Raw genomic sequence first — 72089 nt, 5'->3', positions numbered from 1 at the left:
TACTTTTGACAGTTACACTAATTTTACACCATACTTTTGGAAAAAACATAGGTCAAATTGGTGTAAGTACTGCCCAAATTAAAATAATTTGATGTATTTGCTAGGTTTTGTTTACTTAGTTGCTGTATAATTTATGTAAAAGTATTAAAAAATAAGAGAATTCATGAAAAAAATAACATTTTGTCGTTTTCTTTATTATTTTTTTAATTTTATTAGAAGTAACTTTTATTTTATTCATTAAAAAATGTTAATAAAGCCACGAAAATCAAGAAAATTATGTGTATTTAAGACAGAAATATTGAAATAACTAAAGTATTACTGTGAAACTAAGTAATTTCAATATTTTTTTAAGTTTTGACTTACCAATACCGTATTTAGCTCTACGGGGCAACTTAAACTGAAAACAAAATGGATTTAATTTCCCATCTCTTTTAGCAATATTGAATTAAGGTCATGAGTACTACAACAGTAAAAGTAACAGAGTAACAACAGGTTAATATTAGCAACGCGCAGTGACGCCTAGTTGGCTGGATAGTTTGCTCAATTTAAATATTTTTTTTGTTGAGCTAACTTTAACTTCTTTAACTGATTCTGCTGGTATAATAATAATGTAATATGCCTTAAAACTTTCTAAATTCCTATTTTATTTCATGTTATAAGCCTTAGCAAATCAGTGTAATTGCAAAGTTTTGTAGCAAAATTTTTACATTATAACAGATACACTAATTCAACCTGGTAAAATTATTACAATGTCAGTTACACCAAAATTGTGAAGGAAATCTGAAAAGTTCACACCTGAAAATGTCCGTGTAATTGTATTTTTTTTAAAGCTAGAATTTTTTTACGTATACCATTCGAAAGAGCAGAAAAAACTAAGAAAAACTGTATATTTAACTCAAAAACCGTATTTTGTCAGTTACCCCAAGTGAACCTGCAACTGACGATATGTGGCGAAGTGCCGAAAAGGGTGGCGAAAGATTTGTTACAAATATTATGTGGTATTTAGGGAAATGCAACAGATTTTGATAGAGTAGATTTAATGGTTATTATGTTGTTTTTGATATACCTAAAAAGCTTGGTGTTGCAGAACTTCTTCGGACCTGAACTTAGTAAATATGCTTAAACTAGTCATTTGTTAAATTGATTAATCAATATTTGGATTAACTTTTTTTCTAGTTTTCTTATTTTTCAACATTTTGTATGGTCTGGAAACTGACGTCAGATTTATGGGCAAGTAATTTTATTTCAAGTCAAAATCTGTTGCTAATACACCCAAAAGTTCAAAATTATCTTCTAGCTTCCCGTAGCTAGCAGTTCTAGTCTGCGGGGAGTGTTAATATCTGCCATTGATTTCGATCTAGCACAATCAAATCAAAAACAATTCTGAGACACTCCTTTTAGTTAAAGTAAATGGAGAAGACTTTAACCCTGAATCTACATGATTATACATTTTACAATCAAGGAATTAAGTTCTCCATACTATCATAGCTATGACTGACGAGTTTCTTCTTTGCGCCAAAAGGTTCCTGTAAATGGTTTCAACGGCTTGGACATGAAAATGCAACATACAAAGGATTTATTTCAGTGTAGACTCCGTTCATTAACTAGAGAAAGGGATTTACAGCGCAGTTTGCGCAGTTGCGTACGATATTTCGACATAAACTGTGTTATACAGATGAATGGCTGTTGCATACGCCTGGAGGCAAATGTTCACGGTTGGTAGCCTGTTTGATTACCAGATAGAACAACGTGTTAACTTTGATATATACGATGGGCTATAATAATAGGATTGAGTTCTGCATCACACGAGATGAGATTTTCGTTTGTTTCCAATAAAATAACCAGGAGATCAGATTAATTTCTGAGAATAGTATCATCAATAACAAAGCTGCTATTTCTGTCTTATACTTTTTCAATATCATCATCATTAATTTCAACCACAGGAAATCTTAGAAAAACCGTTATGTGAGTATCGTAAAGATATTTTTACGATGTCACTTGCTATCAGAGAGTTGAATCACAAAGCGTTTACGACATCAACGGTTTGTAGTTCCATTGGATTGCTAGCGACATAAAGTTGATTGTCGATGCGTTCCGCCACCGTATCGGTTCCGTTCACGCTATCGATGTGAAAACACATGCGAGGTTGTGGAAATTGAAAATTACTCGGCAACGACGCCAATTTCTTTAAATTTACGAGCACCTACAATACACCTGTTACTACAGCAATGCTACTTTTCCTACCACAGAATATTAAGGTTAAGTAAAGAAGATTATGTTTAAGAGAATTCACGATTAAACAACACAAAAATTGAAAATGTGCAATACACAAAATAAGCTCACTTTTAAGCATTATTGTTATCGTTGTGTATCACTCGTACATAGCAATCACTTTTGAACCATTTCATCGTTTCAACTCAATTAAATATCTATCAGGCAGCAGCTTTGACTTTAGTTTAAGCTCACCGAAACCCAACGGAAACTTTCTGACTTTCTTTCTGCCCAACGGAGATTTTCGAAAATTAATATAAATTGCAGAACTGTCGCGATTTATCCAGCACCGTCTCACGGTCTTGTAGCTTTACAGTTGTCGAGTTCTATTCCCAGGCCAGATAAATTCGCTTTGTGATTTGTTTTTAAGTTTTCTCAGACATTGCAGGCTGGAATCAATTTTAAATGTCCGAAAAGATAATGGTAGATTCCATTTTTCGAAGAGCCCTGTTGACCCGAGTGAGGCGTCTGACGCCGATGGTGGTGCCTGTAACAATTAACAGCAAGGCCGGTCGTACGTTGTTTCGAACTCCTATGTTCTTCTGATTAATTTTGCTGTGGGACCAATGGCAGTTAAACTTCCCCCGGGTCAAACTTGGCCTTTATCCTTTGAGTTTTTATACGTGGTCAAGCTGTATATCCTGGTTACACAGAAGTTGCAGCGGTAGAAACAAGAGGTGGAAAATCTCGGATAAAAGGAAGGAAACATCAAATCCTAGAAGTTTATTTTGCTCTTCTATCTTTGTTATTGGTACGTGTATACGGCATAAGCGAATATTGTGTCACCTTTTGTAGTGGTAGGTGGTTTTTTTTCAGCTGTGTCGGAGACTGTATTCCAAATGAAAGGCTTGGGATGACTCCAACGTGTATCAGCGCTTCCGTCGCTCGTTCCCGCGTCCTGTCGAGACCCGCTTTATGTTCGGAAGTCGGATGCGATGTGTTGTCCGGGGCTTTTTATAGAAAGACACGTTTTGTCTCGCTTTCCTTTATTCGTTATAGTGCTCCAGTGGTTAGGTGGTATTACTTTTGATATTTCGTTTGTGAATATTAGAACTGCAATGAGTGTCATTTGTTACGATACTATGAGATAACTGACTTGCAGAGTCCAAAAACAAAAATTCGGTTTATTGGAAATATTAACCTACAGAGAGGTAAAATGTAATCACTATCAAAACAATTAAGGTGATAGTGATGAAGAACAATTTGGTTCAATAAAAAATATTTCCTGAAAAATAAATCACTTTCTGAAAATGAAGTTCAAAGGTTATTGCTGTACCTAGCCTATCTTTGCATGGTCAAAATAATAATATCTTCACAAACAAATTGTTTTATTCATTTATCATTATCATCTATTTCTACCTATTTATGTGAAAAGAATTTAGTAGGTACCTACCTACCTACTTTCAACAACCTGATTAATTCACCCTAACTACGAGCAAGCCCGCGTTTCCTCGAACGAGGCATAATCCTATTGGGGATTCAGTGTGATTCAGTAGCGTGGCTACACTTCTCTTCGCTACCGATAGATGGCGCTAGTTGTCTCAAAGTTAAACGATTCGATCGAAGCAAGCGTAGCGCATGAGTGAAAAATACATCACACTGTAAGAAAAGTTTTTGAGCTCAGTACGACGTTTGGTTGGTATATCAATTTTCCTTACGAGCCAATTTCATACTTTATTATTAATAGCTTCCAAGACTAATCGTGTTGTACACGAGACTGCACAGCAATCAATTCTTATTACTCAGAAGCGAAAATTACTCCAAGCTGTTCATCGCAAACATGGGAACTCGGCCAAGCGTCCGTCGCAAAAAGAACAACAATTCTGAATATATTTTAATAGCCGAGCGGTGACGGTTCAAAGGCGGATATTTATCGCACGCCCTCTCTCATTGCTTCACCAAACCGCGAAACAACAACGACCTAACCCAATAACGACCACACGAAAACTAACTCTACTCCCATCAGCACACAGTCCATATTCAACCACGTAGGAACGCGCATTCGACTTGCAAGCCCCGAGCGAGCGAGACTAGTAATCATTCGATGTCGGATTCCAGTTTGTCTTATCGGTTCCGCGGCAGCTATCAATAATGAACCTTAATCCGAGAATGTTAGATTCGAAATTAGGGCTGGCATAAACTGCGGAATGACATTCGTGTTGCGTCTGGAAGTCCGATAATGAATTGGATCCGAACGAGTAACAAGTCCACGTCGTCGGGCCCATACACGGGGTAATATTTCTAGTGATGTGAAAGTAATGTTGCTTTGTCGATTGTGTATATTCAATTTGACAGTTGAATCCAATGTATTGTCATTGAGATGTTTGTGGCATTGAATGGAGCAAGCGGAGGTCCAGCTTGGGCTTGTCATTCAGTATAATCAGCTTTTGTGCTCAATCTGATTCAATCTCAATACCTATGCTACTGAGACCCCTTACTTAACCCGTACCTGTATTTAACGAGAAAGTTCTTTGTTAATGTCAATGAAAATAAAATGATAGTACCACCAGGCAAGGTTTTAGTAATTATTTAAAAATACTAAATTGCGATTGTCACATTGCTAATTAAGTTACACGCATAAGTAAAAACGAAATCATTTTTATCAGCACTGAAAATAAGTTGCAACAAACCAAAGACTTGAAAGTAAAGCAAACTAAAAGAAGCGAAACAATTCATGAAGATTTTTTCATTTATCATCAAAAACATGTTTTGGCAAATACCGAACAGAATAACAAAACAATCGATAACGAAGCTGCAAAGATATGGACGGACATGCCTAACCCGAACTTAAAATTAAACCCCCAGCAGAAAACAAGGAGTTCGTCTGACGTGTCGCTCGCCACCAGCCGTGAAGGCCCGATGGCCTGATTAACAGCTCTGCTTCGATGAATTACAGCACTTACCGTTACAGAAATAGAACATAAATTACTCTGAAAGAACAGACGAGTCTGAACAGCTTCAAGGTGTGATTAAAATGTGGTTTTCCGCAAAATATAAATAACCCTACGTCACTTACTTTATTCAAGTGGGCTGCGGCTTAACACATTTTTTTCTTTATCTCATTCCGCAATAGAAACGCAGTCGTAGAATTTATAAAGCTTTTAGAAAAATATAATGAATAGATCATTCAGTTGAATAATCGTTTGACCGAAAACTCACACCCTCAAGATGAAAATAGCATTTTCATCGAAATTTTCGGAAACCAAGTCGCAGGCTATTCTTTATAAAATTAATATAATAAGGCATAATCTACTTCACAGGTATTACATACTGAACAGCTTTAAAGCTGTTGTCGTAATAACGACAAAGCCTCTATAAAAGCAAAGACGTGTGATAAATAAGACGTCCGACATGACAATTGCCTTCAGCAACGGAGACATAAAATATTTACAACGACATGAATTATGAGGAAATATACCTTTAATGAGGCACTGTTAATGTCCGCAATTTTCCCATTTGGGAGAGAACAATGACAATCATTATAACTAAGCTTGAATGGGCTGGCTCTTCTAAACAGAACTATCATTTTCATCATACATCTTTGTCAATCTTCTATATTCTATGTTCATTAATATTTTATTAATCTTTGCGATTACCACTGTTGGATTAATCCATGCAAATAAGCAATTGCCTAAGGCATCACGTCTTGGGGGCACCAAAAAAAACCTCTACCACTTAGAAAGTATTTTCCCCAAATTTAATTCCCGTAAAAGTCTTGATCTGGAACTGCGTAAGACTAATGGTGATTACTTTACTTATTGTTAATACCTTAGAAACATTAGGTAGGTAATTGAATTTATATTATTTTGAAGAAAATTCGTCGGATATTTGCGGAATGTTTTCCGAGAAAATGCTTTTTCCTTGAGTAAAGGATTTAGCTTTCCTGCGAGAAAATACAGGCAGTGTCCTCATTCATCTCTTTGCTTTTTGGGGTCGCTTATAATTTCCAGCAACTTGTTTCATTTCATTTAGTTCGAAAGATTCAAGTAGGTCGTACCTAATTGAGTTATATCTTCCCATTTATGTAGTATTTATTTTATTGCTTGATATCTGCAGTTGTTAAAATTGTTAGTAAACACAAACTTTGATCAAATTCCAAAAAGGTCACCGGCAAAAAAACACTGATTTTGTCAAGTCTCCCCACGTCTCAATGTTTTCCCGAATCAACAAAACAAACAAATCTCCTTCCCCACTAACCGCGGAATAAACAGTCTCAATTTACGAGGTGTGACCATAATATATTCAGTACAAAGGAAAAGTCGGGGTGAGTGAAGCCTCCGTGAAATTGAAAGAAAGCCCGAGGTAAAAAACGTAAAAGTAAATATAAAACGGTAACACGGCGGGGGAGCCGTAAAAATTCTCGCCTGATCCGAAGATGCGATCGGTAATGGATGAGGAGAGCCTCTTTTTATTTGCGAAATGGAGTAGGAGTAAATTGAGTTTACTGCCTTCTACATAATTTCAATATAAATTTTCAGTAGTTCAAAATATTAGTTAGTAACCCGCGACTTCGTGCGCGTGGATCCCGCTTTACCCTCTTAGGGATTGAATTTTGTAAAATAACGACTTAGTGAACACCTACGTTCTAAAAGGAACCCCCATGCAAAATTTGAGACTTCTCTCTTCTCTTCCTGGGATTTCGTGATGAGTGAGTCAGTCAGTGACCTTTGCTCAGAATTCAGAATACTAAAATGACTGCACAGAAAAACAATACTGAAAACAGTGCATCACTGAATTTGAGAAATGGTTTACCCCTATTGGTAAAAAATATCGTTTTCACTCCAGTATAGTCAACGTCTAGGTTTCGACTTGAATTTTAGTGAAATGAAAAGAAATCCAACTCCACTAAACTATAGATAGTTAATTAAGTATTCAATTATTTCTTAAAGTACGGAATTATAAGGTATTTTCACATTGTGGTTGGACTTACGATACGAAATTGACCCTGTGACATTTTTTCCGTGTTTCATAAAACATTGTAGGTAGGTATTTAGTCTGTTCAATGCGTGTTATTAAGCTCGTAATGGTTTTTGTTCCCTGTAAATACGGTCTAGAAAACACAAAGCCAGTTAGAAAACTTCTGTTTTGGTATGTTGGTACTGGTAGCCAAACAAAGCAAAATAAAACAGATCTCAGATATCAGGAAGAGCCATTAGGGACAAAGGTCCGCTTTGTTCGGTCACCTCTGAAGGGTTGAAGCTAGGGTTGTCACTCGCCATCTATTTAAAATGTTTGTAACTTTTTTAACAAAACTTATTTATTTACCATATACAATTCTAATACAATGTCCAAACAATATTTTATGTAGGTAGGTATTTCCTCCCCAACTTGTCTTGACAGCATAGGAGTGTGTCCTCCATTTGCCTTTCGTAAATTAGAAAAGGTTTTTTGTTAAATAACCCTGATGATGATTTTCATCTTTTTTTATTTGTTGTTACATCGGCAATAGAAATACATAGGTGTTAGGAGGTCACAAACCGTATCTATTGCGATTCAAAAGATACAGCACTCTGACAACAAACAACCGGGACATATTAATGGGGTGCCTTTGTTACTAGTCATCAGGTACGGAACCATAAGGAAAGTGGCTTTAAAAACAAGTGACAACCCTAACCCCAACTCTTCCCAGGGGTGCCGTGGACGGCCAAAATTTACGAGTGTGGTGGGCAAATATTATTCATGCAAATAGAATTACTTTGCTTGGACTCGATTTGTGCTGCCGTATACCGTAATATGCAATTCGCTTAGGCTTTATTGGGGAGGGTCGGGCAAATTGGTATGTTACATTTTGTACATGAAAGTACTTGTTTGGAGTAGGTGTGCAATATGGGATTTTCTTCTTCTTCTTGTCGTGTCCACAACAAACCTACACTTTGCTACAAGAGTGAAGTTGTCAGTATCATTCATTAAATCTTCCTGCGATATGTGGGTTTTTTTTTTACTTTTTTAACTGTTTTTCTTTTGTTTCAGGAACTTAGGCTGCCTAAACACAAAGCAACCGTGGTCAAGAACAATATAAACCTAGCTAGAACCATTAACCAACAAAGATTCATAGTTTATTCCTGTAGCTTGTTTTACGTTTTACTGTTTACGCATTGCGCTTTCATTGTAAAGCTATTAAAATGTTTAATAAATTGCCTGAAAGCCTCAAAGTGGTAAATCCCTTTGTTTTCTTAGCAAAGAGAATTACACGCCTGGCTATTAGCTAAATGCTTTTATACGGATGCCTTCTTAGAATGAATATTTAAAAAATAATTTGTAATTTCTTGACGCTTTTGCCATTAACATTTTTAAATGTATGAAATTATGTGCTTGTCACTCTCTTAACTTCACTTATGAATAATGTTGTGTAGAATCAAATATAAATTGTTTCACTAGATAAGTAAGACCTTAATACTATTCTAACCTTCATCATTATATTATTTCAGCTAACAGTCCATTTGATATGGGGCATTTCACGCGAAGCGGACAGCGAAAATCAAGTCAGTGTTTCGTACTATTTACGAGGGCTGCACTAAAAGTATCGGGAATGGAATATTTCCACTGTTCCAGTCATATTAAAATCTATTTAATTGCAAACTCCAGGGTTTTAAAAATCGTATACCATTTATTTATTTAAAAAAAGATTCTCGGTCGTATCACAAGGTCTAGTCAAACTTGTTTAGTCGTTGAGAAAATGGAATTGACTCGAGAAAATTCAAGAGCGATGATTTATTATGACTTTCGGAGTGGTTTAACACAAAAACAGTGTGTTGACCGGATGATTTCTGCATTTGGTAATGAAGCCCCATCCAAAACCACAATTTATCGCTGGTTTCCTGAATTTCAACGTGGACGTGTCAAGCTCAGTGATGATCCCCGTCAAGGTCGTCCAAAAACTGCAGTCACCTAAGAAAACGTTGATGCTGTGCGTAAGCTGATTGAAGAAGATCGACATGTGATATACCGCGAAATTCAGGCAACTTTAGACATTGGCATGAGTACTACAAATTTGAAATTTCTTTTTTGTTCACATAGAAAACCGGAAGTAAAGTTTTAAAATCGAATTTTACAAAACTTCGGGATTTTTTAAATTTTAAATTTTTATTTTAATATATACCTAGTAGTCTATAAATAACGTGTGTAAAGTTGTAGAATGGAGTCTGTATTGGTTTTTGATTTAGACGCAGTACAGTGCGAGCGCGCCGCAATGAGCGTCATACTGGCTATCGACATTTGGCTACTGTATAAAAATTATTTGTTCAAAAATAACTGAAACGTTAATATTGTTATATTACGTTAATATATGACGGCTATACTTTTTAGTAGCTCAGTTGAACACCATCTTTTGGGATTATCGATTTACATCACACGTTTTGAGATTTAATTAAAAACGATGTACAATCGAAAGAGCTTGTAAATGTGATTCATCATGCTGGAAGGCTACAAATTCATTAAATAATTACGTTACCTTCCCACCAAGTCGCCGCGAGATACAAACGTGTTGTTCCGCCGGTTTCCCGCCAACCGGGTCCCGGTCCCGGTCCCGTATCTCCCCCGGGGACACGGGAAAAAAGGATAAAACCCTTTGCATGTTTTTATGAATAAGTTATGACTTACTTTGACGGTAGTTTTGTTTGAAGTTATGTTATTATGTTTTTTGCACGGTGCGTGCGGCAACTTTTAGATCTGTAAATGTAGTCAGTTTTTTTTGTTTTTGTAAATTAGCACGTTTGGTTACGAAACTTTTCACACATAAATTAGGTAGTTACTTGTGATGGATTTCGTGGATTGTGAACATCTTATAGGATGGACGGAGTTAGATAACTAAAGTAGTCTATGGTGGCAGTAGAGAACGGTATATTGATGATAAGCATATTTTTAAATTACTAAAAGGTAACTAGAAAGAGTAATATTTCCCACCCTTTTTTTATTTATTTATTATAAAACTTTATTGCACAATAAAAAATATACAATGTGTGGACCTAATGCTATTTAAGCATTCTCCGCCAGTCAACCCCTGGGTTTATGCTATTCTTGTTTTTCTAAACAATATTAGTATTATGATAAACGTCATTTTACAAAAGATACAAAACAATATTATAACTAATTACTTATCTTGCAAAACAATGTTAATATTTAAAGAGTCTCTAACTTATTTCCTTGTCGTCTAATCAAAATTATTTTTCCTATAATAAATCATATTTATTATCAGAGAAGTCCCCATCCTTGTGATGTGAGTTTCAAGATAATGTGCCTAATTAATGAGACAATTTTTATCTCTTATTCAAATAGTCTTGGCGTAGCGTGGGACGCCCTCTAGTGACATGAAGCGACAAATTACATATTACACAGGATGGAAGGATGGATGTTTGTTACTCTTTCACGCAAAAAGTACTGAACGGATATTGATGAAATTTCGTATAGATATAGTTTAAGACCCAAGGATGCACATTATGATGGTTTTTATTCCGGTTTTTTAAAAAGGGACGCGCTCGCGATAAAGTCTTTCTGAGACAGGCTGAAATTCGCACGAAAACAAGTTATAGAAAGAAAGAAAGAAAGAAAGAAAGAATTACTTTAAAGTTAATGAAATGCTGGACGATAATATCTGGCGACGGAACTCATTGGCATGCATTGGAGAAACCTATCTATATCCAGAATTGGACTGAGGAAGGCTGATGGTAATGATTTAATTATTATTTTCAATGTTACTTTTACAGTCCGGAATTCCGTGATTGATATAAGGCAGTAAACTCGTTTGTTCCACAAGGTTTTATGACGCTTGCTACTCGATTCAGTCAAGATCGGATTTTAAAAATAGAACGCGGCGATTGGCTGGCTCATCAGTAAGCGGCGCGCGCGCAGCGAACAATGAGCGCTGTGTCGAAATGTCGCAGGCAGATCGGGGAATTCGAATTAACATAAAATGGCTGTATCGATCAAATAGGTACTTATCTTCCATTCTGTCCAAACAATAATTTTGTCAGGGACGATATTTCCTTCTTCATCATCATCATCACATCATCTCAGCCATAGGACTGCCACTGCTGAACATAGGCCTCCCCCAATGCTTTCCATGTTGCCCGGTTGATAGCGGTCTGCTTTACTTCCTGCCTTGTGTAAACAGGTCTGGACTCTGGAATCTTTTCTGTGTAATGAAGTAGCTTTGATGACATTCGGAATTCCGAAACACGACACGCACGACCCATTGCTTAGCAAATCGCGAATACTTTTGACATTCTGTGTAATAAATTGTAGCACGAAATATTTGGCTCTGTTCCCGTAAGCTATGCATTTTACAGATGTGGCAGGTACTAGAATTTGACATCGGTGCCGCTGTTGTATTTTTGGCACTGATCCTATCAAACAGACCAAGAACAGTGGCTACTGTGGGCTACTTTTCACAAGTGGTTGCAGAAATAATACATACAAAGTTCCACTAGGTGTATTCAAAACGCGTTATTGTCACTCAAACAGCTCTACTAACTCTTCTAGCTCTAAACATTATTTCTTCGAATTTTATTATCAAAGTATCTCAGTTACTTATAGTTCTTACTTACATAATACGCGTCAATTGTCTTGATTAACTAGGTCTTACATAATCAAAACAAGTGACGCTTAAATTCAGTAAACATTTTAATCCTCGTCTAGACATTTTGTAACCAGCCCGACTTCACAAAGTGACCTCGACGGAGGCACGAGGTCGCCCGAAGGTGATCGCAGCGCTAACGCGCGGCTCACGAACGGTCGCAAATTCGTACTACAAATAACTTTGTTTTTTGTTCTTCTCACTTTGTTCTGACATTCGAAACAATATTTGCAGCAACGAAACTTTTTGGGCAGACCACTGAAAGGTGATTTTTGGAGCCGTGAGGAAAAATGTAAATGTAGAGTTTTACTAAATGTACCTATGTGCCCTGTTTTTTATTTAATTATTGTTAAATATATTTACCAACAACATATCATTTTACATGCACGATGCGAAGCTAGAATCTAAAAGATATGCCTTTACAGGTAAATACAGCATTACAAGAAAATAAGCTTGCCGACAGAAAAAAAGAACAGATTTTAACCAAATAATCTAGGTTTTGTGATAAATATTATCAGTTACACTGGTTTATTCAACACCTAAGATTGTAAACAAGTAGGCTGTTTAAAGCACAGAATAATAATAATAAGTACTTAATAATGTTAGATGATGAAAAAAGAGACTAGAGACAAAAGAATAGAAATACTAATAAAACTAACCACAAGTGACTGTACTCGTAAAATTTTCATTATTAATAATTAACTAAACAAAACAAAGTTTATCTAAACAATTAGCGCTTTATTTAGTACATGGCATGGCCTACAAAAATAAAATCACGTGGTTGTAAAAACATACCCGTAACTTTTCCATTGAAAAAGAAAATATAAATAGAGTTATTTTCCTCCTTCGCTAAAAATACTGGAAGATTGATTTTCTTTTTAATTTCTTACCTAAATTCGTGGAAGCGAGTTGACATTGCTAATGTTGGGTTATGAAAAGAAAATCCATAAACAAGTATGAATTTGTAACAACTCTTAATTTTGTTCTGTGGTATAAGGTATAGAATTGTATTAAACTTTTGGCTAATTAAGCTTTTGCACCACCTAACTTTGATCGTAACTTTAACGATAACCGGTATTTTTTGTATGGATTTTGACATATTTTTGACGTTTGTCAAAGTTAAAGTAAAATGGTGCAACCGAGCCTTACGCCCGTATTCACAAATATTACCATGAGGGCTCACAGTGCGCGTGGACGCACAGGGTGACACACGAACCAATCACAGAGCTCTATTCAACGCTGTCCGTTCGATTTGCTGCTTGCATCGTTTCTGAATTGTTTCAGTACCAAGTAGGTTTGTTAAACACGGGAGACAAATTTTCAGTTCCATGAATGAAAACAGAAAGCGTAACTTTTAACGTGAGGATTATTAACTGAAATATTAGTTAGTGGAAATTGTATTTGTAAAGATAACTTGTCTCATATGTGAAATTCTAATTAAGTACATTTTTCTTCAACTTTTATTATTTTGATGATTTTTTGTATGGAAAGAGACATTGGGCTCTTTTTTGTCATAGGTAACATAGCTGATTTCTGAAATAGGTAAATCACCAACTGCCAATTAGTAGGTAAGCGTAGACTGGTGGCCAAGTAAAAATTTAAATCAGATACGACCAAACTCTTTGTTCTTTTCGATTGTCTTTTGTTTTTTCTACTTTCGACAAAAATCAAATTTTTATTATTGTGAAACCTGCCAGTTTTTGTATAGGTAGTCCGCCGAACCGCAGATCAAATCCGTTTAGTAAATTAAATTACTCGTAAATAAGAAAGTAAATATTAAGCAAGACAATCTACCAAACCCTATAATTTACTATTCACTTAGACATCACGTGATAAAAGCCTCCATTTAAAGGCTCAAGGGATCTTGCTCGCGTGTGTGTACATATTTACATACACGAATACATTGAATCGTCACGGCACACACTGGCACGATAGCACGCAAAAGCAAAACAAGTTGTCGAAATTTCTTGTAGCGTCAGCAAAAAAAGATTATGAGATTTTTATTTCAATCATTCTAAATAGGGAAGAGGACTATGAATACCTCTCGTTCCCACCACTGCAACTCCTGTGTAGTCAGGATCCGCCAGTAAAAACCCAACCAGTGAACGTCTTTGTCCCGGGGGAAAGTTAAACTGTCATTGAACCCGCAACGGAATTAATCTGAAAACCTAGTTACCTAAGTAGTAAATAACTGCTGCGTAAGTAGTAAATAAATTGTCCTCAATTAGTTTCTTGGTGATCATCAATATCATCATCATCATCATCTTAAAGTACAAATGGACCGCGCCGAAGATAACGATCTTTCCCAGGCCAAAGCAAGGTAATTAGTTGAGAGATTGAGTTTAAAATACTTTGCTTGTAGTCAACCACTTAGTTATTCTACATAAATAGTAATACATAAATCGATGTCAACATATTTTTCTATTTTACTCGTAGCATAATTTAATTAGCAACACGTAAAATTGGCAGCTGTGCTAAATAAATTAAAATAAGTTTTCACATTTGTCATTTGAAATTTTATTTACTATTTGATCGGCTCGTTTGAATGAAGACAATAACATTGTGTACTTACAAGTAAAAAACATAAAGATACTAGCTTTGTTTGTTTTGCCCACGCGAATTTCGGTCTTTCGCATTACGTAATACTTTTAACTATTTAAAAACCTGGTTAAATAAAAACTATTCTATGTTTTTCCATCGATCTCAAATTATCTCTATTACTCTTTGTGGGTGAAAAGGTTCAAAGGACCAACAACCAAAAAAACAGATTTACTTTAGTAAATAATATTTAATTTTGTATAGATGTAAAAAGAAACAATCAATAGCCGCTTGTATCACACGCACGCTAACGCAGACGCTACCGGGATCAATAGGCCGTCATTTGCATTGGTAATGCGGCGGGCGACGGTAAACAGCGATTTGGCTCGGGGAACTTGGGTAATCTTGGTATTAGCTAGGTAAAGTTGGAAACAATGGCAGTAATAATACCTAAAGTTGTTTTTGATTTTCAGTCAAATGCAAAAATGTTAATGGCACATAATAAGTAAGTGCCGAAGCATTAAGGGACGAAAATAAAACGACAATAATTGACGTGGCTTCTTACCTCTCTGGTCTCGTGGCTTTGATTGATTTTATAAAAAGACATAGAAGTACAGTGATAATAGTGTGTTTTGTTGTCATATTGTCAAATTCGATTCAAAAGACGCATCAAAACATTTAAAGACAGAACAATTATTAAATCAGAAATTAAACGCTATTAAGCATAATCTCCTAATTGATTAGGAGAGAAAAAGCGCATTAATGCAGTCTGTAATTAAAGGTATGTTTATGTTTAATGTTTTAAGTTTAACCGATGATTTAATACAGTCATGCTGACGGTACAGGCTCCTCGCTAATTTGCATTGGTAATAGTGGCAGGCAGCGAGTAAACAGTGATTTACTTCGCGCTGTCGGCAGAGGCGCCGCGCAAAGGTCGTTGGGGAATGTTGATTTTAATCGGGCAAAGCTGGTTTTTACGTGTACGCTAATACGAGAAAATTTAATACGTTTCACGGTATGAACTTTATAAGAGGTAATTTTATTTTATATGCCAGACGGGGTTTTGATTATGTAGTTATTACATGAAACTCTTTAGTGGTTCTGCTAAGAGTTGAATGAAGCATTCATTCGATAGGTAATTGTTTTCATTCACATGAATCGCATGTAAAAAATATTAGTTAATTAAAAATTTTTTTTTAATTATAAGCAGGCAAGTATTATATTAGTCTTAATTACTCTTTATTGCTGCTAAGGCGGCTGCGATCGCGTTAAGCGAAAGTAATCGACTTGGCTCGCGTTGATTTTAATCAGTAATCGATTTAATAGGTTATCGATTTTCTTTAGCACTCGTCGTCTATCGAGTCACGTGACCACACGCAAACTGTCACCGGGGACACGGGTTTTATTAATCGTTGCGGACATTAAAGAACACGCCACGCCACACTACAAGCGAAAATATCTTAGGCAATATCAATACTTTTTGTGGATGCGGAATAATCTTACTTTAGAGGAGTCAAAATAAAAAAAATGTGGTATGAATGAAACACAGGTTCGTTGCGAACTTTCTAGCTATTTTTTAGTGTGTACAATCAATAGAGCATTAAATGAATCGGAAATGGCGTACCCTGCGGACAAAAGCGGACAATCAAAAAATAGCCGACAAATAAGTGTGCTACAAGCACCTCCAGTCTTTTTATGAAAATTCATCATCGTCTGACCGATAGCGCGCTGAACAAGCGTAGTAAATCCCTTCTTCCTAGGTGCCGGGTAATTTCAGTTAATAGTTTTCTCCTCCATCACATCATCAGATGATCTAGTCTTCACTACAGGAAGAAGACCCTCTCTAATTTACTAAAGGCAACACCTTACTTTTACCTTTGTCCTTTAAATTCCCCAACTTGGTTAGACGGATTTGGAAGGTCTGATGTTCGCATATTTCTCCCTTAATTGCCGCTTTCGGAAATCACGAGAAAAGTTGGGGTGGTTCTATTTTATTCTGCTGAAACCACACGGCTGTTTTTAAAATCACTTAGTGTTAATTGTTTTCAGCTTGATTCATCAATTGCAAGCTCGAATCAACCTGAGTGTCAAACATATGAGACATCCCGTTTTTTGAACTTTTTGGCAGGATCCCGTTTAGTATACGTGTTTTGATAATTGACGTTCACACGAACATCTTGTTTTGCAGTGTTACGCAAAGAACCGATCAAACTGGATTGCCGTGGGAGGAACGAGCCCTTAGATGTATTATAAGACGACAGTTCGAGGATTGTGCGATGCTAGATTCAACAGCAGCTCATTATAATGTACAAGTATAGTCTGACTGACACCAGCCACTCCAGCCAGGGTTGTGACCTCAGTTGTTACAGCTCTCACGATGGAAGACATCCATCCATGGTTTCCTAGAACGAGCACCGGCACAGGGACCCTATTCCAATCGCCGTTTTGATAGGAACTCCTTTCATCTCTTTCACTTACATCGAATTGGGTGTACAAGTAAAAGTGATGGGTGGATGGCTCTTAACAGAATGGTATAGCGAAGTAGACCCCAAGGCCACAGCAATCTTCGTAATAGTCGGCGGTTTTGTGCGTCGACGTCATGATTAATAGAAATGCGCGCTGGATCGTGCGCGCGCGCAGTAGAAAGCTGGTTTCGCCTCACAATGCGCTCTCACAGTTTTCTCTTTAGGGGTTTTGACATTGTTTCGGCTTATTTGGAACATGCGAAACGGAATTTTAACTAACTGTACCTACCTTCAATGGTTAGTAGTATCAGCTACCTACCTACTTGGTGTCCCAGGCTGCAGTAAAAAATATAATGATTTAAATAGGCTGTACAAGACCAAAGATAGATCATTATTAATAGCTCAACGTGAGCAGTTCCTGGCGATTCCAAATTTTGTTAATACCTACATAAAATCTTAATTCAGAACTTTGAAACATTGCCATGAAGTATAATTGCTTTAGATAGCTTGTTGATTGCTTCTGTGTCAGTCATTCACAATACAGGGTGGAATTTTGTAATGCCACCTGAAGGGAAAATGCTCTAAATATGTAGATAGAAATTTTACTGAAAGGAAACATTCCTTTATTTTAGAAAAGAATGAAAACTGCATTCAAACATATTTGAAAATTCGTTTGCTCACACCCGAGAATCGAACCGACTAAAACAGTAAAAAATTGCACCCTGTATTTTTATTGCATAGATCATTAGGGTTGGTTATAAGAATGAAATCTCTCTAAATTCATGATTTCAGCAAATTGCAGTCTACTGCTGGACTTATTAAGCCTCTCAAAGCACAATTTCAAGCCATTCACAATATCTCTGACTCTCTGCCTGTCTAACAAACTGTCTATTCATAATTTAATACATCTAACAAAATTACAGTACATATTGTTTTTTGACTTGCAGTCGTCTCGTCAGTTCCTCCTATTATATTTTTTTTGTTTTGAAATTGTATAAATAAACTTATTCAATCCATCCATCCCTTTACTACTTAAGTTACCATTGCAATTCAGATCGCTTATTTATACTTTTGCATTAGTAGTTAGCTTTCCTTACTTTCTGTTATTTACTGCGGTAAAAATTATTTGAATAATCATTATAATTATAATCTATCAACTTTTCCAGCCTATAATTCATTCATAATTGCATCATCATTATGTAGATAACTGCTCGCCTATTCGAACTAATAGAAATTAATGAGCTACAAAAACCGACAAAGGTGTCATGAATAAATAAGTGGGTTGTTACAATGGCAAGAAAAAAGTTGTATTACCGTGCGCGTCAGATGCTATCGATAGTTCTGAGAACTCAAGGGCGATTTTCCGTCTCGTTTATTCTCGAGCGTGTTGGAATAGCTCGTCTCTGTCTGTTATTAGTTCACGCGGCATGTGAGCACGCAGCGTCGTTGATAAAAGTTCAGTGATCTTATTGTGCATGGTTATAAGGGTGTGAATGGCTTGGCGATGTTTGTGCTGTAGAAATAGGGAGCCAGAGTTCGCCTCGCGAGCGGCGCGGTCGGTTGCCGCGCGCCGACTGCCGAGGGTGGCCGAGGCCCGAGCATCGAACGATTCGATAATTCGAATTTTAGTCATTCGGAGTTTGTTGCACGATGTGGACGAGAGAATCTTGCCTCGAGCTCATAAAAACCTACGCCTCCTACCAAATGTTGTGGGATCCGCGACATAAGGAGTTTTACAACAAACACAAGCGAGAAGATATATGGGAGGACATTGCGGAAAAATGGGGCAAGCCAAAGACAGATTTGCTCGCTAAAATGAAGAGCCTGTCCGGTTCGTATAGGCGAGAAAGGAATAGGGAACGGCGGAGTCAAGGTAAACATTTCTTGTCAATTTGCACATTACACAACAAAGTTTTTAACTTTTATAGGCACTATTGTATCATTAGTACCTACCTCTGTCTAGTCCCTCTGTCGCAGGCAATTTGTATGATTCCGCCTATCATAAACGGCGTCCAGCGTTTAGTAAACGCTCGCTGTTTTATGAAATGCCGAAGGCAATTTGAAAATTTCCTTTGCACTTTATAATATTATGCCACAACATTTGATAGACAATTAATTAATTAATCGCCGTGTACAAAATGCGGTGGCAAGTTGAAGTATTTAGTTCCTTTTCTTTAAGTTCTCTTCGCTGCTAATTAAATTATGAAAAATGGCGTCGAGTGGTGGTAGTGTTTTGACACAGAAAAATTACTTACTTATTTGGTTATGGCTTCTAGGTATAATTAAAATGTTAGACAGAATTTAAAGAACTGTACCTACCTACAATATTAATCATGAGTTTTCTTGTTTAAGGTTTCGTACGACAGTACCAATCCCAATGGTTCGCGTACGAAGCTTTTTCGTTTCTACGCGACAAAGATCTCGCCGCTGAGGACTCATCGGTTCGTAATAATAAATAAATTCATTTAACACTAGCCGACCCGGTGAACTTGGTACCGTCTACATTCATCAAAAATAATGGAGGATTCTAATGGTGAAAGAATTTTTGAAATCAAATCTTTTCTCTTAATAATATTAGTGTAGATTAGATTACTTAATAGCAAATTCATAATGAAAAACATCATAAAAATGTAATAGTGGCGTCAAAGAGACATTTTGTTACATTATTAGTAGTTTTTCAAATTGAAATCATCTCGTCTACTACGTAGGGTAATTGCGCCGGTTTTCCGTCCAGCTCCTGTTTTCGTCCATTTGACCGACTTGCCACAAACAAACAGCCCCGGATCTAGGGGGGGGCAAACCGGGGCACCTGCCCCGGGCGGCAGTTTCAGAGGGCGCCAAAATCAATTTAGTACATTCTGTATTAACCTAGTTGGCAACACTGATAGCGTACGTATCTCTGCCGGGGGAATCCCCGTATGTCACATACGGGGATTCCCGGCAGAGACTTACATGTAGAACTAGAGGCTACACGAACCGAGCCGAATAAATATTTATGCCAGGAACTTTCTGTATTCAAAGACCTAGTAACAGAAATTAATGAAAAATCAAGTGCATTCGACCTGTTACAACATCTGTGTAAGAATGACTTGCAAGAAGCGTTTCCTAATGTTAGTATAGCTTTAAGGATATACTGCACATTACCGACGACATCTGCAAGCTGTGAGCGAAGTTTCAGCAAACTGAAAATAATTATAACCTATCTGCGTTCAACAATGAGCCAAGAACGTTTATCTAGCCTCGCGATTCTCGCCATTGAAAATAAAACTGCCTTTGAAACGGACTTTGATGAGCTAATAGATTCTTTCGCGGAAAAGAAAGCACGCCGTGTGAAGCTGTAGAGGTAGTAAGATAAGAGAGAAAAAAAAACGATGAGAAAAATTAAAACAAAGTCTTGATTATCAGTTGCCTTGTTATATGATTGCTATATTTAATTTGATGTCACACCTAAGAAAAAGTTATTAGTAATAGATAATAAAGAGTACAAATTTATTAAAGAGTATTCTTTCGATCACCAATAATGCCACATATTATAATATTAGTGTTAATCAAACGCTCACGAGAGGGGGCGCTATATCAAGTTCTTGCCCCGGTTCGAAAAAATCGTAGATCCGGGGCTCAATTTTGCAAGATTTTGGTTTTCGTCCACGTGGACGGAAATCCTGACACCTAGTTTATATTTTTAATAATCATTTTACTTCAATGGACCTACAAAATACAACGTTTTTTCTTCCAATATGATCTTTATTGCTATTACATTAAACATTTTAGTTTACGTCCACTTTTTAACAGTGATAAACCCATAAACCGTTAAAAAGATGTGGACGAAAACAAAAAACAGCTTCAAACGTTGTTGTGTTTTCGTCCATGATGTCATGAGCAGGCACTGGGGTGGACGAAAACCAAAATTAGCTATTCCTGTAGATTAGTTTTCGTCCATTTATCCTTCGACCTATTGCAATATTTTCCTAAATTTAGGTAAGAAACTTATTTAAATCTTTTTGATATCATTTGAAAGCTAAAAAAATTACCTTTCAAATGATATACCACAATCCATAGTTACTGTATTGTAGAATTGGTTTTAAGTTACTAATTCAACTGCACCCTTTTTTCTACACAGTGGTCGAAAACTAGCGTACACTAGGACGAAAACTGATTTTTTTGGACGAAAACTAGTGAAATCGCCTCTTTTGCATAAAATATTTTTTATAAAAAAACCCGTGGTATTTACTTATTGTCATATAATATTAACGTAAAGTAGACTATTTAAGGACTAAAATGACATATGATACATATGAGTAAGGGTATTTTAAGATATTCATTTCGCATCACAAAGTTGGCAACTCCGATAATTGGACGAAAACTAACGCACTTACCCTATTAACTATTTCTACTACAAAATTTATTTATTTTGAAACAAACTTTTTTCTATTCAATATGATGATTTCCATTGATGAATTTAACCATCTATTTTAGTATTGTTCAATTAACTAAAGTACGGCCAACTAGCAGCGATACAAAGTCGATACGACTGTCGAGTTGACAATATATTCTGTCTCTTCCCATCTTGTGTATTTGTCGTAATGTCTCGTTCTCCCGCCAAAATATGTCAAAGTCAGACGGGTTCACCCATGACATTGGGTTTGTTTACATTTGGTATCGCTTCTCGTTGGCCGTACTTTATGCTGTAAAATTATGTCAGCGGACTGTAAGTGCCGATTAATTTTATTTAATCCTGTTTGTTGCAACAGGATAACCATCTCGTCGAAGTGCCCAGCGTTGAGGACAATGAGGAACCGGATGACGTCACTTACGAAAACGAGGAAGAATCTGAGACGTCACAGACAGAGCAACCGCCATTGACTACCCAAGCAATTCCAGCACCACCACAGAACCTTTTGAAAAGGAAATACTGCACTATTGACGATGGAAGACCTGGATCTTCCAAAATATCACAAAGCAGTCACATACCTCAACAAGTTGAACAAAGTCATGACCCATACGTCAGTTTTGGATTACACATAGCTTCAGAATTAAGGAAGTATGATGCACTTACTTTAGCGCATGTGAAACATGCGATCAACAATATCATATTTCAAGCAGACTCAAAATTCTTGCAAGGGAACAAAGAGATACGGTTCGAGAACACTTCTTTAGAAAATGTACAGTTAATACAGAATATAAAAATGGATAACGATGGTGAGGATTATACTTGTGAGATAAGTGATTGTTTGTAAAGTGATTTAGGTTGATATCTAAATTACGAATCATGAAATTTTTTGTATTCTTCAATACAAAAATTTATAAGAATATTATTAATTTTACTAGTTAGTAAGTGTACATTGTGATATAAATACTTGTAGTAAGCATAGCTTTGCTATTTTATTTAATGTTAGTAAGCTAAGGCTTTAATACGTAAAAATTTAAAACTGAATTATTTTTCTAATTTTAAAGACTGTTCATTGTTCACCTATGAATAATGAATATTTAATAAGTTTTATTTTAAAGTCCTACCTATAGTTTAATATTTTTATAACGATACAATTTTGATACATAATAATATTATACTTTGTAACCATAAATACTCGTAACAAAATCTTAGCAAATTCGTTTTATTTCTGTGAACTCACATCCAAAATACTATCCAATTATAACAATAAAATATTAATTGGACCCTCACCCTCACATTTGAATGCTGTAAAGGAATAAAGTCACACCTATCAAAAGGCGGCGCTACGCCATGACATTTTTATAGCACACATCCAAAGATTTTATGAGAATGGGTGTTTTAACAGCATTGACGTTTTTTGTTACTGGTTAAACAATCAATTAGCATAACGTTATTTTTAAAAGATGTTTCTATAGCCCTACTTTACGATGGAAGTTATCAAAATCCATTCAAAAGAACAGTATAGAGCAAGAGGTTAAATGTTATTACCATAATATCCTACACGTAAGGAACCAAATAACTTTTTGAAATATCAACCTAAGTAGGTACTTTTATAAGGTTGGGTTGCACCATCTTACTTTAACTTTAACAAACGTCAAAAGTTTATCAAACTCTATACAAAACTCAAAGATTTTTGAAGTTACTGTTACAGCAAACTCAGCCTAAAAAAGTCATCATTGTCATCGTCATCATTCCAGACACAGGATTTCCACGGCACTGCTATAAAATATGTATAGGTAGGCTTCCTCAAAGATTTTCAAACAGCCTGTTTGTAAAAAAGTACTTAGGTACTTGAGAAACAATTCTTATACCTCTCAAAAGACAAGGAAGCTCATTGCCCAATTTTCCTCACCAAAACCAACACCGTTGTAGGTATTTATCCAAAGAACCGTAAAACTCTGGTAATTGTTTTTCCCATCTCCCGGAGGCATTTCGGGAGCAACTTCGCTCCCACTCGAGACTTGACAGCTACGACCCCGAACTCGAGAGCCGTCAAAGTTGGGTTTATTCCACTTTGTTCACCTGGGTGATATCACCATTTCACCCAACTTTGATTGCCAGATGAATTGAGTCGACTAAAGTAGTCGCTTTTTAAATAATAGTTAATTCACAGCAGTTTTTGAAGTTGTCTGTTCATTGAATTCATCATCAATTTGAAAGCGTTTATTAGCATGTTTTATGCGGATGATATAAGTCCACTTGATCAATGAAAAAAGTTGCATCTGTTCACCTGGCTGAATTATTTCCTAGGAGAAATGAGGACACTTAGGCTGAGTTACTCCACCTAACTTTGACCGTAAATATAACGACAATCGGTGTTTTTTGTATGGAGTTTGACAGATTTTTGACGTTAGTCAAAGTTAAAGTAAGATGGTGCAACCCAGCCTAAAAAATCTACTTTGTTCACCCAGGTGATATCACCCAGGGGAACAAAGTGGAATAAACCAACTCGAGAGGCGTCAAAGTTGGACGGGCGGAGTGCTAAAACTTGTACCTGTAGACAGCATTTTGCTTGTCAGAACTTCGGGATTGGAAGTCAAGGAAATTGGGAGCTGTTCCTTTGCGTGAAATAACAATGGGTAGAATTGACTTCGTAAGACTGAGAAATCTTTTTGTATAATCGCAATTAGAACCTCTTTGTCTGAAAAGAAAAACGGTTCCATATCTCATATGGTTAAGCAATTCTCTGGTTTTAGAAATGTCAGACTCTTACGGGCTTATAAAGTTTCAAAAAATATTATGATCACACACTGGATAGGAAATAATTATCCAGTAAAAGCCATTAGGTACTAAACAAAGCAAAAACATAGCTAAAAAACATTAAGGAAAGGAATCTGCTTGAAAATGAAAAGGCAATTTTTCGTAATCAAGAGTGAAGCAGAAACTGTAATTTTTAGAATAGAGCGCATCTGAATGAAAATTCTCATGAAAACATTTTCAAAGCAATACAGCTACGTTACGTGGAATCTTTCCAAACGTGCTCACACTTGGAAATCTATTTAAATATAAATGCCTTTTTCCAAGAAAAATCCTGTTACCGTCGCGCTAGTCACGTAGCGTTGCACAAAGCCCGTGTAGACGATTAAAAAGTTTCCCGGGATATTGCCGCCGATCCCGCGTTCCCCCGGGATTCACAGGATATTTCCAGTCACCGCAATTTATTGGGCAACTGTCTCTGCTCTTTCCAGCGAGGTTATAAAATTTAGTTTGGCCGCAGCTGGCGTCTGTATAGTGAAACTTTTTTCATTCTCTCGGGAAGTGCTGTAAATAACTACTTCTGAATAAGGTTCGTTGTTACAATAAGTAGGTACATAATTATGTTTAGTACTTGCTTTAGTTTGTAACGAAATCAATAAATTAAACTTAAAGTAACTTAATAAAAAAAGTTTTCCCATTAATACTAACTGAGAATAGAATAACATTGCTTTTGTTGGATTGATATTTGCCAACAGTTTTTATGCTAATTGTTTATTTCTATTCAAGTCAATAAATTAATATTTAGATAAGTAAGTACAGTCGCCAACACCTGACTATAACATTTATTGTTGCAAAATAATTTTTTTAAAGCTAATTTATCTTAAGTACTTACATAAAAGAAAGATACATAATAATTTAGCCCACATAATAAACATTAAAAAATATTCCTCTGCTATCGTGTGGATATTCCCTGTTGTCAATCTTTATAATGAGCCACCCTGACAAAAGAAGAAGACCATAGATTATTTTACGTGCACCAAGCCCAACATGCAAGCACTTGCTTGCTTTAATAGTTACGATCCTTTAAAGCCCCTCGCACGAGGGTCGTATCCCGGGAGGGGATTATCCCGGCCCTACACGTGACGCCGCGGGCGTAGGGTTGTCTACTAATACTCTGCACTCATTATTTATTGCTAGATTAAAATGATGCAAACAATCAATGGCTTAGATTCTGATAGGACTGTTAAGGTTCGGCCAAACCAACGCGATCACACGCGATCAACCGGCGTGCAGCGATGGCGACCAGACTTAAATGCATTGATCGCCATCGCTGCACGCCGGCTGATCACGTGTGATCGCGTTGGTTTGACCGAACCTTTAGCGGTTTTTTTAGTAAAAACGACTTTTTGGTTTGTATAATGTACAGCGATAGCATACTCGCTGAGACTTTAAAATGTTACATTTTAGTAGCTATTGACTACATAAAATGCCTTAAACCTTGTACCGTCGTCGTCGACAGCTGAACTTCTGAGAAATTTTAAGCAGCTTACCTATTTCCCGAGTCTTCATCAACTTGACAACAGTGAACACGTGTAAATAAGAGCATAACTGTCTGTCTGTACAAGTGGGTAGATATTTCTGTATTTTAACACAGTCGTCTCTAAACACTCATTAGATGGACTGACGATCTGGTGAAGGTTGCAAGGAACCTGGATCCGGGCAGCGCAGGACCGTAGGTTGTGAAAATTCTTTGGAGAGGCCTTTGTCCAGCAGTGGAAGTCATTTGGCTGAAACGAACGAACGAACGAGTGATCATAGGCCATAAGGAAAAAGGATCTCTCTAGAGATGTGGCAACCCTAAGGTTAAATTAAACACCGCGACGACATTTTGGGGCAGCGAGATAGGATCCCGGTAATTGGCAGTTTGTCGTTAAGCGCCTAATTAGTGGTGCCCGAAATCCCGCAGGAGTGACGGTTTCAATTAGAAAACTGTCTGTCCATTTATACCTATCAAGGGTCACCCACAAGTTGGACCGACGACCTTATAAAGGTAGAAGAAAGGCGCTGGGTCTCGGCCGTTACCACCCAGTCAATATAGAAATCATGGGAGGCCTGTTCAGCAGTGGACGTCCCTCGCTGAAATTATGATGATGATGGTGAAAGTTTGTACCCAAGACTTTTACTTTGGGATTGGTCAATAATTTAGCAGTTGGACTCATTTGATTTGGAGTTCTATCCCGAGTGTGACACAAATATAAGAGTACTCTGTTATTCGAATTCGAATTTAAATTTTTTGTAGGTAGCTCCCGGTCTGTTCGATGTTCGACTAAAAACAGATTTTCATGTTCTAATGTTGTTTTTGGTTTTGTTAAAACAAAGAGATCCTGAAACAATACAGTTAATGCGAGTTTCGCTTAGTTTTAGACAGCAAAATACTAATTAACTTTACAACAACGATATCATCGTTTGTAACAACTTAAATATAACTGAATGAGTAAACCCAAACAGGAAGAAATAAATAAAGAAAAACGTCCTAGTTTTCAGAAATTATTTCAAACACAAACCAACCTACACAAAAAAGCTAACAAAACAATACGTGGTGTCGATTCACCCCTCAAAGTTAGCTCTGGAATTTAATCTGATTTACTCTCACGGCAAAGTAAGGTAAAGTGGACTTAAGTGCTTTTGCACGCCGCTTTACTCACAACTTGAATCCTTTGTATGGCAATTGGACAAAGCTCTAAGTTGGGAGAAATCTACTATTGTTAAGTTTAATGTTATTTTAGAAGTAACAATGCCCTGGATTCATACCTGTGGAGTTAAATAGATGGCGCTCTGAGTATCGATCGTCGTGCACTCGGTTTATTTAATATAGCATTTATGAAAACGTAATGTACGAATAAGTTACTTCATCATCATCATCATTTCAGCCATAGGACGTCCACTGCTGAACATAGGCCTCCCCTAATGACTTCCACATCGCACGGTTGGTAGCGGCGTGCATCCAGCGCCTTCCTGCTACCTTCATCAGGTCGTCGGACCACCTAACTAGTTCCTAAGTTACTTATACACATAAAATTGTATCCTTATTTATGGGACGTACGTAACAAAGAAAAAGTCTATCTGAAACGGCAGGATCAATTTTGACGGGACTTTACAATGGTAGCTTGTAGTTAGTATAGGACATAAGGCTAGTAGACTAATTTTCGTCGAAATGTGCAACAATTAAGTCGTCGGAATAGCTGCCGAACATAACTGGAAAAGAATCCTTCATCATCATCATCATTTAATCCACAGGACGTATACTTACTGCTGAAAATAAACATAGGATTCATCTAATTGATTTCTAGCTATATCCGTCTCTACAACCAGCATGAACAACGCCTCAACGACCATGATCGCTCCGCTTAGAGCGAAACAAATAAGAAGAAGAATGGTTTCCTGATTGGCCAGTTGGTAACCAGTGGCCTGCAGTCAACGCCTTCCTTGACCTTTAAGAGGTCGTCTGTCCACCCTAACTTCTCCTTAAATACTTAACTTGCCCAGAACCCGACCTTATCAATTCTGTGAATCCTTAATAACCAAAGAACCCAACGCATTATCACACTTTTCACCGTCTGCTACAACTTGTCAATGCGTGAGCTGGATCGAATCAAATGGACAGAAAACTCCAAAGGAAATCCTACCTTATGACTGTAAAGCTAAGGTCTGTGATAGTAATAACACAAACTGAGCTGAATGATTGCGCATGTAACACTAATGGCCCGTGAAATTGGAAGCCGATTGGCAATAACCTTTCGAGATGGGTTTAAATCTCTTATTTTTCCACTATGGACATTAGATTTCATTCAATTGAGGACTCCACAAAAAACGTTGAGCTTTAAATTTTACAAAAAGCTTTGCAGAAAAAGGTTGATTTTTATGTTTCAAAGATTAGGAGTGTAATAAACATAAGTTTTTCAAGTTGAGAAATTGTTACTTCGAACAAGCAACTACTTTATTTTATAGTTTTGAGTAGTTAAATGGTAGATTAACTTCATCAATGAAAAAGAAACTATGTAAGAAATATAAAATACTGAAGTCTCCTTGTAAGAACATAAATGCCGCCGGTGTTAAAAAATTTACTGCTGTAACTCAAAGGACTAATAACTTTCTTCGTTATGTTTCCCTCCCTTACCAAGAGATGGAGCTACTTGATTCTTTCAGTGAACGCTTTACTTTACTGTGCTGTATTTCAGCCTGTGTATTATTTATATGTAAAGTGTACGTAGGTACGAAATGATATTGAAATTGCGACTGCAATGTTTAATTGTATTTTCATAATCATTTGGTTACAGTAATACATTTATTACAGTTTTCTTCAAGCAAATCGAATGTTTTTATATCATTTATTTATTTATTTATTTATTGATATTAGGGAAACAAACAATTTTGATATACAGACAAATAATCACACAAAAAAATAGGACAGAAATCATCATTAAGATCTCGTGTCTACTACGACATATTACTTTATTCTGTCTCTGTAACTCGGTTCCGCTCGACTGAATCATGAAAGTATCATTATTACAGGCCCGCAACTGAATATATCGGTCCGTGAGCGGGTATTTATAAATCCTCCATTGTTTACCGAGCGTACGGTGTTATTAATCGGCACATTCCTCGTCTCAAAACATGCAACGTGAATGAAAATATTCCCACTTCACTTGTGCAAACATTCTGTAATGCCGACCAGGTTGAGTTGACCCCCCACCGCGTTTGGCGTCAATCAAAACAACTTTGGAAAGTGTATTGCGGGAGGCCATTGTAGTCTGGATTTTATGAGCTCAGCGGCAGTGCCCGATTCTGAAAGGTTTGCTCTATCAAAAACTTGGCACGTCTCTTTTAAGTGAATGAAAATTCATAAGACTTAATTTAGTACTGTAAACATAAGTAAATTTAGCTACGGATAACGCTTTCGTTGCATTTTTTCTTTGCGAATGTTGTTTTTGGTTTGATTTATTGGTTTCTTTTAGAATGATAATCGATGGAGTTTGCCAGCAGCAAGCTAAGGACGACCACCTGTGCGATAGCTGTATAATGGCAACCTGTTATGATTATGAGGAGAAATCGATTGCATTAGAAATATATGAGTCCTATAAAAACTGCTTGAGAAAGTTAACATTGATCTCGATAATGTTACTGAAAGGAAAATAGGCCTACTTAGTATCTACTAATAGCTCTACTAAAGAGGTAATTTAAAATAAAATCAGCCGTCCTAGACAAGTAACTAAATGTGACAGTTGTAAGTCCGAAATCGCTTCATCCCGACGTTTATAACCTAGTAATGTAGAGTTACTTCGCTCCGTAAAACAAAGTCGAAGTGAAAACTGACACGTATTGTAACTTATCTAGGGGGGCTTTAGAATAATTTATGGTAGAATTACTTATGTCTGTTATTCGACATCATCATCTCAGCCATAGGACGTCCACTGCTGAACATAGACCTCCCCCAATGCTTTCCATGTTGCCCGGTTGGTAGCGGCCTGCGTCCAGCGCCTTCCTGCTACCTTTATGATCTCTTCGGTCCACCTTGTAGGTGGACGTCCCACGCTGCGTTTTCCGGTACGCGGCCTCCACTCCAGGACCTTGCTGCCCCATCGGCCGTCAGTTCTGCGTACTATGTGCCCTTTTTTTTTTTACCCAGGAAAATGGCCTATCCATACCTACCGCCGGGGGACGGTAGGTTATGTGGGACTCGAACCCACTAAAAACCTGGGGTGTTCCCTCTGCCGCATAGTGGTCAGCGCCTTGGGTACTAGAAACGACCAAGGCGCCTTCCGCGGACGTCCCGCCCTACACGGCGGGACCCAACACGCCCCCACTTAATGGGGGGCCGACAGGATTAGCCGGGACCACGAGGCCAATCCAGTCCGACGGCGGTGGTAGCCTGTGCAGTGCAGGAGGAGGCGCCCGGCCCCGCGCCTCCAACCTGCTGGCCACCACCAGCGTACTATGTGCCCTGCCCATTGCCACTTCAGCTTGCTAATCCGTCGGGCTATGTCAGCGACTTTAGTTCGTTTACGGATTTCCTCATTTCTGATTCGATCTCGTAAAGAAACACCGAGCATAGCTTCTGTATAAGGCCTATAAGTAGTGAGAGGCCACGTTTCCGAACCATAAGTCAACACTGGTAACACACATTGGTTGTAGACGTTATTCGATTTCCAATAAAGCCAAAATCCAAGCGTAAGTAGTAACATTAATTTTAACAGCCAACATCCTTGTAACAGAATCGGCCCACATGCGTCACTGCACGTCAACATTACGATAAGCTACCTACAGCTGATAAGAGCCGTTGAAGAGCTGATAACGGCCGTGTTGACCAATGGCGGCGCACGGCACTGCCGCATGATAGAGCCACTTTATGTGAGTGCCGCATTAACTGTATCCTTGAATTCAAGATGACCGGAGATAAGGTGATAAGGCAATGATACTGACGACAGCACATGGAGTAGGTAAACACTGGTCTTTATGGAGTCGCGATAGATGCTATTTTCCAACAAAAGTGGAATCCGATGGCTCGCGACTGTTCGTTTTAGATCTTTTGCGGCATTGTTAGTAAAAAAATATTTCAAAATAAAGTAATTTTCCCTATAAACATTCTAAATAAGCTCTACATTTTTATATATACATATAAGTACCAAGTAATTAATAAAAATAAAGAGGAAAAATTCGAAAAACGAAAATCCCAAAATCGCTGAGGACAGGATTCGAACCTGCGCGGGTATAACCCATTGGATTTCAAGTCCAACTCCTTAACCACTCGGACACCTCAGCCTTGCAGCTGGCGACGAAATAAGCAGTCTGTTTAATATTTAAATTATTAACGCTCTATTGTTTTATTTACATATTAACACAAAAATTTAATTGAATGTAGTTCAATTAAATTTTCGTGTTTTTTAATTTAGTCGATACTACGCTTCCACGCAATCTATGCACATGTCGTGGCAGCTTTTAATTAAGGCTACACTATAAACATGTATTGTTTTCAATGTTTTTTTTCCTGTTAATTGTGTATGTCTTGTTAGCTGTCCTTAAATAAATAAATAAATAAATACTATTTCAGCCATTCTTATCTAACCTATTTGCGTTTTAACGCAGTAAAACTCTAATACAATTTATTTTTTAATAGGTACAGTTACAATGCCTTTTATTTAGGCGTCTTTATGGATTGTATTTCATACATAACTAATAATAAAACAACCGGCTTAATTGAATAATGTAGTGTAATTTTTATTATGGACTCTAACCTACTGTTATTATAATTGGAAATTACCTAAATTTATGTTAATTTACGAATTTTTGTTTAGTAAGATTTAATTTTTCATACCTAACTACTTACATAGAGACATTCTATGTATACGAGATTTTTTTACATATAATTTTTATCAGATAATTTATTTCAGCATGAGAGAGTAACTACTACAACAATTTTAACTTTCCTATCATAATATCCGCGCGATAGAAGATTGAAGGGCTCATGCCCGTTTTCACCATCAATACCTAATTTTTAAGTGACCCCTACGGTAACACATAACAGGAATTTTGTTTTCATAGGGGTCACTTAAAAATAGGGATTGATGGTGAAAACGGGCATCAGAAGAAAGGCTTAATTTAACATTCAATTTTATATACAAAACAGCGATGTATAAAATGATGTTAACTCATTTTATTGGCAATAAAACGCAGCGAAACTACCTGTACCTACCTACGGCCGACCCCATTTTATGGTGTCGTGAAACTCTGCCCGCATATTAACATGTTTTACAACACATTATAACAATTCTATGAATATTTTTAATCTAAGGTACTTGATACAAATAAGGCCTACCTAACTTTAAATGCTTATATTTCAATAAATATTAACGCTAATCAACAAAATCAAGGTTAATTAACTTCTTCCATCCTTTAATTTTAGCAATATTACAAAAAATAACACAATTTTTAACTAAATCTATTCAAAATAAGCAAATTACGAAACCACTGATTTTGGCTTTATTAAATCACCTATACGGAATAAGGCCTATATGATTCAAATGCCTCTAGACCTTAAAATTGTGATTGTATTAAACAAAATGCGGTCTCATAACATTAAACACGTCGATTTGTTTGCGTTATCAAAATTTTACATACGAAGTAAACAGAAATATACTCTACATCTCTAGATCAACTTAAATTCCACTTATTAAGAATTATACATAAATCTATATATATAAAAATGAAACCCGTTTCGCGTTGTCACGGCATCACGTGTGAACGGCTGAACCGATTTCGATAATTCTTTTTTTTTAAATGTTTGTGGAAGTCCAAGGATGGTTCTTACGGAAAAAAATATTAAGAAAATCTCTACGCTAAGGCGGTACGAAGTTCGCCGGGTCAGCTAGTTATAGATAAAATTAAATATTCATAGTAACAAAGTAATGATTCCTTACATATATTATCAAAAAAAATATCAAAAACAAACATTATTATTTTTTTGCATAGGGCTTATTAAAACACCGTGTTCGAATAAGGCCTACACATAAAACCTTTCAAATAAATCAGTTTAGAAACATCATTTAGTCTTGAATTTTTGTAAACAAAATGAGACATAATTTTTTGTTAGAACCAGGGCATAAAATATTTGTGATACCACCTAAAGCAGTCCTTTATGGTCGCATATCTGCTACTTTCTCTTCGAGACAGGCATGATAATACCAGCTTTTATTCTCCTTTCCTTTAGATTTATACATACGGCTTTTTTTTTCTTTTTTTTTTTATTGGTTTTGTATTTTGTTTGTTTTTTTACAGGTTTTGTTATGTTTTTTGACACTGTTTTCTTTTTCTTTTCTGTGTTGTTGGTAACATTCTTATTAAATAAATATTTTGTTACTCTTTGACTCATTTAGTTCAATGAATTTGTCCGTAATCAGGTGTTGACATACGTATCTAATATGGCCTACCATGCTGAAATAAGGCCTAGGCCTAATTAGACATCTCGCTCTCGTTGTCTTTAAAATTTACAAATAATTCATCTATAGCCAGTAGTACAAATTAAGGTAATTATTGGCTAGTAAGAAATATTTAGAAACGATTACTAATAAAAGCTTAATCTAAAACAGCGTCATTTTACCAAAAACTTAAGATGAAATCGCCGAATTTTTATAAGAGAGCACGAAATCACCCACCACCTTAGAAGAACGCATGCCAATTGGTGCTGGGATCGTGGATCGGGAGTTCGGGACGCTCTTGCTCTCTACTGGGTTAAAGGGCATATGAGTACGTGTCCTTGAAGTATTATCCCGGTAGGATTTATTTATCTGTGTTTTCTGATGTATAGGCCTTATTAGAACGTAGGCCTTATTTGTATCAAGTAGTACCTTATTTTACAAGGTCTGAAAATTGGTTAATTTTGGTACATGTAGTCGTTTCAAAATATCTTTGGACACTACGTCATCTAGTCCCAAAGCTTTTCTAGACAATGATTTAAATAAGAGGTAACAATATGGGCCTTTTTTCAGAAAGAGTAGATTAAACTCATAAAAGGTTTAAGGTTAAAGTAATTCTAACAGAATTTGATGACTGAGTTTGTTGCTTCTCGAAATCGGAATTTGTAAAGTTGCACTAGTTAGGAAAAAAAGAGCTTGGCTGTAAAGGCCAATGTTTAAAAGTCGTAAACTAGGTAGGTACACTTTTTTATTTCAGAGCGCTTATTCTTTAGATTATGTCACTGACACTTAGATACCTACTTACTTATGCCATTACTTATTAAACAAACCAAAAAAAGACATTTCGCTGAGGACAGGATTCGAACCTGCGCGGGTATAACCCATTGGATTTCAAGTCCAACTCCTTAACCACTCGGACACCTCAGCCACACACATTTTTGTGAAAAAAGTGTGCCTACGATTCACAATTAATAATTAAGTTCTATTTACTCAGACTTACGTAGGTACAGTTAAAATTACTAGGTATTAATACAAAGAAGTGTAATCAAGCCGTTAAATAGCTTATTGAGGGTGGATTCGATCAAACAAGAGTAAATATTAATCTCAGAATAAATCGTCAGTTTTGACATATTCCATACTGAAACTGTCAATGTGCCAGTTATTCCAGGAGTTATTCTCGGATAAAAGTTTGGTCAAATCGGCCCTAAATGGAATTAAATTATGTATTATCATTCTCAAGATGATGCATTTACTTTATACTTAGACTATTTTATTGAATGTGCACAGACTGTAAACTGCTATTGAAATTTTTAAATGACAATAAGTCAAGAAAAGAAGTTTCTTCTAAAAGATTTATCTATTTTAAGGATATTTACGTAGATATTTAGCATAGGAACCAAAAAAGTATATCTCGCTGAGGACAGGATTCGAACCTGCGCGGGTATAACCCATTGGATTTCAAGTCCAACTCCTTAACCACTCGGACACCTCAGCTACACGAATTTGTGTGAAAAAAACGTACATTTACCATTAATATTTACTCTTCGAGAAATATGAATTTCATTCATTCAAAAGTGTAATTTGTGCCGGAAATTGACTTATTGAATGGAATAATTTACGATCATTATAAAGTCAATGTATTACTGTATCACATAATCTAATTCATAAACTTATTGTTCATAATCATAACATTAATTTCTTTATTTCTTACTTTTCTCCCATTATTTAGATTAAATAAATACATACCAACTCTGCTATCTTACTTTTTTTTACATAGCCGAGAAAAAATACATTTGAAAGTTATGACATGGACTGTTTTCTCATTGATAACAACTTGACCGACATTATAAAGACCTCATTCGGGAGTTACGATCGCTCTATTGTATGGATATTGCGGTATTGTATGCCTTCTACGTCAAATTGTATGGTGCCGGCGATATGTGTTAACACGAGCGATTTAAAGCGATATTACTTTATTTGCTGCGTTTTACCGGCGGCGTTCGATAAAAGCTGTGATAATTGTCACATTTCACTTGCAACACAAAAGCATGTATTTGGTTTGCTCGAGGGCTCGAGGGGTTAATGGGTCTATAAATTCATTACAACATTTATAAAATAAAGACATTGTATTGTGTGCCTGAAGATAAGAAAAGAGGAAAGACCTACCTAACTCTACCACTAATTTATTTATAATTGATTTACATAATATTATGTTGCCCTTTTATTAGTGTAACAAACGCATAAATCCTCATTTCTTGATAAGCTAATCACTTAATTAATTAAACAGTGTACCTAAATCTTTTATTGACTGTAGATAGAGATTAAAGCCTTAGTCCAGAAACAGATTTAAGGTAAGAAGAAAGGAATAATAAACGCCAACCGATCTTATGATACAGGAATATAGTGGCTTAGATTATGAGTGTTACGATATTGACCATACCTTATTGCTAGGCCTTAACGAGTGCTTTAATAAAAATAAACTAAAATACCTTATAGGCAGCAAAAACCAACGAAGCAATATCCAAACGGGCCGTGTAAATGAATTCACAATATTTATGAAAATTGAATCGAGAGCTCGGTTAATACCATCGCCCACGAAACCCAACGCAGACCAATTTACCACCTATTAATAGATCGCTTAATTACATTATTCAACGCGCGTCTAAATGTGGATGTCCAGTAAAAACCAGACTAGACCTTGAAACTTGTAGAACTGGATTGGAGGTCAAGTTATACTGGTCTTTTGAGAACCAGACTCGCTGTGTCAGCGTCCTCAGCCGGTGTGGGATCGAGAGGGCTATATTGCGAGTTGATAAGTGGGAAAGAGAAAGCTAAAGCAGGGACAGTCGCAAGTAAATTGCTCCATGATTGGATAATTATTTTATTGATACAGTTAAATGCCATTGACAACAGCCCACAGCATAAATGGGGGAAGCGTCGAAGTAATTTATGAGAATTGGACACTGCGGTTTGTAGGACAACGAACTCTCCGTCTGAGTGGATAAGAAAACATTATTGAGTCTGTATTATTTATGGACTGATCGATCTGAGTTATATGACATATCTCCAGCGTAAATATGAAGTTTGATCCGGCCTTGGAACGGGTTGAGATTATTTTTTGTCAAGTTCTGTGTCTAATTTAAGTTTCATTATAATATTATCATACTCTCTTTTTCTAAAGATCCACATCTTCTTCTGCATCGCTTTCCCCGATCCGACCAAAAGATCAACATCACTTTATATAAAATTTTGATAAACGATTATGTAGAAGACATTTTTAACAAAACCAGCTTGTATAGGAGTGATAAGACTAATGAAAATTCATAATGTTTATGCTATTAGCAAACAAATAACATGTTTTTGACCAAGGTTGTCGATAAAGTCTGTCTGAATTGATCAAAATATTGAATTTTAACCAATTTTTAAATTGGTTTAGGTTTTAAATTGAAGCGCAATAATAATTTCGACGCCTTAGAGTAAAAACCTCTTAAGTGTAAAAGAAGTAAATAACCTCTTTTTATATCCAGAACTGTTATTATTCTGTAAGATTGACCGAAATGCATAAATATAAGAAAAATGCATTCCCGAGGCGAAGATTTATGGCCGCTGCCAAACAGCCTAAGTCCTGTGGCTTATATTATGATGATGATGATGATGATTAGGTCTATGCAATAATAGGTTATCGTGGAAAACACAATCCAAAGTAAAGTTGTTGCTAACACGGCGCGTCACTATCTATGTCATCTCTTTCAAGTCTGTTCCTTATTGCTGAGTGTCGTGATCGTTATGTGGCAGGCATCACGCGCAACGACCAACGACTTTCATTGCAATTTAGCTGTTTCGTAATTTTCTTTTTTTTTGTTTCTCATGCTAACCAACTAGGTTTTATGCCGTGTGAAGGTATCACGTCAAACTAGCGATTGGTGGTCGCAAAATCGGTTTTACGTGAAAGGGCACCATAATCCAGTTTTACTACCTTAGAGAAATAAAAAATACTAGTCAGTTTTACGCACTAGGGATTCCATTAACCATTAGCCCTCGTATTCTCTCTTATTTCATCTCTATTCTCCCTCAGGTCCTTCCAACAAGAATTTTGTTCTCTTTTCGGGAACCATGATAACATTGCTCTATAGCTCTTTTCTCTATATTTTCTTTAGTTTTAAAGGCTTCTTTCCATAAAATTTAACCGCTTCAGATGCAGAGGTCCCGGGTTCGATTCCCAGTGGGGGCATATTTTTCTGTTCGGCTTGTTCTAAGTTCAGCATTTTTGTGTTCCGGCAGTTAGAGGTAAGATAGCCAGTTCCTTCGTGGTTGAGGATTCCGGGTGAAGCTCACTTCCATCTTTGGCCTGATCATCACTTACCATCAGGTGAGATACAGGCCAAGAGCTTCCTCGTTGTGGATAAAAAAAAATAGTCCGCATTCCCGTGGAATGTATTGCCTCCTCCATTAAAATATGATGCTAGAGGTTCCTAAGTACCACGTGTTGCTATGTCGTAAGTTATACTCACAAAAACCTAAGTAATTATTGCGTACATTTGTTCAAGTCGTTGAATAACATTGATGGCGTCGTGAATAGGCCAATAAAATTGTTAATGAGCAAACATAGTAATAACTTACTATTAACACTCAGTAAAATTCAATTCCATGCACATGGCTGAGGTGTCCGAGTGGTTAAGGAGTTGGACTTGAAATCCAATGGGTTATACCCGCGCAGGTTCGAATCCTGTCCTCAGCGAGATGTTTATTTTTATAATTATTTTAAAAAAACATTATTATCGTAGCAATATAGCATGGTAACATTAATTAATTAAGTACTTGTAAATTTAAGGTACGTAATCTTAAGACTACTCTTAATTATTTTCGGTAGGTATATTCCTTCTTTCTTATGAGTATCATTTTTTATTTGTATTTTTTTATTATACTACTTATCAATAAAATTATTTTTTACTTTATTATTTCCTCCAGCATTTTTTTTCGTCTACAGCTAAAGGNATTTTTTTATTGTACTACTTATCAATAAAATTATTTTTTACTTTATTATTTCCTCCAGCATTTTTTTTCGTCTACAGCTAAAGGCTAAAATGGTTGATGATTTAACCAATAATCTACTATTTCGACGATTGTAGAGTCTAGCTAGAACGATATTTTATCACCTGTTTCCTGTACGGAACTCCAGATGCATTTTTTTATGTTCTCCATTGTAATTTGCAATGTTGCATTGTAAATAGAAACTACCTTATAAAAAGGGGTAGAGGAGAGGCACAGGTAAAGGTTAGAAAAAAAATTATTGGTAAGAGCACACGTAAAAAATGTTAATAAAAAATGTTAAAAAATTGAATAAGTAAAGTTTTTATAATTACTATGTACTGGCCTAATCCAATTATATTTGTGGCCACAAAAACTATTGGCGGTCCAATAAAACTATACGTCTCAATTAATTAAACAACACGTTTTAAAGTAAAGGATATATTTCAAATAACTGTCTGACAGTTAAGCAATTTCTATTTAACATCTAGCTGTATAATTACATACATCATCTTGAGTGCTACTACACCAGTCATATAATATAGCCCCCAGCGTGTAGGGTCTCCATACATTGCATTCTGTGAAAATATTAGTTTCTTTTTTTGCAACTTTGGGCAGCAACTTCTAAAGAAGTTAATATGAATGTAAAAGTGGTAGTTGCATTAAATACTCTCGCTATTATAGACGAAACAAAATATTGCTGTTTTTTACTGCGTATTTGTTTTTAATAGTTCTGTGCTCAAAGGTACCAAAGGAACCTATGTCAGCATCTGTCTTTCTGCGAACTCATGAACTGTAATAGAATTCATCTGCTAGTTGCAATTCTCACAGAATACCTTAACTGTATGTAGGTAATTACCGCTGTAACAAAAAGCGCAATAGATAAAAATTAAGTGCAGAGCATCATCAAAAGATGTATTTTTAAGGCGTCCTCTCTTGCTATTGGATATACTAAATATAATATAAATCAAATAAAATATAACCTTGGCAAGTTCGAATCACAATCCTTTATTTGTACCAGGGAGGCAGGGGGCTTAGTGCGAGTTTCATCAAACTTCACTAGTCTTCACTAGTGACTGCGTAAAAAAATGACATTGGATTGTGCCCCTAGTGGAAACTTTCAAGAACTAAATTTAATATTTTTTAAACGCAGTCGGTAAGTGAATGCGTTTGATGTAAACTCACACTACGCCCATAGTACCACTTGTACGTTTTAGGATTAGCGACTTGATAAGTTAGTTGTATTTTTGGTGTAATTGGGACCTCCAATTACCAACATCTTACCGATGGTCACCCTGACCAACCTCTCGCTATCTCAAATCACTCACAACCAGTTTCGCAGTTGCAAAGAAGCCATGTAAACGACCAATAAATATTATTTGCGTCATTCAAATAGGAAATCGTAAAATATAAGAACATAATTTAACGTAACTTATGATACTGGTTTGCGTACAATTTGTATTAATATATTCATTAAATAATTTTATACCGACCTCATTATCTTTTTATTTATCTTCGGCAAAAAGTGGATCATAAACTCATTATTGCGTTGTTTATTCAATGAATTCTATCATATAAAAATTAATGTAAAACTATATTAGTTAGTGGGTAATATCACACAATCAGTATTAATGAAAATTGTAAGTTATCAAACATTCGCGATTCTTATTAGGTATTTTAGTTACATCAAATTGAAAATAGATTAAAAATTTCATTACACTTTTATATCTCAACCTATGCAGCTGAATGCGCAATATACATACTAGTAAAATAATAATAATCATCTTCATAATTACTTATTCGTAACAAGAATATTTGCCTCACAGTTGAATACACAAACAACAAGATTTGAAATAACTTATGCTTCAAGAATTTGTCGCAAAATTCACGGAATCAATTTCTCACAAATAGAAATTGGTATGTGAATGCCCGAAACTTGAAATTCGACTACTGCAAAACTACATCCCTTGAATTACGTCACCAGCATTCTTCGGTAGAATAGGAATCAGCAATGGTCCAGATTCCAGGTACATCTTCACCGACTTCGGAGTAACTAATGTGTATTCAATTCGTCTGTACGAATATGTTTGTATTTGTTTCAAAATAGAATACTCAAACCATCTAAAACCCGGGATATTTACACAATAGGACCTATAAAACCCACTTATGGGGAAACCACGGGACCAGGAGTCCAGGACCTACAAGATACCCCCTCTTATGGAAGAGCCGACGGGAATGGGGCCAACATCTCCCCTTATGTGGGAGCCGACGGGAAGAGGACCCACATCCCTCCTTCGTGGGGGAGTTGATGAGATTAACTGGGACCACGGAGTCATTCTTATCCGATGGAGGAGAATAAAGGTCGTCGTACATTTATCAACCCGGAAAGGGATCGTAACCGTATCAACTCGAGGCTATCAGTATTCTTTGTATGAAACTCCATACTGTAACACACTCTTATGCGCACCGTAACGTAAACGAAAGGCGACGACAGCTCGCGAAAGGCGATAGTTGATCCCTTTCTGAGTTAACAAGTGTGCTATGAACTTAATAGCACTAGGTTTTGTTGCTTAATAATCCGTTGCCTTAACAGAGAACCAAAACAAAATACTGATTATTACCATTGTGTTTTCATACTGTTTGTTCAGCATGCTATAATTATTACAGCATTCATGAATAGGCTAATAAACATTATTAATTGCATTGCTGGTTTCACTGCGGTATAATTTTCAGCACTAGAGAACATGGCTGAGGTGTCCGAGTGGTTAAGGAGTTGGACTTGAAATCCAATGGGTTATACCCGCGCAGGTTCGAATCCTGTCCTCAGCGAGATATACTTTTTTGGTTTCTATGCTACTTATAGAAGAAACTTCTTTTCTTGACTCAAACCCCGAAAAACACAGTGCTAAGTCATTAATGATGTTAATGTCATTTAAAAATTTCAATAGCAATTTACAGTAATGTCCGAAATTCAATAAAAATCAAATAATCTTAAGAGTAATTGGGTGAATTTCAACAAGTGCATATTTTTGCCTAATTTTGGTGGAAATTGTTATTTGTGTATTTTTATTCTTTAATTATAGATCAAATTTATTGGAAACTTATACTGTTTCTAAAATGATTAAGACATTAAATTTTGTCCAGTAGTTTTTTAGATTTTCCTTACACCAAAATTAAGAGAACACCAAAATTTATATTAAAGCACCAAAATTAGAAAATATGCTGTCAGTTGGTCATATCTTAGTGCCAAGCTCAAGAAATGGTTTTAAATTTACCAGCACCGACTCCAAAAATATTAATCATGGTATATTGTCCTAATAAATAAATAACGACGTACTTATTTTCTACTTTTAAGTGATTGTTGGCGTCGGTTTTAATTTTTTTGTTAAAATTATTTTTTTTCATGCTTTTTAGTTGATTAGTCCTTGTTATTGTCACTGAAGAGGGACAGTACCTATGTTTAATGTGATTAAGACTATAATTTTCCATTTTGTAATGGAAAATTATAGTCTTAATCACAATCCAAGTGTAAATAATCTTCCTAGCAAAATACAGGCTCCCTACTTTAAATATCGGCAACTAAAAAGTATCAATGTATCATGTGTCAATGTATGTATCAACAAATGAGTATTGAGTATCATCTAACTCCTAACTTATGTTGTTTGACCTTTCATCATCAGCTCATCTTAAATACCTGAAATAATACAACTGTATGTACATACCTACCTAAAATATTTAAAGAATTATCCTCCAACTCCTAAGCGTTAAGGAGTTTTACCTTCCATCATCACCTCATCAACATTAGATGATGACTACTTGAATAACTTTAGAAAACGTATTGCATTCCTACAAAATTTGAGGTTTACTCTCGATTTCCCTAGGATCCCATCATCAGATCCTGACTTGGTGACAATGGGACCACCACATAAGTGTACCCTATAGAACAAAAAAAGAATTTTGAAAATCGGTTCACAATTGACGGAGTTAAGTCGGTTAAAAATGCTTTGGTGCACCACCAAAAACACCAAAATTGACTCACCAAAATTAGATTCTCGTTGAAAAAGCTAAATTATATGAAATCTGTTTTAAATATAACAATAACATTTTAACACATGGTATGAAAACAGTTCCTTTACATTATACGAGGAATTCAACTAAAAAGAATAGCTTAGAAATCTTATACAAAAAGACACCAAAATTGCAGAATTGTTGTCCGTTTAAAAAAAAACAACACATTTACGTTTTTGGCGGGAAGACGCAGAGGTCTTGCACCCGTCTGCCGTCACTGCTCGCGGGGGCGGTACTAAACCTAACGAATGATGGGAGTGTTTAAATCCTGTTTGATCTTTAAAGAAACTGACGAGCTATTTCATTATTGACACCAAAATCATAAATTTTTCGCGGACAAAACTTAAGGACGTGACTTAATCACAGTTATTTGGGAAACTTGCTTAATTTGGTAATCTTAGATAATAGATAGATTGTATAATCCAAAAATATACTTTTTCCCTAAGTTCTGTTTTGATCTTCAGCTAAAAAAATACATATTGTAAGAAATTAAGGATGTGGACACTGCACCAAAATTAGAAACGCTTAGTTCAATTATTTTTTGTCGAATTTGTAAAAGAAAATACTCATTAATAATGTTGTCCTCAAAATGGAACCTCTGTATATTTTCGTGTAAAAAAAAATCAAAGTTCTATGTCATAAAAAACATATGATTTTCAGCTACGCCGCTCAAAAAATGTGTTTGCGAAATTGACCCAATTACTAATTATTCATCATCTTCAGAATGATAATTTTATTCCATTCAATAAACTAATTAACGACTTGATTCTTTGTATGAAATAGTAATTTTAACTGTACGAAAGTCTGAGTAAATAAAACTCAATTAATGTGAATCGTAGGTTTATTTTTTTCACGAAAATGTGTGTGGCTGAGGTGTCCGAGTGGTTAAGGAGTTGGACTTGAAATCCAATGGGTTATACCCGCGCAGGTTCGAATCCTGTCCTCAGCGAGATATACTTTTTTTGGTTTCTATGCTACTTATAGAAGAAACTTCTTTTCTTGACTCAAACCCCGAAAAACACAGTGCTAAGTCAATAATGATGTTAAATGTCATTTAAAAATTTCAATAGCAATTTACAGTAATGTTCAAAATTCAATAAAAATCAAATAATCTTAAGAGTAATTACTAAATTATTCATCATCTTCAGAATGATAATTTTATTCCATTCAATAAACTAATTAACGACTTGATTCTTTGTATGAAATAGTAATTTTAACTGTACGAAAGTCTGAGTAAATAAAACTCAATTAATGTGAATCGTAGGTTTATTTTTTTCACGAAAATGTGTGTGGCTGAGGTGTCCGAGTGGTTAAGGAGTTGGACTTGAAATCCAATGGGTTATACCCGCGCAGGTTCGAATCCTGTCCTCAGCGATAATTTTATTTTGTTTTCTTTGTAATTTTGTTGGACTGCGTTATTTATAAGCCTCTTTCGAATAAATCTATATAAATAACACGAACGGGATAATAACCTGCCTATTAAGTCGTCGAACTATCAAGTTATTAGGTTGGTTATACACGAGGAGTTTATAGTTTATACCTTACTACTAAAATCTGCTCATGTATAAAAAAAATTGGATTGTGCGATTCGTATTTTGTCAGCGCACATGAAATAACACTTTTTGTTACATTCGTAGTAGCATTTCGTTGAAAATTGAGGACTACAGTTTTATTCTTAAGAATGAATATTAAAATGTAACCTATTTAGTTTAAGAAAAATATTTGATTTAAGTCTATTTTATGTGTCGGCTGTTGTTATTCCCAAATAAATAAAAAAAAAATAAACATGAAACTAAGTAACAGTACCCAGTACCCACGACTAAATCACGACCTAACCACTGCAAATAATGGCACAGAAAATACTGGTTAAAATAAACAAATCACCGTGTGCATGAACCCTAAAGAGCTGTACGCACTTTCTCAAGCGATTGACTTTCATGTACCTACTAACTAAAAAGACCTTCTGTTGAACCGTGCAATTAGAAAGTGCGGTGTTCGGTTCATTTATTATGAAGTTAAATCCGACGTGTGCGTCTATTTGTATGTGATACGTGGTTAGCGAGTAGGCTGACCTTTGAATTAGGGTTTCGTAGGACAATAATATTTAAAAGACTTACTTATGCCCGTTTTCACCGTCAATCCCTAATTTTTAAGTAACCCCTATGATAACAAAATTCCTGTTATGTGTTACCATAGTAGTCACTTAAAAAATAGGGATTGATGGTGAGAACGGGCATCAGACTTTGACAAAGATCTTAACTTTCAAAGTTTACCTAAGCTGTAAATGTTGCAGGAAGGCGCTGGCTGGATGCAGTCCGCTTCTAACCGGCTAATCTGGAAATCATTAGGAGAAGTGTGGATCCAGCAGTAGACGTCCTGTGACTGAAATGAAAATGAGGCACTTCAATGGGTCTCTCCCTCAATTTCTGTAGATATTTTATCTGGTCTTCAGCTAGGCAGAATGATATTAATTACAAGCTGGATACAGCAATCCCAAGACGGGGAAAAAAGGGTCGTATTGGGTGGGAGTTACCTAAATCCAGCAGGGGACTGTTATAGGTAGGGTTGCCAACCGTACTATAATATATAGTATTGTACTATATTTCGAGTCTGCGTACTATATACTGTTGAAAAAATATATAGTACGCAAAAATACTATATTTTCAACACCGACAAACCTAACAAAAAAATCCAATTTCTCCAAAAAAATGGCCCTATAACAGGTGGTTTTTATTGCTTTGTATTATTCTCTATCGTATTACTTTTGTAAAACTAAAAATTGCATGTCTCTATCCTTATCACAACATATTATGTCAATTTTAAAATCGGCGTTAGAACAACGTAAAAAAGATATTTTTTTTGGTTACAAAACAAAAAAAAATGTTGCAATCATTAGAAGCAAAATCCCCCCCACCGAAAGTTATGGAATTCAAAAGATTTTTTTGCTTCTTTTGATAAATGTTTAGACTATCTTAATAAATGGTTTGATTTCAGTGAAAGTAATTGGTTATTTAAAATCCAAAAATTAAATTTAAAAAAGGAGGTTTCATTTAATGACTGTGAGACAATATTAGAAGTTCTAAATTTACAAGAAAAATTTTGTATCAAAATGGACGACCTATACTCTGAAATAACGATATTGAATGAAATCTTTGCTAAATTAAAAGACTGTAGTGACTTTACTGACAAAACTACAGGCCAAAAATGGCAGCTTATTTTAAAAAATACTGAAAATGACTTACCAAATTTATTTGAAGTAATTTCATTCCTGCTCTCTATTCCCGCCACTTCGGCATTTACAGAAAGGATATATTCGGTTATGAATTCAAAGTGGCGAGAAGAAAGAAACAGAAGTAGTGTATCATTAATAAAAAATGAGCTTTTGATTTATATTAATTTAAAAATTGAATGTGACAAACAGGGCCGGATTAACCATCTCGGGGCCCCTAGGCACAGCTCGTTTCGGGCCCCCCCACAAAACCGCAAATCGGAAATTTAATTTTTACTGCCTACATTACGAAATAGAATGAAGGTACCATCATCATCAACAACAGACTTCAGTCATCACATTGCAAAGGTATACGCCTTCCTTCAAGTGAAAAGACTTTCGCCACTATCTAGTACAGCACGAAGTATCGGAGTCATTTAAAAATGAAACAAAGAATAAGAAAATCTTGCATATTTTTATAAAACTAACATAAACATTAAAAAATAAAAATGTACATAAAGTCATGTAAACCAAAGCAGTAATACCAAACCAACTAGGCCAGTAGAATAAGATATGAAAATCAATCAAATCGGAAATAATTCCTACAAAAGGTTTTCTTGTTTTAATTAGATTTTTCCCGCGGCTTCACCCGCGTGAAATTTCGTTTGTCACAGATCGTCATAAATTATAGCCTATTATTCTGGGTTATAAACAACAACACTGTAAAGTTTCATAAAAATCCGTTAAGTAGTTTTTGCGTGGAAGAGTAATAAACATCCAGACATCCAAACTTTCGCATTTATAATATTAGTAGAATGGTTTCATTAGTTGCTCTTTAAGACTATCCTAGGTTTTCGACTTCGACGGAGTTGTGCTTAAGTGGTGTAGCCCCCCGAAAGGTGCATTTTTGCTGTTTTACGGTTATACCGTGTACCTAAATCACTTGCAGTGTTGAAAACTGATCTTCATGATGATTGAAGGACATTTAATCCTGCATTGAATAAGACCAAAATCATATATTTTGGACAAACCGTTCTCGTGCCTATCTTCGACAAAGTAGTAAATATACGTATAATAATTAATAACTAGAGATTGCAAACCGGGCCCGGTCACCGGACCCGGTAGGTGAAACAACTTGTGTTGTTTATACCAAATCTACCAAAGTTTTTTCCTTTCACATACAACGTGTTTCTGACAATATCCTGTAACTCTAGGGGTTAAAACCACTTTAAATAATCGCATGGCATTAAATTTTTTGTTTAATTCAACAATTTCTTTCGCCTTATTTTTCATCTATCTATGTATAGTTACTTATATTACTTATAATAAATCTGTAGAGAGGTCAATTCTGTACATGAAATATATTTTCAAAATAACTATTAGGGGGTGATTAGTGATCGATACGGATGCCAAAAATGCAATCAGTAAAATTTTTGTCTGTCTGTCTGTCTGTATGTTTCTTATGTTCCTTATAGAAACAAAAACTACTCGACGGATTTTAACGAAACTTGGTACAATTATTGTTCATACTCCTGGGCAGGTTATAGTATACTTAGGAATTCCCACGGGAACTGGAATTAGCGGGAAAATCCTTTTGTATGAAAAATCTAAACCGCTTAAGTTAGACGCTTCAAATTTGGCATGCAGGTACCTTAATAAACTTAAAGCTTAGTTACAACAGGATATTGCAAAATTCCCACGGGAACGGGAGTTAGCGGGAAAAAACATTTGTATAAAAAAATCTAAACCGCATAAGATAGATGAAGGGGGTAAAACTGGATCCACGCGTACGAAGTCGCGGGCGGCCGCTAGTACAACATAATTCTCTTTTTCTCTTCTGCCTCGCCTTATTCCGATTCCCATTACACGGGGTCGACTTTCCCAATCATGCGCCGTCCATTTGATTCTATCTTGAATGCATAAAATAATTCGCCATAGTTAAATAAATTGAACTGGGTGTCAATTTTGGTACAAACTCTAATTAATAAGATGGATGATATTATTATTATCTTCGAAAATATGCGTATAGGAACACAAATGTTCTTAAGACATTTTAACTAGTTTTTATTCATAGGATAGCCTTAAAGTTACGGGAAATTAAAAGGAACACGTATAGAAATTTTCATAAAATACTTTAACGCCCATATTCGCAAACGGTGAAGCAGCAAATCGAACGCACAGCGTTGTATAAAGCTCTGTGATTCTTTCGTGTCACCCTGTGCGTGCACGCGCACTGTGAGACCTAATAGTAATGTTTGTGAATGCGAGCGTAAAGGTAACACACAACCCGGCCGGGTCCGCCGGGCCCAGCCGGGTTGGCGACGAAAGTAACCGGGCCCAGCCGGGTTGGCGACGAAAGTAACCGGGCCCGGCCGGGTTGAGAAACATACCGGGTTGCAATCTCTATTTAATACCTCTCTACGTCCAATGGCTCGTCACCCGCAAGCTCCAAAGCCTTGAAAAGGGCCACTTCAACCAGCATATTCCTATCAAGCCTCGCGAGTTGGATTCGTCTATCCTTATTCATCCCAGTGCAGCCGTTCCTTTACTACGGTTGATGCACCTCTTCCTTGCACTCTCTTGAACAACTCTAGTGTTATCTACTGTGGCTGCCCCTCTTCCTTGCACCCTCCTGCACGACTGCGTTGTCAAGTCTTACAGCTGGTCCAAGGTTCGACTCCAAAAATCAACAACCGTTTCATATTAAAACGCTGAAGAGTTTGTTTGTTAGTTTGTTTGAACGCGCTAATCTCAGAAACTAGTGTTTTGATTTAAATAATTAGTTTTGTGTGTACTAGCTAGTAAATTGAGGAAGGCTATAGGATATATGCCATCACGCTACGACTAATAGAGACGAAGCAGTAAAGAAAAATGTTGCAAGCACGGGAAATTGTATTCAAACTATTTTCACGCGTATGAAGTTGATTTTGTGGCGTCGACCTTGGACCAGGCGTACGGTTAGGCAACGCAGTCGTGCAGTAGGGTGCAAGGAAGAGGGGCAGCCATAGTAGATAACTCTGAGTTGTTCAGGAGAGTGCAGAGAAGAGGGTGCAGCAACCGTAGTTAAGGATGAAGGAGGAACAAGGATAGGTAAATCCTGTGGGTAAATCCAACTCGTGAGGCTTGACAGGGATACGCTGGTTAAGGCGCCTCTTTTCAAGGTTTGGGACCCTGCGGGTATATTTTCTATTTTGTCGAAGATAAGCACGAGAACAGTTTGTCCAAAACATATGAATTTGGTCTTATTCAATGCAGGATTGAATGTCCTTCAAATGTCATGAAGATCAGTTTTCGATACACTAAGTCTATTACGCGGTATAATAGTAAAACCGCAAAAATGGCCCTTTCGAGGGGCCCCACCACTTAAGCACAACTCCGCCGAAGTCGAAAACCTAGGATAGTATTTTAATGGGCAACAAATGAAGCCATTAAAACAATAAAATCTTAATTAATTTCGAATTATTTCCGATTTAAAATCTAATTCTATAAGCCTAAACGTTACGAAAATGAATTAACTTCCACAATATCGAAATATGACGATTTAATGTGTAAACCAAAATAAGGCGAAGTTTTGAGGTGGTTTGAGTTTTTTTGCATAAAAATAATCTTTAACATGTTTTTTTTTCTTTTTTTTTAATCGGGGGTGCTGGGCCCCTGATCATAGTGGGCCCCTAGGCACTGGCCTAAAGTGCCTTATGGATAATACGGCACTGGTGACAAAGCATATGACACTTTTATTTTATACAAAAAACTGTTACACAGCGCAAGAACTGCAAAAAAATATAGTTTTATAAAAATAAATAATTAAAAAATGTATATTTGTCTATTTTTTTGTTTTTCCCATAAAATACTATTTTTTTTTTAAATGTACTATATTTTTTTACACCTTATTTTGGAAAATACTATATTTCGCTGATGAAATGTTGGCAACCCTAGTTATAGGCTGATGATGATAATATCCGGGGGATTGATTAGTCCCTGAACTTGAAGATTTTTCTAATCCGGTAAGTGTAACCATGACACTACAATATACAGTCTTTTCAGTTTATTCGCTTAAGAAAAAAGAGGTGAGTAAGTAATATAGAGTCAAGCTAATCCTTGACGTTAATACGTCTGCAAAATCAAATTACACCTTTTTAAATTTTCGTTTAGAACTTTTGGGAAATGTCTCATCATACCCAAAACTCGTTGCCAACCTACTAACCCAGTTCTCGCACGTTTCACTCATTAGCCAGCACAATCAAAACAGAGCGACGACTCATGCGCATTCGGCGTAATGAGCACCGCCAAGATCACTCATTACGCTAATTGCTGCGGCACTAGCGATGTGCCGACTTCGGCTTGACTCGAGTCAGACTCGATCTCTGCTTTGGGCTAGGCTAATCAAATATTAATTTATTCTGATTCGAGTACGCCGGAGTATAACCACAGAATACATAATAGTAGCAACAGAAATTGCACTCCTTTGTGTAGGATCAGATGCCGACATTTTAACGGTAATAATAATAATGCAAAATATCCAACGCACATGGTGCATTCGAAATCGCACCTTACTACTACGCTCACAAGAGCGCAAATTTTTTGTGTTCAGAATTGATCTACCTCGCAGCTCAAGCGTCAGGGTTGTATAAGCAAAGTAAAATAAATAATAACTTAATTTTAAGAAGCATTTATTGTATTTACGATTGGTAATCTTTAATCTAGTGGTGTTTGTATAATCGTACCATCTCTAAAGTACCTATTAATAAACTTCAGTGTTGCAATAATTCGAAATTGGACAAATAGTTTTAAAAGGTGTATTGTCGGAAAATAGACACGGTGAAGTAAGTTAATGTTTATATTAGCTAAAATAATTTTTTTGCTACAGTTTTTTGTCATAAGTATTTCACAATTATTTAAAAAGTGTAGTTTTTTTAAATTATTTAAATTAGTACAGTTAATTATTATTCCTAAATACTACGATTTTACATTAAAGAAGGATAACAGTGCTGTTGGAACAATAAACCTTGATTGTGACGATGATCGACCGAGCGTGTATAGAAATACGCGTGTGCTCACAGGCGCGTGGCGGTCCTGACTGATTTGCAACTTGAAGTTGTCGCGCGCTGTAGGTAATTATCTCGGCCGGCATAGGCGAGTGACGGAGGCCTGGTATAACTGCCAAGATCACTCAGTACGCTAATTGCTGCGGCACTAGCGATGTGCCGAGTTCGGCTTTACTCGAGTCAGACTCGATCTCTGCTTTGGGCTAGGCTAATCAAATATTAATTTATTCTGATTCGAGTACGCCGGAGTATAACTGCCAAGATCACTCAGTACGCTAATTGCTGCGGCATTAGCGATGTGCCGTGTACGGCTTGACTCGAGTCAGACTCAATCCTTGCTTTGGACTCGCCTACTCGAATATTAATTTATTCTGATTCGATTACGCCGGAGTATAACTGCCAAGATCACTCAGTACGCTAATGGGGATGTTGCCTGGGTCAAAAAGCAAGAGTTTTAATTAGTCCGTCAGTTAACTTATCAAAAAATACTCTACACGTATTTTTCACTTTTTCAAACTAATGAAAATTTAAAGAGATAAAGCGCCCCAAAGTTCATAAGAAGAGGCCCGTGACGTCAACGCTTGCTTAAAAATGCCGCACGTTGTGACGTCGTGCGCAACTTCAACGCACCATAACTATGTAATTATTTGTTAGATTGACAAATAAAAATATATGTGTCCAATATTTTTTGATATTAAACATTACGGACTAAAAAAAATTTTTTAGGCAACTAGCCTATTGCTGCGGCATTAGCGATGTGCCGTGTACGGCTTGACTCGAGTCAGACTCAATCCTTGCTTTGGACTCGCCTATGATTCCCATTTTTTTTTTCGAGCCAGACTCAATTCTGGTATTCGCATTTTCGAGTCAGGAAGAATCGATTTTGTACTCGCTTGATCTTTTCTGGTTCTTAGATTATATTTTGTGTAAGTAGTTTATACGAGTTTGTGTAAGCTGTTTGAAGTTTACTCATTTTCGATTAATTGTACTAATTTATATTGGTTACGGACTCGGAGATGTGAACTCGATTTTCCAGACTGCCTTAGTCTTTTTTCGAGCCAAGACTTAGAAAATAATTCGAACACCAAACATTTTGAACTCGAGTATTGCATGAGTTCGAATAGCGCTCGATTCTGCGTATGTATCAATAATAATAAACCGACTCTAGTCGACTCGAAATAATTTTATGTGCAGTTTTCAACATCGACTCGGCCCATCACTATCGGTATTATCCTAATTGCAGAATAGTTTAGTTATTAGTTGTGGAAGCGAATACAAGATGGATAAGTTTGCGTGAGAACGCCTGTATCCCAACTAGTCCCAACTAATATTATAAATGCGAAAGTAACTCTGTCTGTCTGTCTGTCTGTTACGCTTTCCCGCTTAAACCTCGCAACCGATTTTGATGAAATTTGGCATAGAGATAGTTTGAGTCCCGGGAAAGAACATAGGATAGTTTTTATCCCGGTTTTTGAAACAGGGACGCGCGCGATAAAGTTTTTCTGTGACAGACAAAATTCCACGCGGGCGAAGCCGCGGGCGGAAAGCTAGTACTGTATAAAATATAAACTCGCGTGGCTAGTCCTAAAAAGTTGAATGTTATTAAGCCTGGTAACGAGATCGACACGCGAAGCAGAATATAATACGGGGTTTTACTTTTTATACGGAAATCAATACAGATACCTACGCGTAAGGGCATGATATTTTTTTAAGGATTTCTATTAAAGTTTTATTTAGTTGAGCAAACATTTTAGTCTATTTTACAAGATATACCTACATAAAAAATAAGTGGTTGAATGTAAAATTGAACAATACCAAAACAAAAATAAAGTCAATTATTGTTGCTAGCAATTATATTTTTTACTGGAGAATGGGTATTCTGAAAGCACGGGAATATTACCGTGCTGAAAGTTTCCAGCATCGATGATATTAAACGGCGTTGTTGAATTTGAAACCCAGATAAACACATTTATAAGAATAAAATAAGTTCTATTTTTTTTGTGCATGTGTAGTTGTGTAGCAAGTAATCTAATGCTATAGGTACATGAAAATTTGTTGTCATTATTACCAGAGTAATTTACTCTGTTATTACCCACCGCGGAACTGAAAAGGTTCAGAAAGGTTGATTTTATTAATTTAAAAAAAAAATTACTGGGAAAAGCTCTTTAATTTTTACTATTTTCTTCATATTTTTCAGGTTTTGCCATTTATTTTCCCGTGGACTTTTGAGTTTTAATAGGAGAAAGCTGTTTATTGATCCTAGCTAATTTAAAGATTAACGGTCATCTTTATGAAGTTCCCCTATTAAAGTGAAAAAGGTTCAATTACAATAGAAAAGAATCTCATTCAAATCTAATTAATTACAAAATCAACACTGACGTAAAAATCTAATTTAAAAAAGAATCTTACCTGAAATCGGTAGGTTAACTAAATTCATTTATTTGTGTGTGTTTATATTATCCGATTGTGCTTTATTTATTATTTTAATTGGCATTGTTACCATTATAATTAAAGTAAATAAATAAATAAAACATAAACGTGATAGGCATGTCCGTACTATGCCAATCGAACAATTGGCTTTGTTTTATAATAGTAATTATTTTAATTAACACTAATGAAATTGGTGCATTATTTTAGTTACCGAAATAAAATATCATAATAATTTTAAGGTTAAGCAATTCAACCTTCATATTTTATTAGGTATGTTTCAAATAGGGATGAATTTAAATAAATACTGTTTAAAAATGTTTTCCAATTTCCTTTTAATTTTGTATTTGGTGACAGTTTGAGTTGAACAGCAGTGTTTTAAATTGTACATTAAAATTAATTTGAGTCATGAATGTAAGTAAAGTAAATTAAAACAGTAAAATGAAAAAAATAACTTCATTTATTCTTTTGGCATGGACTGCATGGAAATAAATACAGCTGAATGATAAATGCTGCGAAAATTATACCAGATTCGGATATGACTGAGATAAAAAATTCATATTATGCAATTTTGTGAAAATACTAGTATAAGGAAACATAATTATTAAGTATGTTATGTATGTATAAAATAATAATTTTATGTGCAGTTCTAGATAAATAAGAAATCCCAAATGGTATCATCATCACTTGACGCTCGCGTCGTATTTCGGCGGTTTTTGCCGCGTTTCACTCATTAGCGTAATGGCGACGGCGCGCGCGCACCGTTAGAGCCGGTCGTTCACCCGCGGACAAATCACTGCACAGATTTTGTTGACTGACTATGTTTAGGGCTGGTTCTTGGGAAAATGCCATCAACTTTTTGCGTGCACTTTTTTATTCAAAAACCGGTCTCTTGATTGCGATTGATCTATCGAGTCAGACGATAATCTACATGGTATTTCTATTTCTGTCACTGTATTTCTATTCCTATCATCTAGCAGCTAGTCACTACACTTTTGCAAATTATGCTTCCTGTATACAATATTATTTGTTTATGTTTCCCATAATCCTGCTATGATTACCTCCTCCTTCGTGATGTGGTGGTAAAAATTAAGACTGTCGATCCAGGGGTTCGACTTCCAGGTCATCAACAATCAATTTATACAACTGTTCAAAGTAGGTATATTTAAGCGATCGCAGGCTCATAATATCCTGATTTGAGAAGAAATATGATTCTGAACTGATGATGATGAACTTCGGAGGACAAATCAAGAATCAGACTGAGTCATGGCATCACATGCATGGCCGTTCTTAGAGTCTAACACCAGGGCCGTAAGATAAATTATAGTGATACTCACGTTAGAAGAAGAACTGTAGAGTTAATCTTCTACCATCATATAAATAATAATCAAGTATTCTTAATGTTTTTTTTTAATTCTAGTTTAAGTCCTTATCAGAAATCAGTCTGTTATCAACCCTAACATCCTTTAAATCCTATCCGCAGACTTAGCAGCCAACTCAAAACTTCCGAACTCGTTATAAAAAATATTATTCAACCTCAAAGAGACTTTTATAAAAAAACTCAACGCTACCCAAACTCAACAAACAGAATGCTCGGAAAATGAGACCCCCTTTATTCGTATCAGCTACCGGATGGCTCAGCACAAAAAGGGAGGGGAGTTTTTGTTTTTCTTTGCTGGTAAATCCGTCTGCAACTTTATTAGGGGATCAAGTGAAGGCTTTTGTTCACTGAAAACAGGACCAAGCTTTTTTTAACAGGTTTTATAGCAACGTCTTTTTGGGTTTTAGTTGTGATTTACATAATATATACATGATTTTATACGCTCATTTTATGAATTGGTTTCTCGTAAATTTACAAAATGTTTTCTTTTTAATATAGTTATTTTTTCGTACACCAAATGTATTTTTTTATAATAATACGAGCACCTACCTCTAGCAGATCCAGCAAAACATTTGTTTGGACCTAGGGGTAAGGACAATACGTCTTATTTTCAGACCTACTGAATAAGTATACGCACATTTCATAAGAATCGGTCAAGCCGTTTCGGAGAAGTTTTGTAACAAATACTGACAATATTTCTGTAAAGTTTTAAAAAAACTCAGCGTAAGAACGTAGGTAATAAATATCCATCTATCATTTTCACAAACTATCACTTTTATTTAGTAGAATTCAGCAATCAACTAGGTAATATTTCAAATTTTATCAGGCACATTATACTCGTAATTGGAATTAACTACTAATTGTTTTTGATTTATGCAATTATTCTGTTGATGTGAAGTAGCATCAGTTAATCATTTTACTCTATAAATTATTTATTTCGAGAAAAACAGCATTTTACATAAATTAATAATTTAGAAATGAATCTAAAAACAAGTCGGCTCAATAAGAAATTTTGCTACATTCGTGTTTCTTAAATAACTTTATATTTTTATAAGAATGAATAAAGACAACAACGTTCATAATTTTCTTTCTTTATATATTTACGTAGCATTAATTTGATGTGTGTTGTTTGTGTAGCGTTATTTTACAACTAAAATAAATTATTTTAAAATGAAATAGTCACATTTCTATAATCAAATTAATGTATCTCTTTCAGTTGAAATTTAACCATTTTCCGAAACATAAACCAATCACTTAAGCTGAGTTGCACCACCTAACTTTAACGGTAATTTTAACGATAACCGGTGTTTTTAGGGTTCCGTACCTAAAAAGGTAAAAACGGAACCCTTATAGGATCACTTTGTTGTCCGTCTGTCTGTCTGTCAAGACCCTTTATCTCAAGAACGCGTGGACGTATCAAGCTGAAATACACATGAAATACTCAGGTCTATTGTCCCTTTAAGCTGTGAAGATATCAAACTTTTAAGCCAAGCCAATCAAAAGATACAGCCGATTATGTCGATATTTTCAACAAATTTTCGACACTCGCAAAGGAATCAAAACCTACAGGATACTTCCCGTAAACTCAGAATCTTGAAATTTGGCATGAAGCATTGTCATATAATGCAAATATAGGAAAAATTACGAAAATCACATTTTTTTGTTTGCATAATATAATAAAAATATTTTAATAAAATGAAACTTACTACCTTATTTCTCACGAACGAATAAAGGTATCAAATTGAAATTTATACCAAATACCTAGGTCTTATGTCCCTTTAAGCAGTGAAAAAATAAAACTTCTATGTTAACGCGATCAAAAGATACAGCAGTTTATACCGACACCTTAGACGAATTTCCGTCACACGCTAGGGAATCAAAACCTACAAGGTACTTCCCGTAAACTCAGAATCTTGAAATTCGGCACGAAGCAACGTTATATAGTACAGATAAAGGAAAAATTGCGAAAATGATAAATATGAAGTTACATAAAATATTAAAATATTATTTTTGCTTACATGACATAAAATGTTTTTTTAATAATTATAAACTTACTACCTACCCTTTTGCACATGAACGCGTAGAGATATTAAAGTTGAAATTCATATCAAACACTTCATAAATCTAATTGCCTCTAAACTGTGAAAAGTTCTAAATCAACGCAAAAATTCAAAACGCTGAGGTAGGTACCTACCTACGAGGGGCGGCTGAAAAGTTTTGAGCCTAAGTACCTTCAAGTGCTATTATTGACTCGCTTTAAATTTATTTAATTTGCCAATAACCTCCTTAGTATATGTACAAAGTTTCATTTCATTAGCGTCATCACGCTTTTAGTAATTAATCAGTAAACATCATCATGTCTCAGTCATCCGCGCAATGTACGAAATCGAAGTACACAGTTGTCATAAAACTCCTTAAAAAGAGGAACAAAACGCTGACGGTAACATTTGAAGAGATGTCTACAGTTTATGGGGAGTCTGGGCCTTCATTTGCCATCATGAAATATTGGATCCGATAGTTCAAGCATGGCAGGGAGTCTCTAAAAGATGACCGCAAGTCAGGGCGGCCAGATTTCGTCATTAACGAATAAAATAATGAAAACTTAAAAAATCTTGCTTTAGCGATCAGCGAATTAAGTTGTGACAGATAGCTGAAGCCATAGGCATTAACAAAGAACGTAACGGCGATATTTTTCATACTCATTTGCACATGAAATAGGGGTGCGCGCGATGGGTGCCAAAAATGCTCTCGCCGCTCGACAACCAGCGTCGAGTCACAACTTCGCAGTAGTTTTAGGACATCTTTGACCATAATCCTAACAATTTTTTTTCTCACATTATCACTATTGATAAATAATAGATCCGGCAGTATGATCTAGAGTCAAAATAAGAGTCACTGCAACGGATTCAAAAGGGAAAACGCCGCCGCGGAAATTCAAAGTGGAGCGATCGACACCCAAGCTCATAGCCACTATTTTTGGGATTGTGGAGGAATTTTATTCATTGACTACCTACTTAAAAAAAACTACAATAAACGGGGATTATTATGCTGTACTGTTGATAGGAGTGCGTCAAGTGGTTGTTAAAATATTAAGAGGCAAACTGGCGAAAGGAAATCTGTTACTGCAAGACAATTCAACCGCGCACACCGCGCATGTTGCATGGCTTACCCCGGGTAAAACTGGATTTTAAGAAATTAATCACTCACCACACAGCTTAGTCCGATTCTCTAGCTATTCTGTCTAATTCTCAAATTGGAAAAAAGACCTCCAGGAACGAAGATTTTTGAGTGACAAAGAAAGGAAGGCGGCGTTAAAGGCTCATTTCGAAGGCAAAGATTGCGAATTTTTTTTCAGTGGGTTAAAAGCTCTTTTACACAAATGTAAGAAGTCCGTTGTAGTAGAGGGAGATTAAATAGAAAAATATATTTTTTACACTTTTCTATAGGCATTTTTAATACCCTAGGCTCAAAACTTTTCAGCCTCCCCTCGTATAATCATACCGCATATTTTGAAATTCGCCACTACTCGCAACGGAATCAAAACTTAAAGATTACTACGATATCTAGTAAGTAATTTGATTTAATACGTCATACATTGTAAACCGCTAGGTTTGTACGGCGGAACCCTCGGTGTACGAGTCCGACTCGCACTTGGCCGGTTTTTATGGAGTCTGACAGATTTTTAATGTTTGTTATAGTTAAAGTAAGATGGTGCAACTCAGCCTTACTGTTGGTTTCCCAATAATACTGTTTACTATATTATTATTATTTGTATATAATTTTAATAAACGATACCGTTTCTACTATACGATACTCTTCTCGATTAGCCAGACATTTTAAACGGATAATTTAGATTAAAGCCAAAGAAAAAAGTAAATAAAAGAGTTATTAAAAATTAAAAATATACATAGTTACTTTTTTTTTATCCACAACGAGGAAGCTCTTGGCCTGTATCTCACTTGATGGTATCAGGCCGAAGGTGGAAGCGAGCTTCACCCGGAATCCTCAACCACGGAGGAACTGGCTATCTTACCTCTAACTGCCGGAACACAACAATGCTGATAACATTGTTGTTAAGGCGACAGACTTAGGTAAGATATGGTGGTAGCTAGCCAGGCGGAACCTCCTCACCTACCACTTTTTTTTTTAAAACACAGACTTGACGAGCACGGAACTCGAGCATTGGAACTCTTTTGTCTGAAAAGACGCAATGGTCTACTTTTCTAACAGTAATTATTGTCTATGCCCTCAAAGGCTTAAGTACCGCACCATAAACATAAATACTGGCCATTTTTTACCAAAACGATTACAGCAGCCATATTCAATTACGAAATAAAAGATTACAAAGGTCCAAATTACGTCCATCTTGACATGTGAGACTCGCATTAGACGCTGACGTTGACGAATCATCGGGAATCATCATTGCGGTAACCCTAGTAATCAGGGCTGTCACAGGTTTGATGATGAATCGATTGTGTTTTGGAACAGAGATAATTAGGTTACTTTCGCGTTCCATTAATCCAATTAATTGCGTGAAGACCCGTGTTTATCTCGATTTAAATAATTGTGCGACTTCTCTCACTCTTTTGTTTTTCAAGACAATATATGTTATTTGTGGAATAATATTTAAAGGAAATGTAAAAACACTTATTGTAAAAGCATTAAAGCTTTTCCATCACCACAAATTAGCACAGTTGATGCAAATGGATAAAACTACAAAAAATTCTAAACTACTAATGTTAGTTTACCACTTTTATACTGTTTTAAGTTTAAGGTTTTTGAACGGCTTTTATAGGAACGCAGATAAATATTAAGCGTAAAAGATGTCATTTATAAATCCATGTCATAATTTCCCCATTTCCTTGTCTTTTAAGTTTCCCTTGACATAATTTCCCAACAAATTCCTTCTCTCTTTTAACGAAATTCTACAAATCTATATATTAAAAATGAAACCCGTTTTCCGTTGTCACGACATAACATGAAAACGGCCTGACCGATTTGGCTGATTTTTTTTTGTAGTTTTCTAATACTCTGTACAAGGTTTTTACGGAAAAAAATATAAAGAAAATCTCTACGCTAAGGCGGTACGAAGTTCGCCGGGTCATCTAGTTTATCATAATTTTAAATATAGTCCTTTTCAAAATCCTGCCGATCCCAACAATTCTGGTAACCCTGATATAATGGAGCAATAGTTTTATAGCGCGGTCAATGCCCGTCACGCCACGGCCGCACTAATGCAGACCCAACTGCCTACTTCAACAACCACTTTACACAGACCTCTAGCTGTCACCCTACTTCCTCATCTACCACTCAATTGGCACTAAGCCAGCGGGGCAGGGAAGGTCAGCTCGAGCTGGTCACCGACCAGTTTAGCCAGAGCTCCCTCATCCACACCAAGCTCCCTTCGGGCATCTGAAAGTAAAAGGTCTAGAGAGGGGTAGGCAAGGTCAGGGTAAACTGGTCAGCGACTGCATTCGCGAGTATTGTGCGCTCGTGGCTTTTCATTCGGTTTGATGCTGCTGGGAAAGCGAATGAAGTGATAAATTACACACCTAATTTCATGTGAAAGCTTGATAATCATATGATATGAAGTAAATAAATTCATTCATATCGAAGAAAACGCTAATCATTTTTGTTGGGGATTTGCCTTTTCTAAGTTCTCTTTTTATTATAATGACAGTAGATTTGTGTTTAGAAATTGTCCTTAGTTGTTAAATCAGAATCTATTCGGTCCAATAGCTTCTCCCAAATTAGGTGTGATTGCAAGCTTAATGAGACAAACAAACACTGTTCTCATTAATTCAATTAATCAATAGCGTTTTTTCATATCAAACCCTCACCATCATCACCAGTTCTTTTTGGTTTCCACATCACGAACTCTTTAATTTACCAGAGACAAATGGAGGATTTAGCCTACGATCCCCATGCAGACCAAACTTTACTGTTTGAAAAACGTAATACAAAAATAATCTAAACAAAATAAATCAATTACTCCCGCCCTACATACTCGTAATGCTTCTTTTCTAAATCTAAACCAATAACTTCCTCCGTCGCTCCATAGTCCAAGGCATTCAATAGTTAATGGGCGCGGGCCCCTCCATTAGGCGGCAATTTGCCGCATTCCTGGCCATTCCCGGTATTCCCGGTCGTCCCGTGTCCCCAATTTGCTACAATCTTGTCCCTCGATTGATTCCTCAACATCGCCAACGAATTTGTGATAGAATGCGCGGATATTGAAATGTTAGAGCTTGTAATGGAAATGGGAGATTAGAATTCTTAGCATTTTTTAAACATTGGTCACAATATTTATGTGTTGAGAGCAAGATTCTTATTATCATCATCACTGGGTAATTTAGACCCAACTGCATGTCCTGTCGTGTGGTTCTGGTAGAATAGAATAAAATCACTTCAAGTCCCGCTTTTCTCGTGGCTTTCGTAAAGGATCTCCGGAACCCGTCTGGCCAGTGTCAAGGATAGTAAATAGGCCAAATGCTCGTCCAAATTCTGGTAAATATCAAATCAGGGGTGTTATTAATCAATACGAGTTCTTACAGTTTTAGCGGGGTAGATAGACATTTTATTGGTAAGATGTAGGTAACTCTACATTCGTATCATTCTCGCCTACACTATCCGTTTTTCAGTTAGGTCTCCTTAAAATAGGTCTAATCATGAAGTTACGTCATCAATCGCAAGGAAAAAAAACAAATACTAGCCATCACAATCGTGAACTTTTGGTAATTTTTCAGCGTGATGTAAGTAAAATACGATGCTTGCAGATTCCTATGGCAACTTGGCAACCCCCTTATTCTACATCACAGATGAACCTCATCATTTCAGCCACAGGACGTCCACTGCTGAACATAGGCCTCCCCCAATGACTTCCACATCGCACGGTTGGTAGCGGCCTGCATCCAGCGCCTTCCTGCTACCTTTATCAGGTCGTCGGTCCACCTTGTGGGTGGACGTCCCACGCTGCGTTTTCCGGTACGTGGCCTCCATTTCAGAACCTTGCTGCCCCATCGGCCGTCAGTTCTGCGTACTATGTGCCCTGCCCACTGCCACTTCAGCTTGCTGATCCGTCGGGCTATGTCAGCGACTTTAGTTCGTTTATGGATCTCCTCATTTCTGATTCGATCTCGTAAAGAAACACCGAGCATACAGATGAACCTAAATAATGATAAAAGAAGAAAGAGCGTGATTCGTGATTTAACTTATCGTATAGATGATCTGATTTTAAAATACATAATTACCGGTAAAAATTACTGTTGTAGAGAGAAGAGACGAGGATAATAAAAAAAATGTGGAAGTATTGAAGAAACCTGTCAAAATTGTTTTACTCGTTTATCCGATTGTGTTACAGGAGGAGGTTAGGCAGAAGCTAGCTGAAAATCTGTAGCCTATGTCTATTATTTGCTGGTTCATATCAACTGAGATAATAATGAATGATGAAATCCACAATTCGTAACTAACTGGGGAAGTTTCATAAGTCACTAGCATCTTCTTTGGAAAGTTAATTTGAAAGTAGTAGTACATTTTACATGTTTAAATCCATTTCTAACCAATGAATAGTTACTGTCGCCTAATACATATAAGAATTATTCGATCAGAGATGTGCATCCTGTGAGAGCAGAAAAGGAGGAAATTATCTATCTATTACTCGTATTCTGAGATAGAGCAGCAGTCATTTATCTACTGTATCTATCAGTACCTTAATCAGTACTTTTTTTCATCTACAACATTCCCGTGCGGAAAACACACCGTTAGACAACTTATTAGCGAGCAATAATTAAAACATTTCCCAGAACAGATGACAATAAAACCTATGTTTGAAAACCCCAACAAAAACCAATTAAGCCGTCAAAAAGCAGTCAACAAGCTCTTTGAGTCGACGACACATAAAAACGTGTGTTTAATAAATATGTTTCTCATCACAAATCATAGAGACTTCTAACAGCGATTTAAGGCCAGCTACACACAGTTTTCGTCCTTTTATCTCTACCAGCGAGATAAAAGGAATGGTGATACCATTTCCTTATTAGGGATAGAGCGCATGAGACTGTTGGTAGGTAAACATAGTAATGACTAGTAATCATAGTAAATAAATTATTCAAAAGAAATGTTCAGTCTGATGGGATACCTTTTCATAAAAAAACATAAATAAAGATTGACAAGATGGAATGAAACCTCACAAGAATCACGATAACAAAAGCAAAACATGAAGAACATAAAAAAGAAAGAAAACCAATTGTATTCCGTTATGTACGCAACAAAACGCGTCACATTGAAGTCAATTTAAAAGTCCTATGTTTGTACATCTAATGCCAAAATCTCAAAGCTTTAAAATATGCTTTAAAATACCATGTGTCCTTGTATTTCGGTCGAAAGTCTTAAGCGCAGTCAAAAACAACGTCAGATGCGTATGTTATGAAAACAATATTATCAAGTGCTTATTCCAACCGATAAATCATGTCACACAAATGCTGTACCAAATCAACCGACAACAAATCCTATTACAATTCCAATAAAAGTCGGTGTTGTGTTCCCGGCCTAAGCGCTGTCACAACAAAAATAAAGGCGCCTGCAGACTAGCGCGCATAAAGGGGCTTATAGACAGGAAGAGCTCGCCGCTCGGCCTTAATGGATTTATTTAGATGTCATTTTTTATGTGGGCGGGGGCTCGGTCGGTGAGACGCCTGGCTCACGATAGTGTGGACATACCTTTATAAATATTCGTTTCGTAATTTTAATATGCGAACATGATCTAATTTGCCTCTGGGAAACGAGAGAGGGCTCCGATCCTGCGTGATTAAATGTCCTGATGACAATGATGATGATGAACTTATGACTGTTCCAATTATTTAAGCATCACAAAAGTAGTGACGTCTCGGTAAAACGGGACTATTCCCACCTCTCGTTCCCACCACTGAAGCTCCTGTGTAGCCAGGATCTACAGCTTGACCGCCATAAAAACCCAACCAATGAAGGTCAAGTTTATCCCGGGGGAAAGTTAAACTTTAATTGGACCCGCAACGAAATTAATCAGAAGAACACAGGAGGAGTTCGAAATTAAGGTTCGACTTCCCTCCATTGCAAAGCGGATGACAGGTGACAAACAAAGGTTTTAATAACCTTTTAATGACGTCGCGGTAGTGGTTAGTAGATAGGTAGTCTTGATTCGATCGGGGTTTACCCGGACTTAATTGAAAAATCACTGAAAATTCACCAAAATGGGAGCAAACCCACTTTGGTTAATAAGACGTGCCAAGATTAAATCATGATAATTTATTAAGTCACGGCAGACGCCAGCTGTTCCAGCATATAGAAATTGGTCATTATAAATCACACATGAAAAGTGCTTTCTCTGGAAAACTTTATTTTGGTAAAGTTAATATTGACACAAACATTTTCATTTCATGCTAATTCCTGTCTGTTTCCTGAAACACGAATTGAGAAAATGCAAAATTAAATAATTCTTAAAAGTAAGTAATCTTAAATTTTCACTGCTGCTATATCGCCATCATATCCATAGAAACTGTATAAAAACGTATACTCAGTGCTTAATCGAATCGTAGAAAATTCAAAATCTTTTATCTATCTTCAATACAAAAATATTTTTACTCAAAAAGCAAGTCGTATCCATACTATGACTTCCTTTATAGATCGTAAGCCCTCCGTTATCCCTCGAACGCGTGTTCCATCTCAGTGAGCACTGCGTCTGAGTGCGTGCGCCGGCGCACACATGCATCCACTTTAATGCACTTCTCACCCACACATCTAAGACGTCCCTATCCGCATTGTGCATTGCTATGGTGTTAGGTAGTTTTGTGTGCGTGACCTGACATTGGTATTTTGATTGGTCATGCATTTTACGTGTTTACGGCCGCACCGCGGCTTCTCCTGTGCGGGTACAATAAAGGCAATAATTTATACGACAGCCGCCGCCTGCGAGCCCTCGGAGGCTGTATTTCACGATCAGTGATAAGCAATCTACGCTGAGAAATGCTGGCCTCAAATATCATATTACGAGATCCGGGATTCGGTTAGTTGCAACTTGCAAGTTTGGTGTCTCTCCTTTTTGGTTTGGTCCCGTTAATCGCGGAGCAATTGAGTACAAGTTTCTTATGGCTGGTGCATAAGTGCCATCATTTTAAAGTCAATATTTCAGCGTCTACATAAATTAACGTCGGCATCTGATCATGCGCTTCGGACAATTAACCGCTTCTGCGTATTTATGCCGGCATCGAAGATGTAGCTTGTATCGTTCTTAATATTTTGTATTATTTTTCTAGAACTATACAATTATTATAATCTGTGTCTCCTAAGTGCTAATTAAGCTCCGTTCAATATTATTCTTGACATGCATCGCATTTAAGAATTGAAGTAATACTACTTATCGGTAATTTTAAAGAGAGAGGTAATCCTTATAATTAATTTATCCTTATTATTATCGACTAGGATTACCTAGTCGATAATAAATTATATGTAGTTGTAGCCAACTCACTCTCCAAATTCATAATAGCTTACGTATTATAGGATTAATGAAAGGGTACAAAGAAACACAATATTTCAGGAGCATCCGAATTTTGTACAACATCCTAATTTAAAAAAATGATGCATAAATCCGAAGAAGAAGCACCAGGGCAAGTATGTAAAATGCTTGAATTACTATGACTTTAGCGTTATTAATCGGGGAGATCACTCTGTTGGTCGTAATATTCCAAACCTGGCCATAAACAAAATAAGAAGAAGAAGAAAAGAAAACGTTGGCGTCTGCGATGGACTCCCAAAAACAAGGTGTGCGTCCTCTGAAAACCTAACAGTATCCTCCGGTTTCATTAAAAAGGAGTTTCTTTCCCCAGTTGGGGAAGTCGTCCGTTGTCACCTTGGTAATCCAAAGGGGACTATAGGTTGCCATCTTCAGCCGTGTAAGAGTATTATAGATTTCCATTGTCAGCCGTGACTCTACAAGAACTTTGGCGAATTTCTTTTACTTCGGGATAGTTTCTAATACATTCTTATGTTTGTGACGCCGATAGATAGCAGAACGTAAGGTTTCTCAAAATCTTAATTCTTTGGCCTACCAGCAAAGACTTTCATGATTTTCAGCCTCTTTGGTTTGACCATTGATGTCGAATCATCGCTAAATCGGCACGTTCGGAAAGGAAAGTCGAATAATAAACCCTGCAATTTGCTAACTCATTAGATTCTCATAGATTCATTGATATTATAGCATTCATTGCAGTATATTTATTATCTTTCCTTGTAAATTGTATCATTGAAAAAGATACTTCGCGTACTGCGTCATTCTTCATTTATACATCATGAAACTGTGCCTTAGAATACAAATTTTGTACATTAAGCTTATGTACGTATTTCTAAAATATCTTTATAAGTAGTAAGTTATCAAACAAATGTTATGCTTTCGTCTATTAACTGAAGACTCACGCCCGTATTCACAAACGATGGTTGCTTAAGTGAAGCAGCAAATCGAGAGAATAGAGCTCTGTGATTGGTTCATGTGTCAGCCTGTGCGTCCACGCGCACTGTGAAACCTCACAGTAACGTTTGTGAATACGGGCGTCAGGCCTTTTGGGTGGGTATGTAATTCTTGTAAAAATGGCTCTACGTTTGACATGATACATGAACTTCAGCACAAAGCCAGTCAAAGGCTACTTACAAACGCTAATCATTGTCATTTTGTAGTAAATAGAAATGTTTCCTAGTAGACAACATAGTAGGTAGGGATATCTTTAGAACTGTACCTAGCAGTCAGATACTTAAGTAAAGTATAAGTATTAGTCAGGTATCAGAAAATAGATCCTTTCTTGTTATTTTAAGCCCTTAAAATGGAATGTGGAACTGTCTTTTGATACGCAAAGTAATAAAATGTAGTGACTGGAGGAAGATTGAAGATTCTCAAACAATCGGAGGTTCGAATCTAAGCTTGAATTTAAACATAATTTTTAAAATAAGCCTAAAACGGATTGTGCAAGAATATTACATATTCCACCAGACTAAAAAATGAATAAAGACGGTGTGATCACTTCAAATTGGAAATTAAAATGTCAAGATAGAGTAAAAACACTCCGAAGAAGCTCGGAAAATCGATAGGACAAACGAAGATCGTCTGCCCAAATCCTCATAAATTATGGATACATGTTTCTATTTTTAGATACAAGCTCCTCAAAACAAGATACATACCTAGCACTTATCTCCTTGCCCGTTAATTTATTTATGGAAAATCCCCCATTGTACCTGTCATCCACATTCTTACAGACGCTCAACCCAATCGCCCTCTGCCCGGGAATCACCCACACAAGCACAATGCCCTGTCGCTACAGGGTATTTTCGGAAAATACCAACATACATTAACTCTAAATTGCCTAAAGCGCTTCAAGATCTGTAAAGCACAAATCGTCTTATGACTGAAATTTTTACGCAGCGTTGACAGCGCTTGAATACCGAATCCAAGTACGTATCAAATGTGTGCGTGGAACGATTTTTATTCTGTAACAAAGCGATGTCAGCGCTTTTTCATTTCTGCAGTCTGGTTATAAGAGTGATGCTTTCAAGCGCTGAAAGCGCTGGCCGCACAAAAAGGAAGATCAATAGCGGTCGTGCGCTGTTGCCGCACTGCCTACCCTTCAAAGCAAAGCCGGGTCTTTGTACTCAAAGTACTCTGGGACAGAAGGGCGGGCTTAACCTGGAGTTAACACGTCACAATTTATTAAATTGACATAAAATTACCATGCATTACTATAAACAGATACAGGCGCCATGGCACTCTGAGGTCAGTATTGAATCTCAAACAAGACACATCGGAGGTTTTGAGCTAGTTTCAGAACGATTTATTTTCCGTAGAGGCGGCACTAGCTTGGAGTGCCTATATTGGGAAATGTTTTCAGACACTGAAAATGGAAACAATTTTCTTTTATTGTCTAACTCGGGGAAATGAATACCAACTTTTAATATTAAAACAAAAGCTGTCGACGTTGTTACGATGTTATTTTTAATTTGGGAAAGTATGGAAATTAGGCAGAATTACTCCGAGGTGAGATAAAGAGAAAGTTTATTCTAACGTACTAGGTATCGTCAATTTCACGTTAAGTTGTTCTTACGAAAAGATGACTAGGTAGGTATTTAAACCAAAGCCTCCTTAACTTTGTTCGAAACTACCTCTACATTACCGGTATGAGGTAATTATGAATGACGTTAGCTCGTCTTGAAATCGTCGACAACACGCAGAGTGTCATTTGTTTTCGATTTGAAATCGAGATTGCATCCCAAAACTTACAAAACAGTTAATTATGTATTTAATGCCTGTAAAAGACTTTTACAGGTATTATAGATTACAGATACGTAGAGACGATAGCCGTTGGAGCAGAAAAGTTTTCGAGTGGCGACCACGGGCCGAAAGACGAAGCATGGGCAGGCCTCCCACTAGTTGGACCGACGATCTGGTGAAGGTCGCGGGAAGAGCCTGGATACGGGCAGCGCAGGACTGGTTATTGTGGAAATCCTTGGGGGAGGCCTTTGTCCAACAGTGGACGTCATTTGGCTGAAACGAACGAACAAAAAGACTTTAGCGAACCCTATTGTGTAGATAGAAACCCAAAGGCGGGAAGGATTTGTCTTCTCATAGGAATTATTTTGCCTTGCCTTGTTTATGTAAGTGAATGAAGTACTCTTAAAGCGAGTGATAGAGTCCTTCCGCATTATGAACTTAGCTTAGATTAGGCTGTGTATTGGGATATAACTAAATTCCGCTGCGATGGATTCATACAAATAAAAGACGTGGCAAAGTTTAAACTAGGTAACAACTTAAAAACTACAATCGGGATAGATTCATTCACAAAAGGCCTTACATTTGATATCATTATTTTACGGGATTCATTTACGTAAGACTTACGGAAACTCCTACCTAAATGGGAACTAAGAAATGGGACTAAAACGGTATCTACGCTACGTTGGTAAAATCGATGATGAAGTGATATTTCTTTTAACCGAGTATAGGTACCTGTAATGTTTTTGATTGTGAATTGAAAATTATAGTCTTGTAAACTATGACTATGACTCTACATAATGATGAAGAAATGAAAATTCCGTTACAATTAATCGTATCATTCAATCGCATTATTAATTAAACGAAGTCAAACTAAAATGTTACAACCAAGTCTCCTGGATTAAAAGATAATGAAGGTATCTCATTATCTTAAAATTAATAAATAAACATAAAACTTAAAGCGCTGTAGAGCCTACAAAAAAGCGGCATAGGTCTCTAAAATTGTTACGGCCATGCGTTAAGAATATTTAATATACCCGTACCAATTAAAATATCGGCTCCGGAAGACACACACACAATAAATCATAAATTAAGTCCTTTGAAACCGGCCGGCGACAAAGCGTGAAAAGTAAGTAAGTAGTTAAACAAAAGTTACAAGGTAAGAATGGTTTTTTCACTTTATGTAAACCTTTTGAAGATTGAATTAAGCCAATAGATTGAAAAAAGCTTATATTTTGACTGTTAAATAAAAAAATAGAGATCGCATTTAAGACCATTAGAAGCCTATAGGTAATTTTCAGTTATTGGCAATAAAGACCACTTGACTCTTTTCACAAATATTTTTTATAATTAAAAATGTGTAAAAGTAACATACGACAAGCAAGCCCGCTTTTAAAAGGTAATTTGATTTCTGTTTGATTAAAAAAATCATCCAATCACTTTACTTTAAAAATTGGACTATAATTGGGTATTTCTCATCGTCACCTTCGTGGCAAATTTTATTTTTAACTTATTTTAACTTTTTGTAAACAAAAATTGTAGCGCTTCACAATGGCAGCTGAAACAGCAATTCTGTTGTAAAACTAAACATAGAACAAACTGTTACAAATATTCTACAAATTAAAATAAAACCACAATTTGCTTTACTTTCTCGTATAGGTAATAATACCTAATTAATGGCTAGATTATTAATGTTATTTTGTTACCCTCAATAGTGAGGAGATCTTACAAAATGGTAACCCTGATTTTCATTGTCATTCAAGAATATTTTCACTGTCTATGAGCCACACACATTGCGATAACATTCAGTCGACATTGATTTGACGGCAGCGGAGTGAAGTCTTGCGACTATGCAAAATGATACACTATTCGTAGCGCGTATAGACATAGACGTTATTGCGATGCGTATTACCAGGTATTACTATGTATCGTATAAATGCCGTATTACACGTAGGCGCACGCGCGCTACAGTTTCGGCCTTGCATTATTATAAGATCTTGTTCATCCAATTTTCGAACTTCCTCCGCGAGGATATCCCCGCTGAATTCTATGATAAACCTATCAAAAGTCATGATTCGCAATGTCAACATTAATTTGCCGAAATTCGCCGAGCCAGCTATGTCAAATAATATTATTAGGTGTCAAACAGGATACGTTCAGAAATTAATATTACGATTTTAAAGATAAGGATAAGACAACTTTTTATTGAAGTTGCTGGGACGGCTAGAAACTATTTTTTTCCAGCACATGAAGAAAATAATAAATGTATGAAAATGACACATCTTCGAACGTGTATAATAACGTGCCAAATAATCATATAATTTTGGCACCATAATAACTATTGCCGTTTTAGTTGTAAAGATCATGCAGCGCTACTTGCGGAGATTATTGGAAGGAAAACGCTATGTAGGCTCTATTATGATACTGAAGCCGCTTTAACGAACACGAAGTGCTAATACAATGCGGCGTATTTTCTACCAGTCTTTATTCAGAACTTTAGTTGAATTAAAACCCCGGCTGAACGTGGTATAGCCACATTAGAATACGGTGCTTTTTTGCATAATCGCAAGACTTCGTTCCGGTGTCGACCGAATGTTATCACGATGTATGTGGCCCAGGGGTTACTGTAGCCGCTAAGGTTTGAAACTTCTTGCTTATAATATTGTAGTCTTTGGCATAGACTATGACGGTAGCCATGGAGATAGGAGTTTGTTATCTGTGTCAAATGTAAACAGTGAAAAGAAAACCCATAATCGTGTTATTTATATGCAATTTGTAGGTATTTTATAAAAGTGGAACCCCGAGTCATTTCCAAAACCCATTCTATTATTATATACGATTTGGCTTCGATATCTACAATACAATAGGAGTTTAAATCATGTGTCAGATGTCAAGGATGGGAACAACCTATGATTCATGTTGTTTATTTACCTACGTGCAATATGTGGGCATACTATAAAAGTGGAATGCCGAGTTGTATTTCTAAAACTTGTTCTATTATTTTACACTATTTGGCTGCAACTCGGCGTGACGACAATACAAAACATTTTTCGCGACTCGGTGTTCATCATACATTCACACAATACAACCAATGTGATTTAGACGCCATGTTGTCATAAACATAACATATAAAATCGCTGTGATTTAATATTCTTAATCAAGTGTCCATCAGGAATCATTGTTCTTACACACAGAATCGTATAATTTCGCTTTCGGGTAGTAAATGTCAAAATTGTTGGTTCTTAGGCAAACCATGTATGGAGAACGAAAATTGTCCTTTTACACGCCGAAGCCGCAGGAAATAGCTAGCAAGTACCTAATTTGTATTAAGTCCTACAAAAAAAAACATTGTAATGTCACTAACTTAATACCGTACAAAACTAGATCCATTTTATAACTAGACATATTCAAATCAAGTCATTACATTCTAGACTCATTTCTATGGCATCGTTTAAAAAATTTCCATTCACCCGACCAACGACCATCTTTTATTAAAGTCGGTCGCGACAAACAGAAAAATAACGGCCAATTGTTGTTGCGACCGCGACAACGCGTCGCCTGCGCCTGCGCCCCGTCATGCCCCGTCCTTGTCATCCCCACGCGCTAGAAAGAGACGACGACATCACGACTGTTGTTTGCGTCGGCCCGATCGGCAAAACTTGTCTGACGACCAAACACGAATCAGTCAGTTGGTCTGAAGTCAGAGTTAGCGTTGGACAGATTATCAGTGCGAGGCGAAACGCGGTCGTGTGAAGTGCTTCTTTTGGAAATAATTATTAATGAATAACGCAGAAATGACTGTAATAGACCTGTTTTCATACAACTTCAAAATGCCGCCGGCACCCGAGATGAAAATGCTCACTGAAATGTTGGAAATGTTCAAAAGGCTGCCATGCATTTGGGATCAGGCGCACCATTTGTATCACTGCAGAAACGAACGGGATAGAGCATATGCAATACTTTTGCAGAAATATAGGACCATATACGTAGATGCTACCAAAGAAATGCTCAAAAAGAAGATTGATAACATGAGGAATGCTTACAGGCGGGAATACAAAAAGGTAACAAATCTCCATCAAATTCTTTATTTTTCTCTGTTTTTTATTCGATTTAAAAAGGCCGTTATTCAGTAATAATAACATTCTTTTTTTAGGTTTTAGCAGCCAGAGCAAAAGGTGCCCAACCGCATATCCCCGTGTTATGGTACTACCACCTGTTCACATTTTTGGATGAAACTAGAGATGACACCAGTAGCTGCTCCGTCAGCGAAATAACAGAAGTGACAGAAGTTAATGAAATAATGGAAGTAAAAATTGAGGTAACTAGTAATTACTGACTCGCGTGTCATTTTTTGCTATGCAAATAGCTATTTTTGTGGTTAAAGGTATTTATTTTCTCAAAAACAAATGACAATGAAATCACTTACAGAGAAACATTATTTTGCCTTATTAATGAACTTAAATTACAATAACAATTAGCGTGGCAGTTTATAGAAGTGACTTTTTTTTGTTAAGCAGGTAGGTGAAAATAAAATACAAGTTTATCTAGTTAGTCACTGCGCGGCGGTGAGCCTGGATGTACCAAAAACATGTTTTGTAAAGGATGTGGTACATAAACATTAAACATAGAGCGAGTGACTTTTATGATGTTTTTATTTTATTAAGATTTTGTAAGTTTCATTATGTAAAA

At 36.3% G+C, this 72089-nt stretch overlaps 2 protein-coding genes and 7 non-coding genes across 9 annotated transcripts in view; 6 read left to right on the top strand and 3 right to left on the bottom strand.

Moving 5' to 3' along the window:
• Positions 1 to 18339: 18339 nt before the first annotated feature.
• On the top strand, positions 18340 to 22298 carry LOC114351260 (uncharacterized). Its single transcript, XM_028302400.1, has 3 exons — positions 18340 to 18718; positions 19198 to 19286; positions 21597 to 22298. The coding sequence occupies exons 1-3, from the start codon at positions 18496 to 18498 to the stop codon at positions 22080 to 22082; spliced, it is 798 nt and encodes a 265-aa protein (XP_028158201.1). The 5' UTR covers positions 18340 to 18495; the 3' UTR covers positions 22083 to 22298.
• An 8431-nt stretch (positions 22299 to 30729) lies between these two features.
• Positions 30730 to 30811, bottom strand: TRNAS-UGA (transfer RNA serine (anticodon UGA)). The gene has a single exon. It is a non-coding gene; the product is annotated as a tRNA-Ser (tRNA).
• A 2995-nt stretch (positions 30812 to 33806) lies between these two features.
• TRNAS-UGA (transfer RNA serine (anticodon UGA)) lies at positions 33807 to 33888 on the bottom strand. Its single transcript has one exon. It is a non-coding gene; the product is annotated as a tRNA-Ser (tRNA).
• A 485-nt stretch (positions 33889 to 34373) lies between these two features.
• TRNAS-UGA (transfer RNA serine (anticodon UGA)) lies at positions 34374 to 34455 on the bottom strand. Its single transcript has one exon. It is a non-coding gene; the product is annotated as a tRNA-Ser (tRNA).
• A 3162-nt stretch (positions 34456 to 37617) lies between these two features.
• On the top strand, positions 37618 to 37699 carry TRNAS-UGA (transfer RNA serine (anticodon UGA)). The gene has a single exon. It is a non-coding gene; the product is annotated as a tRNA-Ser (tRNA).
• A 3037-nt stretch (positions 37700 to 40736) lies between these two features.
• TRNAS-UGA (transfer RNA serine (anticodon UGA)) lies at positions 40737 to 40818 on the top strand. Its single transcript has one exon. It is a non-coding gene; the product is annotated as a tRNA-Ser (tRNA).
• Positions 40819 to 42924: 2106 nt separating this feature from the next.
• Positions 42925 to 43006, top strand: TRNAS-UGA (transfer RNA serine (anticodon UGA)). The gene has a single exon. It is a non-coding gene; the product is annotated as a tRNA-Ser (tRNA).
• A 343-nt stretch (positions 43007 to 43349) lies between these two features.
• On the top strand, positions 43350 to 43431 carry TRNAS-UGA (transfer RNA serine (anticodon UGA)). Its single transcript has one exon. It is a non-coding gene; the product is annotated as a tRNA-Ser (tRNA).
• Positions 43432 to 71067: 27636 nt separating this feature from the next.
• Positions 71068 to 72089, top strand: part of LOC114351258 (uncharacterized) — a 1785-nt gene continuing 763 nt past the window's right edge. The window contains exons 1-2 of the mRNA XM_028302397.1: positions 71068 to 71461; positions 71554 to 71718. Of these exons, the coding sequence (XP_028158198.1) occupies positions 71180 to 71461; positions 71554 to 71718 (447 nt within the window). The 5' untranslated portion in view covers positions 71068 to 71179. The remainder of the gene's footprint in view (positions 71462 to 71553; positions 71719 to 72089) is intronic.

Source organism: Ostrinia furnacalis, unplaced genomic scaffold, assembly GCF_004193835.3.
Source record: "Ostrinia furnacalis isolate ACB-3 unplaced genomic scaffold, ASM419383v2 OfSCF1125, whole genome shotgun sequence".
Classification (NCBI taxonomy): Eukaryota; Metazoa; Arthropoda; class Insecta; order Lepidoptera; family Crambidae; genus Ostrinia; species Ostrinia furnacalis.
Note: the sequence above shows the minus strand (reverse complement) of the source record. Positions and strands in the feature narration are given on the sequence as shown.

Bases quoted from the DNA above. Each gene is read 5' to 3' on its own strand.
- LOC114351260 (XM_028302400.1), top strand. From the start codon at position 18,496: ATGTGGACGAGAGAATCTTGCCTCGAGCTCATAAAAACCTACGCCTCC. The intron at 18,719-19,197 runs GTAAACATTTCT...TTCTTGTTTAAG, and splicing joins TAGGGAACGGCGGAGTCAAG to GTTTCGTACGACAGTACCAA. The intron at 19,287-21,596 runs GTTCGTAATAAT...TTGTTGCAACAG, and splicing joins TCGCCGCTGAGGACTCATCG to GATAACCATCTCGTCGAAGT.